The sequence below is a fragment of the Phalacrocorax aristotelis genome, chromosome Z (assembly GCF_949628215.1).
Source record: "Phalacrocorax aristotelis chromosome Z, bGulAri2.1, whole genome shotgun sequence".
Classification (NCBI taxonomy): domain Eukaryota; kingdom Metazoa; phylum Chordata; class Aves; order Suliformes; family Phalacrocoracidae; genus Phalacrocorax; species Phalacrocorax aristotelis.
In genome coordinates, this window is record NC_134311.1 from 65,834,558 (window position 1) to 65,905,078 (window position 70,521).

General features: G+C 42.2%; 4 protein-coding genes across 8 annotated transcripts; 2 read left to right on the forward strand and 2 right to left on the reverse strand.

Moving 5' to 3' along the window:
- Positions 1-3,241: 3,241 nt before the first annotated feature.
- LOC142050488 (avidin-like) lies at positions 3,242-4,527 on the reverse strand. Its single transcript, XM_075079150.1, has 4 exons — positions 4,456-4,527; positions 4,119-4,326; positions 3,552-3,669; positions 3,242-3,284 (listed from the first exon to the last, which is right to left on the reverse strand). Exons 1-4 carry the CDS (start codon positions 4,525-4,527, stop codon positions 3,242-3,244), a joined length of 441 nt encoding a protein of 146 aa, XP_074935251.1.
- Positions 4,528-15,141: 10,614 nt separating this feature from the next.
- LOC142050786 (polyadenylate-binding protein-interacting protein 1-like) lies at positions 15,142-25,311 on the reverse strand. Its single transcript, XM_075079919.1, has 8 exons — positions 25,292-25,311; positions 24,280-24,391; positions 21,904-22,029; positions 19,946-20,052; positions 18,498-18,615; positions 18,314-18,368; positions 17,630-17,723; positions 15,142-15,502 (listed from the first exon to the last, which is right to left on the reverse strand). The coding sequence occupies exons 1-8, from the start codon at positions 25,309-25,311 to the stop codon at positions 15,409-15,411; spliced, it is 726 nt and encodes a 241-aa protein (XP_074936020.1). The 3' UTR covers positions 15,142-15,408.
- Positions 25,312-27,417: 2,106 nt separating this feature from the next.
- On the forward strand, positions 27,418-39,635 carry CZH5orf34 (chromosome Z C5orf34 homolog). The gene is made up of 12 exons (XM_075078172.1): positions 27,418-27,687; positions 28,013-28,102; positions 31,086-31,732; positions 32,328-32,423; positions 33,690-33,813; positions 34,691-34,782; positions 35,006-35,075; positions 35,378-35,548; positions 36,533-36,621; positions 37,333-37,425; positions 38,215-38,255; positions 39,023-39,635. Exons 1-12 carry the CDS (start codon positions 27,493-27,495, stop codon positions 39,214-39,216), a joined length of 1,902 nt encoding a protein of 633 aa, XP_074934273.1. The 5' UTR covers positions 27,418-27,492; the 3' UTR covers positions 39,217-39,635.
- A 318-nt stretch (positions 39,636-39,953) lies between these two features.
- TMEM267 (transmembrane protein 267) lies at positions 39,954-57,542 on the forward strand. Of its 5 annotated transcripts, XM_075078176.1 has the most exons (5): positions 39,954-40,012; positions 40,276-40,308; positions 42,893-43,040; positions 45,036-45,423; positions 52,703-57,542. In XM_075078176.1, the coding sequence occupies exons 4-5, from the start codon at positions 45,100-45,102 to the stop codon at positions 53,036-53,038; spliced, it is 660 nt and encodes a 219-aa protein (XP_074934277.1). In that variant the 5' UTR covers positions 39,954-40,012; positions 40,276-40,308; positions 42,893-43,040; positions 45,036-45,099; the 3' UTR covers positions 53,039-57,542. The 5 variants fall into 5 exon arrangements, with proteins under 5 accessions (XP_074934277.1, XP_074934278.1, XP_074934276.1 ...); XM_075078177.1 differs by lacking the exon at positions 40,276-40,308; XM_075078175.1 differs by lacking the exon at positions 39,954-40,012 and having other exon boundaries at positions 40,056-40,308.
- The last annotated feature ends 12,979 nt before the right edge of the window (positions 57,543-70,521 follow it).

Sequence of the window (70,521 nt, forward strand, 5' to 3'; positions counted from 1 at the left end):
GGTGTGATCGACGAAATAGCAGCCATGTCTCCACCAACTAGCAAAAAGGAAACACAAGCTTTCTTGGGCATTGTGAGCTTTTGGAGAATGCATATTCCACATTACAGTCTGATCGTAAGCCCTCTCTATCAAGTGACCCGGAAAAAGAATTATTTCAAATGGGGCCCTGAGCAACAACAAGCCTTTGAACAGATTAAACGAGAAATAGTTCATGCAGTAGCTCTTGGGCCAGTCCGGGCAGGACAAGATGTAAAAAATGTGCTCTACACTGCAGCCGGGGAGAATGGCCCTACCTGGAGCCTCTGGCAGAAAGCACATGGGGAGACCCGGGGTCGACCCCTAGGGTTTTGGAGTCGGGGATACAGAGGGTCCAAAGCCCACTATACTCCAACTGAAAAAGAGATATTGGCAGCATATGAAGGGGTTCGAGCTGCTTCAGAAGTGGTTGGTGCTGAAGCACAGCTGCTCCTGGCACCCCGACTGCCGGTGCTGGGCTGGATGTTCAAAGTAAAGGAAAGGTCCCCTCCACACACCATGCAACTGATGCTACATGGAGTAGACAGGTTGCACTGATCACCCAGCGGGCTTGAGGAGGAAACCCCAGTCACCCAGGAATCTTGGAAGTGATCATGGACTGGCCAGCAGGCAAAGATTTTGGATTATCACCAGAGGAAGATGTGACATGTGTTGAAGAGGCCCCGCTGTATAATAAACTGCCCCTAAATGAGAAGCAATATGCCCTGTTCATTGAAGGGTGCTGTCGCCTTGTGGGAAAGCACTGGAGATGGAAGGCTGCTGTATGGAGTCCTACACAACAAGTAGCAGGAACTGCTGAAGGAGAAGGTGAATCGAGCCAGTTTGCAGAGGTAAAGGCCATCCAGCTGGCCTTAGACATCGCTGAATGGGAAAAGCGGCCAGTGCTCTATCTCTATACTGTCTCCTGGGTGGTGGCAAATGCCCTGTGGGGCTGGCTGCAGCAGTGGAAGCAAAGCAACTGGCAGCGCAGAGGCAAACCCATCTGGGCTGCCGCATTGTGGCAAGATATTGCTGCCCGGGCAGAGAACCTGGTTGTAAAGGTACGCCATGTGGATGCTCACGTCCCCAAGAGTCCGGCCACTGAAGAACATTGAAAGAACCAGCAGGTGGTTCAGGTTGCTGAGATGGAAGTGGCTCAGGTGGATCTGGACTGGCAGCATAAGGGTGAATTATTTCTAGCTCGGTGGGCCCGTGACACCTCAGGCCATCAAGGGAGAGGCGCAACAAACAGATCGGCAGGTGACCGAGGGTGGACTTGACCGTGGACACTATTGCACAGGTTACCTGTGAATGTGAAGCGTGCGCTGCAATCAAGCAAGCCAAACCATTAAAGCCTCTGTGGTATGGAGGGTGATGGCTGAAATACAATTATGGGGAGGCCTGGCAGATTGATTACATCACACTCCCACAAACCCGCCAAGGCAAGCACCATGTTCTCACAATGGTGGAAGCAACCACCGGCTGGCTGGAAACATATTCTGTGCCCCACGCCACTGCCCGGAACACTATCCTGGGTCTCGAAAAACAAGTCCTGTGGCGACACGGCACCCCAGAGAGAATTGAGTCAGACAACGGGACTCATTTCCGAAATAACCTCATAGACACCTGGGCCAGAGAGCATGGCATTGCATGGGTGTATCACATCCCCTACCACGCACCAGCCTCTGGGAAAATTGAACAGTACAATGGACTATTAAAGATGACACTGAGAGCAATGGTGGGTGGGACATTCAAGCACTGGGATACGCATTTAGCAAAAGCCACCTGGTTAGTCAATCAATGCTAGGGGATCTGCGAATCAAGCTGGCCCTGCCCAGTCAGAAATCCTACATACTGTGTAAGGGGACAGAGTCCCTGTAGTGCATGGAAAAAGTTTGCTGGGGAAAACAGTCTGGGTTCTTCCTGCCTCCGGCAAAGGCAAACCCATTCGTGCGATTGCTTTTGCTCGAGGACCTGGTTGCACTTGTTGGGTGATGCGGGAGGATGGAGAAGTCCGATGTGTGCTTCAAGGGGATTTGATTTTGGGCGAAAACAGTCAATGAACTGAATGGCACAATGTGAACTGCTATATAATATTGTGTGTCACCTCTGTGTTGTATCAATGATATCAGAGTACGAGCCTCCCAACCCATGGAAGATAAACTATGAAACAAGCCGTGCAGCAGTGATGGAACGATGACTGACTCGGTGTGCAGCAACCCAACACCACACACCATCTCTCCCACCCTGAAAGACTGATACACCAGATGGAGCCCAGAGTCATGGACTGGGTGAACTCAATGGACATTTTAATGGACATTTTACAGGGAAGGTCCATGAACTAAGGGAATGATGTCTGTGTATTATGTTAAAGGATGGGAAGGGGAGGGGTGGTGGTTGGTATGGTTGTATTGCATCGTATGGGACCTGGGCATGGTGTAAATGGTATGGAATAAGGGGGTGCAGAATGTGCTGGTTTTGGCTGAGAAGACGTTAATTCTCACCGTGGGGGGTCGGCTACCTTTCAACTTCCCGCGCTCTGTCGTGTGGCGGGGGGGGGGGGGGGGGGGGCTGGGAGGGGCAGGGCCGTGGTGGGGGCGGCTGACCCCGGCTGGCCAATGGCAGGTTCATTCCATACCATGCGACACCATGACCAGTACGTTAAGGGGGGGGCAGTGGCGGCTGGGGGAGGGGCGGCGTCGGGTCGGCGGGCGGCTTTGGCGCGTGTGGTCTGTTCCGCCGGTTCGTTCCCCCTCTCCCTTCCCCCCTCCCCCGGGGCTTTGCGCCTCTCGTTGTTCTCCTTTACATTGCATTTCTACTGTTGTTTCTTTTAATTTTAATTATTAAACTGTTCCTATCCCAACCCACGAGCGTTACCCTTCTGATTCTCTCCCCCATCTATGAGGGGAAGTGAGTGAGTGGCTGTGTGGGGCTGAGCTGCCGGCTAAACCACGGCAGAGAGTCACAGCAGGGGACACACACTGGGCCTCAGGGACGGTGACAGGAGAGGCCAAGGGATGCCGTGGTGGGATGGGAGTGTGGGCACTGTGTCAGGACACGACAGGAGCTGGGTGGGTGCTTGCAGCAAAGCTTTATTGGGAGAAGCAGGTGGTAGGGCAGGAGGAGGGGGATCCACTCTATTGGGAGAAGCAGGTGGTGGGGCAGGAGGACGGGGATCCACACCCCCGGTGCTGCTGCCAGCCCAGGAATCCCTGCGCTGCCACCCTCACTCCTGCAGCTTCAGGCGGGTGAAGGTGTTGGTGCCAATCCTGCGAGGAGACATAATGTGGGAGATGCACCCTTGCACAGGGCAAATACACCCCCCAGTGCCAAACACCCATCCAGCCCCATCCCACCCCCCAGCAGTATTTGCAGGTTGGTGGGACCCCCAGAGAGGCCGTGCACCAGCACCTCATCCTTGGTCACCCCCACACTCGTAGCAGCTCTGCCGGGTGCTGAGCACCGGCAGGGTGGGAGGGACACAATCCTCCAGGGATGTGCAGGGGACCCACGTGGGGAAGGGACAGGGGGCTCACATGGTGGCTTTCCAGTCATTCCTGATGCTGTCTGCATGTAACCGCAGGAGCCACATGGTCTTCAAAACCTCCTTTTCCTTGTCCATGAAGCACTGGCCCACAAAGACGGTGGTGGAGTCTGCAGGGACAGGGTGGGAGGTGGAGGTGGGCATGGCTGGGGCAGCAGGTCAGTGCGAGCTGTGGCTCTGCAGCCTGCCCCAGCGCAGGGGACAGTAGACCCAGCTGTCCCTGCCCTCTGGGGACAGCGCTGATGGGGAAAGAAGGCAGGAGGGGTCAGGAGGCTGGGAGGTCTCGCATGGAGATGGGCAGACAGCTGCGGGCTTCAGCCCCCAGCGCATCCTCTGCGCCTTGGGACTCGCAGATGACACCAGCCAAGGAGCTCTGGGGATCAAGGATGGGGGAGCAAGGATGACACCACAGGGGATGGGGGAACATCAGGGACACCACAGGGGATGGCAGAGGATCCTCAAAGGCACTGCAGGGGAGGGCAGAAGAGAATCGAGGACACCACAGGGATGGCAGGGGAGCTCTGGGGACACCACAGGGAGGCTGGGAAAGGAGAAGCACCTGAAAAGGTCCAGTTGACCGTGAAGCCAAAGGTGGGCTGGCGGTTGTTCAGAGGGTGCTGGAACCCCTGCAGCGGTGACAGCTCAATCTTCTTCGTGGTGCTACTCACAGCTGTGTAGTAGGTGCCGTTGAAGCTGCCTTTGTTGCCCACGGCCTCAATGGTCATGTTGGAGCCCAGGTCATTGGTCCAGTTCCCAGTCAGCACGCACTGGTTCTGAGAGGACTCAACGTTGGTGCCACAGCACAGCCCAGGAGCATGCAGGGTGGCAAAAGCAGGCACCCCAGGAGGTGCAACCCCCTGCCCACCCTCCCCCGTGCATCTCAGCCCTGCCGTTACCTTTTCTGCAGAGAGGCTGGAAGCCACCGGGGCCAGGCTGAACAGCAGGAGGAAGAGAGTCCTTTGCAGCATCTCTGCAGTGGGTCGACAGCTGGCGTACCCAGGGATGTGCTCCTCGCAGGGCTCTGCCGATGCGCCAATGTGCCTACTCTCTTGCCTTTTTATAGCTGCCAGAGCTGTGAGTAGCAGCTCTGGCCAGGGCGTTGTGCAATTTGGGTGTTGACATGTGGAAACCGACTCCACAATCTGTAAGACTGTAAAGTAGGTATGTTTATTCAGTGCTGGACAGCACGGGGGATAGTCCCACCAAAGTCATGCACGCCCGCGTCGTTGCTTGTCTTGGATATATACAACAAAGTGTTACATATTCACACGGTTTCCCAATATGCCTATACAAATGCACGACCGGTCCTTGCTTCGTATTAAAATTAGTCCCAGGAAGTAGTTTCCATAAACTTCTCCTGACTGTGCTTGAGCAGTGCCTCCTCGTTCTGGTCGTCAGGGGTCGTAGAGATGAAAGCTGATGGCTCCTCTTCGTCACCACTAGTAACCTTTTGGTTTTGCGCAGACTCAGTTATCCCTTGACTCTTACCCAAACCACAGGGTCGGTTTTAGCCAGTTCTTAAGGCAATTTCCAGGTTCTTATCAGGAATTGTTCTTCACGAGCCTTCTTGCTTCAGCTAATTTGCACAGTAGTTGGCGAAACATTAAGCACTATCTTTCAGTTTGATACTTTGGGCTGCCAGCAAGTAAGCGGCATTGTATCTACTAAGATCCTCTTAACCCCTTCTCTCAGGTGTTACCAAACTGGCAGTTCAGCTGCAAATTCCCTAATCACAGGGATATATATGCCTGTTCTGTTCTATCAGATATATCTGTTGGAGGCAGATATTTCCAGAAGCACCTGCTGAAACTGTCCCTCCTTGCTCACAATTCTCTGGCACCTCTCAGGGAGGGCCTGGCTCTTGCAGGTCAGCGACCACCAGGACCAACGCTTAGCCAGGAAAAAACCCTCCTGGGGGCTGTTGTCCCTTCTGCCACCCTTTTGACACCCTATTGATGGGCCCAGGATACATAGGCTTGACTGTTTTCCCCAGCATATTCTTTACATGCACTACAGGGATGTTATCCCCTTCCACAGCATGTAAAGAGTTCTGATTGGGCAGGGCCAGCTTGATTCGCAGATCCCCTAGCATTGATTGACTAACCAGGTGGCTTTTGCTAAATGAGTATCCCAGTGTTTAAATGTCTCACCCTGCATTGCTCTTAGCGTAGTCTTTAACAGTCCGTTGCATCATTTGATTTTCCCGGAGTCTGGTGCATGACAGGATGTGATACACCCATGCAATGCCATGCTCTCTGGCCCAGGTGTCTATGAGGTTATTTCGGAAATGAGTCCCGTTGTCTGACTCAATTCTCTCTGGGGTGCCGTGTCGCCACAGGACTTGTTTTTCGAGACCCAGGATAGTGTTCCGGGCAGTGGCGTGGGGCACAGAATATGTTTCCAGCCAGCCGGTGGTTGCTTCCACCATTGTGAGAACATGGTGCTTGCCTTGGCGGGTTTGTGGGAGTGTGATGTAATCAATCTGCCAGGCCTCCCCATAATTGTATTTCAGCCATCACCCTCCATACCACAGAGGCTTTAATGGTTTGGCTTGCTTGATTGCAGCGCACGCTTCACATTCACAGGTAACCTGTGCAATAGTGTCCACGGTCAAGTCCACCCTCGGTCACCTGCCGATCTGTGTGTTGCGCCTCTCCCTTGATGGCCTGAGGTGTCACGGGCCCACCGAGCTAGAAATAATTCACCCTTATGCTGCCAGTCCAGATCCACCTGAGCCACTTCCATCTCAGCAACCTGAACCACCTGCTGGTTCTTTCAATGTTCTTAGTGGCCGGACTCTTGGGGACGTGAGCATCCACATGGCGTACCTTTACAACCAGGTTCTCTGCCCGGGCAGCAATATCTTGCCACAATGCGGCAGCCCAGATGGGTTTGCCTCTGCGCTGCCAGTTGCTTTGCTTCCACTGCTGCAGCCAGCCCCACAGGGCATTTGCCACCACCCAGGAGACAGTATAGAGATAGAGCACTGGCCGCTTTTCCCATTCAGCGATGTCTAAGGCCAGCTGGATGGCCTTTACCTCTGCAAACTGGCTCGATTCACCTTCTCCTTCAGCAGTTCCTGCTACTTGTTGTGTAGGACTCCATACAGCAGCCTTCCATCTCCAGTGCTTTCCCACAAGGCGACAGCACCCTTCAATGAACAGGGCATATTGCTTCTCATTTAGGGGCAGTTTATTATACAGCGGGGCCTCTTCAACACATGTCACATCTTCCTCTGGTGATAATCCAAAATCTTTGCCTGCTGGCCAGTCCATGATCACTTCCAAGATTCCTGGGTGACTGGGGTTTCCTCCTCAAGCCCGCTGGGTGATCAGTGCAACCCGTCTACTCCACGTAGCATCAGTTGCATGGTGTGTGGAGGGGACCTTTCCTTTACTTTGAACATCCAGCCCAGCACCGGCAGTCGGGGTGCCAGGAGCAGCTGTGCTTCAGCACCAACCACTTCTGAAGCAGCTCGAACCCCTTCATATGCTGCCAATATCTCTTTTTCAGTTGGAGTATAGCGGGCTTTGGACCCTCTGTATCCCTGACTCCAAAACCCTCGGGGTCAACCTCGGGTCTCCTCATGTGCTTTCTGCCAGAGGCTCCAGGTAGGGCCATTCTCCCCGGCTGCAGTTTGGAGCAAGTCGTGCCTGACTAATCTGATCTCCTTCTATGCCCAGGTGTCCCACCTAGTGCATGAGGGAAAGGCTGTGGATGTTGTCTACCTAGCCTTTAGCAAAGCCTTTGATACTGTCTCCCGCAGCATCCTCCTAGAGAAGCTGGCAGCTCATGGCTTGGACAGGTGTATTCCCTCTTGGGTTAAAAACTGGCTGGATGGCTGAGGCCAGAGAGTTGTGGTGAACAAAGTCAGATCCATTTGGTGTCTGGTCACAAGTGGTGTTCCCCAGGGCTCAGTTTTGGGCTCAGCCTTGTTTAATGTCTTTATCAATTATGTGGATGAGGGAACTGAGCGTGCCCTCAGAAAGTTTGGAGATGACACCAGATTGGGTGGGAGTGCTGATCTGCTCGAGGATAGGAAGGCTCTGCAGAGGGATCTGGATGGGCTGGATCGATGGGCCGAGGTCAACGGTACGAACTTAAACAAGGCCAAGCTCTGTGTCCTGCACTGTGGGTCACAACAACCCCATGCAACGCGACAGGCTTGAGAAAGCTGCCCAGCGGAAAAGGACTTGGGGGTTTTGGTCGACAGGTGGCTGAACATGAGCCAGCAGTGTGCCCAGGTGGCCAAGAAGGCCAACAGCACCCTGGCTTGTATCCGGAATAGTGTGGCCAGCAGGAGCAGGGAGGTGATGGTGCCCCTGTACTCGGCACTGGTGAGGCCGCACCATGAATGCTGTGTTCAGTTTTGGGCCCCTCAGTAGAAGAAGGACATTGAGGTGCTGGAGCGTGTCCACGGAAGGGCAACGAAACTGGTGAAGTGTCTAGAGCACAAGTCTTACGAGGAGCAGCTGAGGGAGCTGGTGTTGTTTAGCCTGGAGAAGAGGAGGCTGAGGGGAGACATTATCGCTCTCTACAATGACCTGAAAGGAGGTTGTAGCGAGGTGGGTGTTGGTATCTCCTCCCAAGTCATTAGCGATAGGACAACAGGAAATGGCCTCAAGCTGCGTCAGGGGAGTTTTAGATTGGATATTAGGAAATATTTCTTTACTGAAAGAGTGGCCAGGCATTGGAACGGGCTGCCTAGAGAGGTGGTGGAGTCACCATCCCTGGAGATGTTCAAAAAATGTGTAGACGTGGCACTCCAGGCATGGTTTAGGAGGCATGGTGGTGTTGGGTTGATGGTTGGACTTGATGATCCTAGAGGTCTTTTCCAACCTTAATGATTCTACGGTTCTATGATGCTATGAAAATTCCTTGACAGTAAGCACCGTTTAGCCACAACTAAAACATTAGTGTGTACATTGTTCTCATACTAAATCTAAAACACAGGACTGTACTAGCTACTAGGAGGAAACTTAACGCTATTCCAGCCAAAACCAGGACTATTTAGAACTGGGTCTCAGAAGCCCTAGATGAACAGTCGAGAAGATTAATTTCCCAAAGGCCAATTGAAAAATCACAGAATCACAGAATAACAGGATGGCAGGGGTTGGAAAGGACCTCTGGAGATCATCTCATCCAACCCCACTGCTTGAGCAGGCACACCCAGAGCAGGGGGCACAGGACCACGTCCAGGCAGGTTTTGAACGTCTCCAGGGAAGGAGACTCCACAACCTCTCTGGGCAGCCTGTCCCACTGCTCTGTCACCCTCACAGGAAAGAAGTTTTTTCTTGTTTTGAGGTGGAATTTGTTGTGTTCCAACTTGGGCCCGTTGCCCCTTGTCCTGTCATTGGGCACTATTGAAAAGAGTCTAGTCCCATTGCCCTGACACCCTCCCGTTAGATATTTATAGCTATTGATGAAATCCCCCCTCAGTCTTCTCTTCTCCAGGCTGAACAAAGCCAGGCCTGTCAGCCCTTCCTCATAAGGAAGATGCTCCAGTCCCCTGATCATCTTGGTAGCTCTCCACTGGACTTGCTCAAGCAGTTCCACATCCTTCTTGAACTGGGGGGCCCAAAACTAGACACAGCACTCCAAATGTCGTCTCACTAGGGACGATAACCTCCCTCAACCTGCTGGCCACACTCCTTTCAATGCACCCCGGGATACTGTTGGCCTTCTTGGCCACAGGGGCACAGTGCTGGCTCAGGGTCAGCTTGCTGTCCACCAGCACTCCCAGGTGCTTCTCAGCAGAGCCACATTCCAGCAGGTCAGCCTCCAACCTGTACAACCTGCACCAGTGCAGGGGGTTGTTCCTCCCCAGGTGCAGGACCTTACACTTGCTTTTGCTGAATTTCATCAGGTTTCCCTCGGCCCAGCTCTCCAGCCTGTCCAGGTCTCGCTGGACGGCGGCACAGCCTGCTGGTGTATCAGCCACTGCTCCCAGCTTGGTATCATCAGCGAACTTGCTGAGGGGACGCTCTGTCCCTTTGTCCAGGTCATTGATGAATGTATGAAACAGGACTGGACCCAGCACAGACCCCTGGGGAACACCACTAATTATGGGCCTCCAACCAGACTCTGCGCCATTGATCACGACCCTCTGAGCTCTGTTGCTGAGCCAGTTCTCTGTCCAGCTCACTGTCCACTCGTCCAACCCACACTTCCTTAGCTTGCCTGTGAGGATGCTATGGGGGACAGTGTCGAATGCCTTACTGAAGTCAAGATAGACAACATCCCCTGCTCTCCCTTCGTCGACCCAGCCAGTCACGCCATCACAGAAAGCTGTCAGGTTGGTCAAGCATGACCTCCCCTTGGTGAATCCATGTTGACTATTTCTGATAACCTTCTTGTCCTCTACCTGCCTGGAGATGACCTCCAGGATGAACTGTTCCATCACCCTTCCAGGGATGGAGGTGAGGCTGACTGGCCTATAGTTTCCCAGGTCCTCCTTCTTGCCCTTTTTGAAGCCTCGAGTGACATTTGCTTTCCTCCAGTCCTCGGGCACCTCTCCTGTCCTCCATGACCTTTCAAAGATGATGGAGAGTGGCTCAGCAAGAACATCCACCAGCTCCCTCAGCGCTCGCAGGTGCATCCCATCGGGGCCCGTGGATTTGTGAGGCTCCAGTTTGCCTAGGTGATCTCTGGCCCAATCCTTTTCAACGAAGGGGAAGTCTTCCTTTCTCCAGATCTTCTCTCTCTCTCTTCTGGGGGCTGGGACGCTTGAGGGCCAGCCTTAGCAGTAAAGACTGAAGCAAAGAAGGCATTGGGTAACTCCGCCTTCTCTGCATCCTGTGTCACCAGGGCCCCTTCCTTGTTCAGCAGTGGACCCACTGTATCCCCAGTCTTCCTGTATCTGCTGATGTGTTTAAAGAAGCTCTTATTGTTATCTTTGACATGCCTTGACAGATTTTATTCCAAGTGGGCCTTGGCCTTCCTTGTCGCACCTCTGCATACCCCGACAACCTTCCTACATTCCTCCCAAGCGGACAGTCCTTTTTTCCACATTCTGTAAACCTCCCTCTTCCATTTGAGTTTCCCTAGGAGCTCTTTGCTCATCCATGTGGTTCTGATGGCTCCTCTGCCTGACTGCTTCCTGGGGATGCACTGATCTTGAGCTTGGAGGAAGCGGCCCTTGAATGCCGTCCAGCTCTCTTAGACCCCGCTGCCTTCCAGAGCCCTAACCCATCGAATTCCTCCAAGTAAGTCTTTGAAGAGGCCAAAGTTGGCCCTCTTGAAGTCCAAGGTTGCAATCTGACTTGTTGCCCTGCTTCTACCACGCAGTATCCTGAACTCCACCATCTCATGGTCACTGCAGCCAAGGCTACCCGCAACTCTCACGTCCTCATGTCCAGCCCTTCTGTGTTTGTTAGGATAAGGTTGAGCAGCACATCTCGCCTTGTTGGCTCCTCCACCACTTGCATTAAAAACCACGTCTACTTGCCTTTTTAGAAGATGTATACACCCCCCCACCGCCACCCCAATATTTACAGTTTAATTGAAGGTATTTTAAGTGGATTAACATTTTACAGATAAGTTACAATTCATTATCAGTTCCTGTTTAAAGCACTGTCATGTAGCTGGGATAGAGTTAATTTTCGTCACTGCAGCTGCCACAGTGCTGTGCTTTGGACTTAGCGTGAAAACAATGTTGATAACACACAGGTGTTTTGGGTGTTGCCGGGTAGTGCTGGTACTAGTCGAGGACTTTTCCAGCTTCCCATGCTCTGCCGGGTGCACAAGAAGGTGGGAGGGGAGGGGGCACAGCTAAGGGAGCGGATTCAAACTGGCCAGAGGGATATTCCGTATCACGTAACATCATGCCCAGTATGTTAGCTGGGAGGGGCTGGCCGGGGGAGGAGGGGAGCAATCGCAGCTCGGGGACAGGCAGCGTCGGTTGGTTGTATCGTTTGTGTTTCTGTTTTTTCCCTTTCCCTTTTTTTTTTTCTTTCCCTTTTTATTGTGTTATCATTATTGTCATTATTATCATCATCATAATTATTAGAATTATTATTTTTATTGTAATTATTAAACTGTGCTTATCACAACCCACAAGTTCTTTTGCTCTTCTGATTCTCTCCCCGTCCCACAGGAGTGGGGGCAGTAAGCGAGCGGCTGCGCGGTGTTTAGTTGCTGACTGGGGCTGAACCGCGACAAGCACCATGCAAATGTGATTCAAGATTCTTTGCTACACAGGCCACGCTAGACCATATGATCTCATCTAGCTGCAAGTTGTTCCTTACCTATCGAGGTACAGGTTTCTTGGGCCAGTATGCAGTCATGGAAGAAATGCATTCTGTACGACCTTCCCTTCTCTCCAGCTGCTTTCTCAGTGAAGTAGGGAGTAGGTCAACATCCAGTCAAGTGGCTGCAGACACAGCCACGCTTCAAAATAAACCCGGTACTATTTGCAATACCCTTTTTAATGAATATTATTCTGCATAGTACCTGCCTGAAGCAAGCTTCCAAGTGTGCATTTGGATGATGAATCCTTTATTACTTTTTAGTATTCATGGACGATGCACTGTATTTTGCTGGCAACTTCACTGCTATGGTTGGAACCCTCAGCGTAGGAACTGCCGGAAGTAGGTCACATAGGCTGAAGAAGAGGCGGCAAATCCGCAATTCCCAAACAGTGTGGTATCTTTGCTGACTTTGGCTGGAATGTAAATTTCTGTCCCTGTATCAACTGCTAGGATCCACAGGGATAAACCGGATGCTTAGAACTATAATTCAGTCAGAGGGAAGTTGCAAACTTGAGCTATCACTGACGGAATGAGTTCTGTGCAGTAGGAAGGCAGAACGGGATAAGGAAGTTCTGTCCCAGGAAGAAATAAAAAATGGCTATTACAAACCAGACTGTCACTAATACTCAGTGCCGTAATGGACTATTCTATTTAAAAAAAATAATCCCAGCTGTGCATAATTTGAGATACGTGACCTAGCTGAGCCAGCCTTCCTTCTTTCTGTAGTGCTACAATTACACTTTAAAACAACTTTCAAAAACCCAGTGGCCATCTGTTTTCCTAAAAAAACAAAAGTAGGCCAGTACCAAGAAGCTCTTAGCAGCTTTGAAAGGAAACTACTGAGAATAAGTGACTTCATTTCCAAATGTGTAACTCTCATTCAAAAGCAAAGCATAAGCAAAGCAGCACCTCCCGGCGCCCGGTTTGCAATTGCTTTAAGCAAAGTGTGATTTTCAAATACTAGAGCATTTTTGTTAAATCACCATTGATTTGTCAAGAGTGGCAAATATTGTGCACACTTTTTCTGATCTGTGAAGCTCGGTCACGTGCTCAAATTTGAATGCGCAGCATGTTTCCTTGCAGAACCAGTGCTGAAGAAGTTTGCTTCACTTCTCCCCTGAAGTTTGCTCCCCATGCTTCTGTGCCTTCACTGGCTTACCATTATGTCACAAAGAAAATAAATCTTTTTGAAGCATTGTTCATCTGCAAGGTATTCTTCAGAAACTTGACAGGTGAGGAGCACTCTACACAGCCCACTTGAAATTTGTAAATGCTAAAATTGAGACAAAATCTCTTTAAATCTCTCAAGACTCATCTCTATCATACACAGAACTACTGGCAGTTAAAAGTGGGCAGGAAGCAGCAAATGGTGATTATGATGTCACCAAACCTGCTGTTTTCTTTTGTGCTCTCACATCTCATTCCACCATCACTAATTTGTATTGGACTCCTGTGAGACTTAAGACAAGTAGGAAAGATCGTTAAGTGTTTAAGGCAAAGATTACCCTGTCTTCCTTACTCGGCAGGACAGAGTTAAAACCAATTTTTCTTTACTGCAGTACAGGCTTAAAGCTCTTACAAGGCTTCATATGTAGAGAGGCCACAAACTTCTCTGCTACTTTCAACAGAAGTCTCAATTTATGATTTTTCAGCATTTCTGGTGGAGGACAACGCTTACTTTGCAAACCTTGATCTGAACTTCTTCATATATGCAGTCCCTAGTTCCCAACATTTTTGTACAGGATGACTTGGCATATTTGTTGTCTACATGCCAAGGCATACAGTCTCCACAAGACGACAGAGTACACACCTGGAGCCTGACAGCTTCTTTACAGAAAAAAAGACACACTACAAAAGATGCAAAGCTAAAACATGTAAAGCCAAGTCCCCTGAAGATGCTACTACCTTACTTTAGTGCACGTATGAGTGCGTGTTCCTCGGGACTTTAAGTTTTGAGTAAATATGTCTTCCACAAGACATCTTCTTATAAAGTCATCAGGAAGTCTTACCTGCATTTGGATTAAAAGTTTTGTATGAAAAATACGCTCAGTGTTAGAGAATGTGTGTGTAAAAATAATCTAAATTAATGTTCACTTTTCTAGTTTTTGGATTTTAGTCTAGAGACTGTGAAATGCTACTATACATCTTATTACCATACTGCCCTTTGATAAATTTTCTGTTGTCCAATGAGTACTAAAAGATAATATTCTCTGCAATTGTGTACTTCAAAGAAAAAAAAAAAAAAAAAAAGAAGTATTAGGTGAAGGGGAGTAGCAGAAGGACCAAAAAAGCAAAAACACAAGGTAGTGAAATTATACGAAAAGAAACAAAGCTAGTTAAATTTTATTTTCCAAAAATCCAACCTAAATAAGCATGTTAAATAAACACCCAGAAAACAGTCAGTGCTCACTCTATTAGCAGATGCACAAGTTATTTAACCAAACAAATAACAGTGAAATATTAACAGAATTATTTACATGCATATTTACAAAATGTGTTCTTTACAGTAGCTAACTTCTGGGAAGTATTTCCATTTGTTTTTGGTAAGGAGTTCTACTCAGTCTAACCAGTAACAGAGAACAGAAAACCATACAACTGAGTTTGGCAACAACAACACTGGAGTATCCTAGGAAAACTAACATGATTATATGGGTCAGAAAAGAGCAGTTGGCTTCAGAATGTTAACGTTTACGAACTAGATGAATTTACTCCAACTATAAAATGAAATCAAACTACATAAAATTAGAAGAATGGAGAAAGTCACAAGAGTTGCCAGAAGGTTAGACATGTTAGATACATTAACAGGGAAAAAAAAGGCAAAAAAAGATATTGAGCACTGCGCATAGTCTTGAGAAGTATGGGTTAAAACATAACCATATTCTTATATTCTTGAAGAACACAACAAATTACAGGATAGTTCTTGCTTGTAGAAGTTGAAGATAGGCTTATCTGAATCAAAGACTTTGAAAGCACTTGACTTCCAAAATACTGCTTGCTTTTTCACATGTCAACATATAACATGTTTATTCCAGGAAAAAAGTCTGACCTCACCCATATGGGTTTTGGAAAAGAAAGAAAAAGGAAATAAAATAAAACTTTCACAAACCACTTCTCATGATTGGGATCTACAGAAAAAAAAAGAAAGCTGTATTTGGATCATACTCTCCTTAGGAAAAAAAAAAAAGTACCACCAAATAACTTGTATGTGGTAAAAAGGATAAGTAAATCCCAGTATCTACTGAAACAAGCAAGCAAGCAGTTTATTTTAGATCAAGTTATTCTTCCCCTTTCTCCCTTTAGGGCAATTTTATGGGACAGTCCCCATTAAATTTTAATTTCAATTATGATAATTTATTTTTTACTGCAGCCAAAACATTGTTCATATACCTGTACATAAAATAAACTATGATATATACACATTTTAAGTTACAGGGCATAAGTTTACAATTTTTGGCAGATTCCGTTAAACAAAATGAAAATTATACAACTTTAGTACTTGGAGAAACTCAAGTTCCTTATTTTGGTACAAATGTTTTGTGTTCCCCTGTATTCTAACCATACCTAAACAGGCTTAATAAACTAACATTAATGTGCAACATGTCACTGTTTTCTCTTATGTTCTGATTCTAGACAGAACTTTTCATATGCTTCTTCAATTTCTGGATCCATCTCATCATCAATGTCATCAAAATACCTAAAAAAAAAAAGTCACCACAGATGTTAAGTTTACATACAGACTTTCAGAAACATTTATGTATATTTCAAGAATAAAACAGAGCTTTATTAATAGCAGATAACTATGCCATTTCTTCAAGAGGATGAAGAGGAAAAAATCATGGGTACCAGGAAAACAAATAAACAGAAAGCTCAAAGCAACACAGATACGTACAAATAGCTACAGTATTTGTCATAATTTTAGATAATCTTATACTGTCCACAGTTTAAAGGACAGAAATGGTTCCTGAGATGACAGAAAATGCAATAATGCAATCCAAGCTTTCCAAAATTTAATAATGCATCTGTACTTATCTACTTGCAAAAAATACAATTAGCATGATACTAGAAAAATTTTTATGAACATTCTAGTTCAAATACTGCATCAACTGTCTTGGTCACACACTAGTCAAAGAATATATTTCTATAGAAATCCTGCATTCCTATTTATTGATATATGAAAGAAGGCAACCTTAATTCACCTCCCTATTGCACCTGCACTATGTCACCTTCTATTATATAGTAACCAGTCTTTTGGAAAAGATCTGTCTTATTTAGGTCACAGAAAAGAGTCGATCCCATTAATGATACTAAGTATTGCACAGAGTGGAGACCACAGTTTCAAAATAAAGATGGGAAGTTATGGGCATCACTTCAGCATTCTTTCTCCCCACTGTTATTGGGAAGTAACTGGAATGTTCCTTGTTTTCTCTAGGTCCAACTGGAGTTTTCATCACCATGAACTAAGGCAATGGAGTTGTACTTTTAACATCATAGCGTACGTAATTCTAAACAGCCTTAAACAAACAAAAAAAAAGGCCGCAGCTATTGACTCTCAAAAACTGTGCATTCATTTCAGGTGCTCAGTTTATTATCTTCCTTGCCTCAGTTCCAAACAAGGGAATCAGAACATCCCATCTACACAGAGGCCATAAATGTTGTGTTTCACACAAAACCACAGGAAGTGCCACAGAAACTTATAAGGGAAGTATTTCTTCTTCAGCATTTTGCATTGAAGCAGTCTATGTATTTATTTGTTCCTTCTTTCTTGTAGAAGTGTAGACTTGAGAAGGGACTCAACACAGAACCCTTCTCCCTGATGTCAGTCATGAGAAATAGCACACAGAGGATTAGCAAATATTTGTCTAAGCTTTTATTAAGCCTTCAACAAAGAAGGTTCCACAGTCATCTTGCATGAAGGTTGACTCACTGTTCCACATAACTCTTCAAATTTGCTGTGTTTTTAACTGCTGTCTGTCTCCATTTTGCATGTAATTTGTTCTTCTATGCACAGAGGTTCACATGGGTCTTTTTTCCCCTCAGTATGAGCTTGTTGATTTCTGATGACATCAAGTTCTTGCCTCTCTCCTTGGCTAGGCTCTGTCTAGAAGTTTTCTAATTTACTAACAAAAATATCAGCCAGCACTCTTATCACACATAAACACAACACTGAAAATGTTCTTGGTTATCAAATCATGATCTGAAAGTCCTCTTTCAACCAGGTGAGTACAAAGCTCAGAGCAAGTTATTTTAGACCATGTTTCTTTTACTGGTTTCCTATTAAATTCTTATAAACTGTTGTCAGAAAGTCAGACTATGTTCCCATCTCTTGTTTCCCTCTTTGCCATTAGGTTGCTTTTCTTGTTCTACAAGAATACTGAATAGTCTTTTAACTGAGGGAATACTACTTATCCTGAGGAGAGAAACTTAACAACCTCCTCCCTTTGAAAGACTCTGGACATTTTGTAATCGTCTTTAGGTGGGATGTATATGTGCATCAGTTAAATGAATTCAGGGTGCCTCCCTGCCTACACTCAACGGTCTGGTGCTTCATTTTGCTTGCAAATTAGTATTTTTTAAATGCAGAAGAGAGTATGTTTGTACATGTGCATAAGTATCTGAAATTTAATTACCCTACTCAGATGGATAAACATAAAATTTATTTCAAACTTCTGATTACAAACCAACTTACACCCAAACAAATACATAACTTCCAATGTAGAGCTAAATAATATTATTTAGTTTCAGTTTGTCAGGATTGGATTCCTAAGTCTGTAGTAAAAATAACTAGTATTAAAAAAAATAATCATTCAAAAAGAAAACATACGGATCTCCAGGTCCTGACAGATCTGTTCCGTTTTCTTCATAATCTGGAAAAAAATCCTCTCTTTCAAGCAGCTCTTGATATTTTTCTTGGTAATCTGGCCAAGTAAAAATGAGACAGTAATATATAAGACTAGCCCTCTAAATTATAATATATATCTGTACAGTTTGAAAATGGCCTATTTAATGAAACCATAAATGGCATGAAACCTGTTCTAGCAATAACTCCTGCTAAAGTGCTTTCTCAGGACATCAATTCACCTCTAAGAATGATACCTATCTTCCCAGAGAACTGTAGAGGTAGTCACAGATACCTTTACCTCAAATGATATCACACTGTGCTCAGATGACAGAAAACCAAGGAAGAAACAAACCCTTTTGCTACTAACAATGGACAAACAAACAAAGACTTGAAGATTTCTGGCTTCCTGGAGGGACCAATTGCTGAAGCCTATGGCACAAATTCTTTTGAACTATATGAACTCAAATACATATTATCCATTTCAAACATTTACCTTCTTTTAATGCAGAATGAGGCATGTGTTACACAAAGCCAAGAATTCACACAGAATTTTGTCTTTTAAGTTGTGTGACTTTCAGATGTTCGAAGAACAACTTCTCATGTACTTCAACAGGACATAAACTTAATTACAACTTGTAAAAGTTGGATACTAAGCTTGTAACGTACCTGGATCTGCTGCAGTGAAAGGAACACCATCAGAAGTGTAAAATGTCGGCTCATTCTAAGAATAAAGTTATACAGAAAGTTATATGCATTCAGAAAGACAGCTGTGTGTAGTTTTCAGGAATGAGATTGTCTATGAATCAAATTCCCATTAAGTTAAGGAACTGAAGTGTGCATACATTCTTACCATAAAATAGTTTGGGTCATTTTCAGGGGTAGCTTCTGTATATGGAGAAGTTCCATAAACTCTACCCCAGTTACTTGATCGCAGTTCTACTAGTTTCAGAAGCATATGTTTCACATCTCTGAAATAAAAGGAAGCACTACAGGAGTTAGAATGTTTTGTGCTAAGCCAGAAATTGGGCTTCTCTCACCTTGCAAACACTGGGCAGTTAAATCCCCCCCCCCAAAAGCTCTAAAAAGGATAAAATGTTGTCCAGTTTGCAAACAGATTTCTTTTTTTTCTCCCGCAAGTCTAGATGCTTTATGTCTCAATTATGAGATACTCAACCTCTCCACTTCCTCTGTGGTAAAAAAAGGAGCCCATATGAATCATAAATTGCTATAGTTTTTATCAAGATACTAAACGTGTAGCACTAGTTGAGGAACAAATGCTTTTCTGATAAAAGGACAGTACTGGGAAAAATAGGGATATGATCTTCAAATTGTATTTTAATCACCTAATTTATGCTCCCTCTCAATCACGGAAATTTTGCAGTCAACAGTGAGAAGTAATGTCTCCAATACCTTAGATACCACCACCTATTTCATCCCTAAAATAAGAGACATTGCTTTCCTCTTTCAAGCAAGTCCATGGAGAAGAATCTCATTAAGGAATTAATAAATAAATAAAATGTCCAGTTGTTTTCTCTATTAAAGTAAGTTTGTGCTCCTGTTTTATTTAAAGCTTTGGCTTCCCCTATCCATTTTCTCTGGTTCCTCCCTGGGGGCAGCTCAGTTACAACCAACCACCTAGGACTAACCTGTTGGCCTCCCTCCATATGGCAAGAGATCAGATCACAATGTCTGAACCCTCTACAGGTTTTTAGTAAGTTTGCAAGAAGCTGAGGATAAAGTACACCAGAATCAGATAGCCTCATGCATGCAGTTGATTGCAAATTGAGAAACTGAATATGTTAGCCAACCACTCATTTTTTCCAGACTACAGTAAGACCCTGCCAAAAAGGTATGCACTCCAGAAAAAAACAACCAACCCCAAAAACCCCACAAAACACATTCCGTTTCGCCTTTACATTTATAGTGATTTGTATATATTTAATATATTTGTATGCATTTAACGCTCTTAAATTCAGACTTAAAAGTATAAACTATGAGATACCGCCACTACTGTTTCTTTGTATATATACATGCTCTTAGATTTTAAAGCACTTATGGAAGATTGCAAGACCTAAAAGGTTTTAAAAAAATCATTAGAGTGGAACATGCATTTCTGTTAAAAGATAAAACACAAAAATGAAAAAAAACTAAAAACCCCCCAAATCCCCACAGCTGAAATATGAAGTGGTTGGTTTTTTTTTTTTGTTACATGGGAAGTGACCCAAATATCACTTTTTCACAAAGAGAAGTTTTTGAGATAATGTTTTGGACATGTTCACTCTTCATTTGTCTTCTCACCTGCTACAGTTTGCATCCAACACAACATTTTCAATTCTCTGAATCACTTCTTCCATATCATTCTTTCCTTTTTCTTTCCAGGCATCTTCTAAAACTGAGCCTGCCAACTAAAGACAAAAGATCAGTATTTTTCTTAAAGAAAAATACAGAACTTTAATAAACTGTCAACAGAAGACATTCTGTAACAATTCATAACGTTTAGATGGATTGTGTGACTACCTGAGACCTGAGGCTCCCAGTTACCTGCACCTTTTTGCTAAACAGATTAATAGGCATTGGAAATAGTTTATTTTAGACTACAGATGGTATGATAGCTCTACATCCAATGTTTATGTTAGCTAGAAGTTCACAGCCACTACTCCCCTTTCAGTCTTGAAATACGATTTTGAAACAACTTTTCAGGCACATTTGCCAGATCTTACTTGATTTAAACACAAGCTATAAGGAGAGACCTTATTTTTGCAGATGACGCCACCAGCTTAGCTGAGCATTAACAAATAGTTCAATAAACTTCAGTGAACTCAGCCAGCATCAGGCACGCCAGAGAATTTCACCTGAGTATATACGAGGACCCAAGAATTATCTGTCCAAGCCAGCCTGAATTTTAGTACATAAAATCTGTGAGGCTGAAGCTGCTGCTGAGAGAGCTTTAGCAGCAGACAGTCTAGAACTGCTGTGGATGAAAGCCTTTTGTGTTAAGAATAGGTACTTCATTGTCCAATAATTGCACAGTAGGAGTTCCATCAGAAAAAATTAGTTTGCCACTATGATCAACATTCATACCAATTTCTGATCTGCTCAGCATAAACATTACATGATCCAAAATGCTTGGAAGGGGACCTGCTAATACAAAGGAATAAAACGCAAAGATAAAAGCAAGCATCTTAGCACTTGTTTGGTATTCCCAGTTTTCTACTGCGGTCCTGCCTTGATCCTAGACAATTAGATAATAGCACCAAGAAGGTTTAATTTAAAAATAAACATATTCCAAAGAAAACAGGTGAAAAACCTGAATCTGTTGCTATATTAAATGGAAAAGACAACAGGAGACTATTTTTATTGCTTAGGTAGTAAACCCAAGGTTTCATAAGGTAGCCAAATCTAGCTACAGATATACTCCAACATTTGTAGGTTCTGTAAGACATCAGAAAACACTTAGACAAGAAAGAAATCTCTGTTCTGTAACACCTTTTAGATTTGAAAATGTGTCATAAACTAATTTATATCACTGTCTTTTATTTCAGAATGGATGCGGAGAAGCCAAATAAATATTCCAAGAATATCCACAGAAATAGTGAGACCTCCATCTTCTTTGGAGAACAATGATAAAAAGCAGCAGCACCGGAAAGCTTCCTGATTTGTGTACCACCTCTTTGAAAGGTCCTTCGGTGGCCCTGCCTCAGGGAAGCACTGCCAATGTAAGGACTGAGCACAGGAGTGAATGCGCTCATTGAACGCAACCTCACACTTGCTGTGAAGCAACCTGCTTAAACATCCAAACTTCAAACGAAGGGTTTAAATTGGAAGGTGTAAAACCTCTCTTCCCTATTCCTATCTATCATACCAAAAGAAGCTTCCAGAATTGGTATTCAGGATAGAAGAGACTTAAAAATAGTGGAGTCGGAGGAAGGGGGAAGAAGGAGAAAAAACAGATCGACCAATCACAAAAACCAGAAACAAAACTCCAGAAAAATACTGTTTAGTTTTTAACCTTCATCCCCAAAATAAACTCTGTTTTCCCAGCTACAACCATGGCTAGTGAAGGTACAAATTACTCCCGGCAGAGAGAGTAATATTTTTTTAGGAAAAAGTAAAATTTAAGAGCAGAGAGGTTTGTTTTCATCATGAAAGAGAAATATATGTATTTCTGCAGTGGTAATGATGCAGACCCACTGCTCCCAAAGACAGGAAGATTAAAAAATAATTCTTTTTTTTGTTTTTTGAAACTACTGTCTCACCTTCAGCAGTCTGACTGCGCATATCAAATTACCATCCACAGGATTAGAGAAAAGCGCGTTTAGTAATTCCCGAAGGCCTTCTTGAAGAATTTCTGCTCGTGTTACCTGTCCCTTTGTTCCTTTAATCTGCAAAATATATGTATATGTATAGAAACATTTAAAAGACTTAAGTTTAGAAATTAATTTAGCCACATTTCCTCTCTTGATGCTGTATGACATTCACAAGTCTATGGGGCGGATGGGATCCACCTGAGAGTACTAAGGGAGCTGGTAGAGGAACTTGCCAAGACACTCCATTTATCAGCAGTCCTGGTTAATAAGGGAGGTCCCAGACAACTGGAAGCTTGTCAATATGATGCCCATCTGCAAGGAGGGCCAGAAGGAGGATCCAGGGAATTACAAGGCAGTCACCCTTACCTGGGTACAGGGGAAGATTATGGAGTGATACATCTTGAGTGCACTCACCAGGCATGTGCAGGACAACCAGGGGATCAGGCCCTGGCAGCACGGCTTCATGAAAGGCAGGTCGTGCCTGACCAACCTGATCTCCTTCTATGCCCAGGTGACCCGCCTAGTGCATGAGGGAAAGGCTGTGGATGTTGTCTACCTAGCCTTTAGCAAAGCCTTTGATACTGTCTCCCGCAGCATCCTCCTAGAGAAGCTGGCAGCTCATGGCTTGGACAGGTGTATTCCCTCTTGGGTTAAAAACTGGCTGGATGGCTGAGGCCAGAGAGTTGTGGTGAACAAAGTCAGATCCATTTGGTGTCTGGTCACAAGTGGTGTTCCCCAGGGCTCAGTTTTGGGCTCAGTCCTGTTTAATGTCTTTATCAATTATGCGGATGAGGGAATTGAGTGTATCAGGAATAGTGTGGCCAGCAGGAGTGCGGAGGTGATGATGCCCCTGTACTTGGCACTGGCCGGGCTGCACCATGAATGCTGTGTTCAGTTTTGGGCCCCTCAGTACAAGAAGGACATTGAGGTGCTGGAGCGTGTCCAGAGAAGGGCAACGAAGCTGGTGAAGGGTCTGGAGAACAACTCTTATGAGGAGCGGCTGAGGGAGCTGGGGTTGTTTAGCCTGGAGAGGAGGAAGCTGAGGGGAAACCTTATCGCTCTCTACAATGACCTGAAAGGAGGTTGCAGTGAGATGGGTGTTAGGCTCTTCTCTCAAGTAACCTGTGATAGTACGAGAGGAAATGGCCTCAAGTTGTGCCAGGGGAGGTTGAAATATTAGAAAAAATTTCTTCAGTGAAAGGGTTATCAAGCATTGGAACAGGTTGCCCAGGGAAGTCCAGGGTTGAGTCACCATCCCTGGAGGTGTTCAAAAAACGTGCAGATGTGGCCCTTTAGGACATGGTTTAGGAGGCATGGTGGTGTTGGTTTGATGGTTGGACTTGATGATCCTAGAGATCTTTTCCAACCTTAATGATTCTGCAATTCTGTGATTCTTTCCCATACTACATTATTTATTCTCTACAGCTGTAGTGGCTTACTTCTAGGAGGCACTCCATCTATTTAAAAAGTTATAGAAAATGCTTTAAAAATAAATGGTATACTCCACACAACTGGAAAACCCTCCCTCCCCCAAACTCTTCACAAGTCTTCCTTTTCACTTCTACCAAGTGAAAAGCAGATTTCATGGTCCACTTGTGAACAGAAATGGAAGTGTCAGAGAATTATTTGCCTTCCTCATGCCAGCAGAACATTTCTATACTGTTTGCTTTAAATCAGACCATTGAAAATACATTTTTGACTGGATTATTGAAGTACACGATAGCTGTTAGTGAACTTCCTGAACTCAGTTATAAGAGTCAATGAAGTTTTATGTGTATGTACACCGTTTTGTACATATCACAGGTACAAAAAGCCAATCTAAATACAAGATTCCATGCTTCATTCATAAATCAAGGACTTCAGCAGAAACATCTTTAAAGGTCTGCTCATTTTGAGGATTTCCACATCTTCCTTGAACGGTTTGATAATAGCTCATATTAGAGGCTGGATACTGAATTACATGAGTTATTGATACTAATCTGCTTCCGCTAGGTTGTAACATTTCCTGTGTTTGTTAAGTGTAGTCATCTGGGGGTTTTGCCAGTCAAAAAAAAAAAATACCAAAAGCTTCATTCCAAAGCTGGTTTATGATAGGTTCTTTTTAAGAATTCTTAGGATTTTTTATTTCTATTTTGATACACTTCTAATGGTCTGACCTTTTTTTTGTTTATCTCTTGGACACACATAAACTGTTCTAAAGTTTTTTTACTTTATTCCCCTCTACCTTCATAGAAACACCTCAAATTATATTCCTTTTCAGTGTTTACCTAAACACAACACAAAAAAACCCACAAAAAAAAATCCGACATGCAACTTTCTTCTTACCTCTAGGTTAAGGTAAAGTTCAGCTAAGAAAAGCACAAAGGCATGAAATTGTTTTTGAGTACTCTCATCACCTTTGGTAGCTTCATCTCTGTTTTCATACTCTGTTCGACACCTGAAACATTAAAGCAAAATCATATCATCTGTACACATCCCAACATATACACCATGCTAGTTATTTAACAGAATGCTAAGAACTTATGAACTGCATTCAAAATGTTAAATGCTGAATGCTGGAAAGAATGATTTGTGAAGGAAATGAGGACTTCACAAAGACACCATGGATTTGTGTCCTTTTAGATGAATACATATGATTACAAAACATGATTACGTTTCAAGCATGGAGATGTCTGAGACAGCAAAATAAAACACAGCAAATCATAACATGTAAAAATGAAAACAGTTACAGAGTTTATATATTAGAATATGAGTCCAGGAAGTTTAACACAGGCAGTAAATGTCCACAGAATTAGAGGCAATATACTCTGAAAGACAGTCTTCCCCTTTTCAGGCTGATGCCCACGCTGTCTTAGATGCCTTTACATTTACTTGATAAATTCTTCATCTCACCATTTTAAGAGACAGTGGCTAGAGAGGTGCGCCCATGCAAACCTCGAAGTTCAACAAGGCCACGTGTAAGGTCCTGTACCTGGTTCAGGGCAATCCCAAACGCGGGGTGCAGGCTGGGGGATGAGTGGATTAAGAGCAGCCTGGCAGAGAAGGACTTGGGATACTGGTGGATGAAAAACTGAGTATGAGCCGGCAACGAGTGCTAGCAGCCCAGAAAGCCAATCGCACCCTGGGCTGCATTAAAAGAAGCATGGGTGGCAGGTTGAGGGAGGTCATTCTGCCCTCTGCTCTGCTCTGCTCTGCTCTGCTCTGCTCTGGTGGGACCTGATCTGGAGGGCTGCGTCCAGCTCTGGAGCCCTCAGCACAGGAAAGACAGCTCAGATATCAACCAACTAGCTACGAGCAACCTGTTGGCCTCCCTCTATATGGCAAGAGATCAGATCACAGCGTCTGAACCATATCCATATCTGATTGGGCACTGCCATATTCTTACGTACTGTGGAAAGGGATAAAGACCCTGTAGTATGGGGAAAAAAAAAATTATGCTGGGGAAAACAGTTTGGGTTCTTCCTGTCTCAGGCAAAGGCAAACCCATTTGTGGGATTGCTTTTACTCGAGGACCTGGGTGCACTTGGTGGGTGATGCAGGAGGATGGAGGAGTCCGATGTGTGGCTCAAGGGGATTTGATTTTGGGTGAAAACAGCCAATGAACTGATTGTTATGATATTAATTGCTATATAATACTGTATGTCATCACTCCTATGGTTGCTATATGCCATATCAATGGTATCATAGTAGGAATCTCCGAAATCAATGAAGAATGAACTTTGACTAAATCAAGCAAAGTGCAGCCGTGATGGAACAAGGACTGACTTCAGCACACAACAACACAACACCACACACCATCTCTCCTGCCCTGAAAGACTGTTATGATGGTTGGAGCCCAAAGTCATGAACTAAATGAACTTGGTGGAAATTTTAGAGGGATGGTCCATAGACCAAGGGAATGATATCTGTGTGTGTGTATATGTGTATATATATGTATATATATGAAGACAGGGAAAGTGATGGTGATTAATTGGAATGTGTTGGGAAGGGTAGGACCTGGGCACGATGTAAATGACATAAAATAAGGGGTGGATACTGGCATGGGTTTGGCTGGCATATAATTTTCTTCACTATAGCAGGTACAGTGCTGTGTTTTGGATTTAGTACGAGAACAATGGTGACAACTGTCGTGGTTTAGCCCCAGTCAGCAACCAAGCACCACGCAGCCACTCGCTCACTCCCCCCTCGTGGGACGGGGGAGAGAATCAGAGGAGTAAAAGTGAGGTAACTCATGGTTTGAGATAAAGACAGTTTAACAGGTAAAGCAGAAACTGTGCGCAGAAGCAAAGCAAAACAAGGAATTCATTCACTACTTCCCATGGGCAGGCAGGCGTTCAGCCGTCTCCAGGACAGCACGGCTCCATCACGTGTAATGGTTACATGGGAAGACAAACGCCATCACTCTGAATGTCCCCCCCTTCCTTCTTCTTTCCCTGGCTTTATATGCTGAGTGTGACACCATATGGTATGGAATATCCCGTTGGTCGGTTTGGGTCAGCTGTCCTGGCTGTGTCCCCTCCCAGCCCCTTGTGCACCCGGCAGAGCATGGGGAACTGAAAAAGTCCTTGACCAGTGTAAGCGCTACTTAGCAACAACTAAAACATCTCCACATTATCACCACTGTTCCCAGCAAAAATCCAAAACATAGCCCCATACTAGCTACTACGAAGAAATTTAACTCTATCCCAGCTGAAACCAGGACAACACCACACTGATGTTTTAGTTGTTGCTTAGCAGTGCTTACACCAGTCAAGGACTTTTCAAGCCTCTCATGCTCTGCTGTGTGCACAAGAAGCTGGGAGGGGAGGGGTCACAGCCCACACAGCCCATCCAAACTGGCTAAAGGGATATTCCATACTATACAATGTCATGCCCAGTATATTAACTGGGGGGAAGCTGGCTGAAGCGGGCAACAATTGTGGCTTTGGGGCCAGCAGTGTCGGTTGGCAGGTGGTGAACTGTCGCATGACCCCATTTTTCCCTCGGTTTCACTTCTGTCTCATTGTTTTCCTTTACATTATATTAGTAGTAGTAGTAGTAGTAGTTCAATTATTCAACTCTTTCTTATCTCACCCCACGAGTTGTCTTACTTTCGCCCTTCCGATTCTCTCCCCCAACCCCCTGGTGTGGGGGTGGTGAGCGAGCGGCTTCGTGGGGCTTAGCAGCTGGCTGGGGTTAAACCACGACATAAGTACACAGACCTCGGTTAGATTTCCCTGCTTCATGAAGGCATGCACGTAAAGCAGCGGTCACAAGAGGATTGCTTATCTGCAATCTGGCTTTGGGGTATGTTGTACATCGGCAGTCCCCCTTCTCGGTTCTGTGCCCTTCGCCTCCGGAGGTGCTCATGTGGGGAGGCAAGGCGCGAACACCCCCTCGCGCCCCGCCGCCGTGCTGCACGGGGCGGCAGGTGGAGCGCCCTCGCGCCGCCGCAGCAGTGCTCAGCGTAGCCCCGCCCCGCCCCGGGCTGCCCGCCGTGCGGAGGCGGGAACGGCGTCCCGCTGGTGGCCCGCCGTCCCGCTGAGGCCTTGCGGGGAGATGGAGGCGGAAAGCTTGATGGTGCTGTTCGGGGACTCCTCGGTGGAAGTGCACTACGTGGAGGGGTCCCGCTTGCTGCTGTCCCCTTGCGGCTGCGAGTACCTGCACGAAGCGGCGCTGCCCGCCGCCGCCCACCCCGTCCGGCCGGCGGAGACCGCCCGGCAGCGGGTCGCCTTCGCCGTCAGCGCCTGCAGGGTGCGTGGCGGGCAGTGCCGGGCCCTCGGGAGAGGCAGGGCTGTGCGGCGCGGGGAGGCGGCCTGCGGGAGGGGATCCGGGCGGTCGCCGCCTTCGCTCAGGCGTGTGAGGGCGGGAGCGGCGCGTCCCTTGGCCGCCCCTTGGCCGCCCCTTCCCTCGGCTCCACAGCGGAAGTAACGCCGCGGCTCCCTGTGTAACACACAGGGCGGGTCTCTCAGCCCTTGTTCCGGAAAAGAAGAGGATGAAATCAGCTTGAAGCTGTATCACTGCGTAGAAAAACTTGTGTTATAACAGGGTTATGTTGTTTTTCCTCCCGCTTCGACAGGAACGACTTCTGCGAGCTCTAGATTTCCGGAACGAGTTTTCTTCTCGCCCATACTTACCTTCACGTATTATACCTCCAGAAAGAAAAAAGGTGAGAGTTACAGAAGTAATGCTTTTGAAAAATAAACTTCCCTAGTAGTCTAACAGAGCGGACTTTACCTGCGTGCACCTTCACATGCACGTGCATGATGAGTACCGGCCTTGAAGCTCAACAGAGTACAGTTTGGCCAATGCATTTGCCAACTTGATTAGAACACTGCCATTTTAAATGACAGTGTTAATTGTTACTTAGTCCTCTATTTATGCATATCCTTTGTAGCCAGGCGTCAAAGTGTTTATTCTTAGTAAGACTAAAACCTAGGATTCTATGCCTATGATAGAACAAGCTGTTTTATATATTGTCACTTTTCTGCACTTGAAACCTTTCAGGGAAGACTTGGTGAAACAGGACAGTGTTTTCTGAGAGGCAAAGGAAGGAACTGTGTGAGTCTCTTACGGGGGGCAGGGCGTCGCTTTGTGGGAATGGCCAGTCCAGGTCAGACCGAAGGTCCCTCCACAGACCCCAATTAACGTTCCTGGGAGATTTACTCCCCACCAGCATCCTTCTGGTGTTCGCACTGAATGCATGTGAGCGTGTGCGCCCTGTGGTGTGAGTCTTAAGACAACTGATAAATGAGGCGAGTTAAGTTTTAAAACTTTCAGACTGACATTTCATTAGTAACACACTTTGTGGTAATATTTAGTTGCTGAAAACACTGTCAGTCAGTATCACTGGATACCTAAGAGCAGTCAGTCCTTAGGAGTCATGCTGTACATTCTCCGCAAGGTACAGCAGCAGAGAGCTGATGCTCTGTAATTATCCATGGTGGGTAACCTTCCACCCTCCTCTTGTTTGGTGCTTTTTTTGCCTTTCTTTTCCCTTCAGTTTATCAGCAGCTGCTTTTCTTAAAGGAAAAACAGCCGTTTTGTAGCTCTTGAGATTGTACTTTTTCGGTAATTTACTACCAGTTTTTTCTGTGGTCTATATGTTCAACCAGTGCCCCTATTGTTGAGGCCTTTGTGATTTCCCACACTTCAGCAGTCCAGTATAATGAGAGTTATAAAGCTCCAGTTTACTCAATCAAGTTGGTAACGAGCCTAACGGGCAAGCCTGGGGCCTTGCAACACTTAGCATACGGCACAGTTAGCCTAAGGCCTGTGGCCTGTACTAGCCGTGACAATACTTTTACTGTATTACTTCACTTGTGCTTGAATTCAAAACAACCCAGTGCTACAGTTTGGTTAGGCTCTATTTGGCCACCCTAACCATCCACATCTCTAGGCAGCTTGACAGTGGGGATCTTCTCAGAGGCGTGGCCTGTTCAGAACTGCAGATAGTATTCAAGATGCAGGTTATCCATTAATATATTCAGTGGTATGTTTATATCTTCTAATTGTTCTTGTTCCTCTCTTAGAATTTTCAAGCATTTGATACACTACTTAAACTGCTGCTGAACATAGAGTATGTTCTCATGGGACTGTCAATCATAACACCAAGATCTTACTCCCAGGTGGTGGTAGTCAGTGCAGAGTCCACCCTTTCATGTGTAAAGTTAGGATTGCTTTTCCCATTTATATCACATTATGTTTATCTCCACTGAATTTTTATCTGCAGCCTTATGGTCTGGTCAGTTGATTTTTTAAAATTTTTTTGTTAGGGTCCTTCTGCAATTCTTTATAGTAAATTTTCATCTTTAGTGCCCAAATACCTTCAGCACGTTTTCCTACCTTACTAATAGACTAGTGCTGTCATGTTTCATTTTTATTGGTCTCCAGACTTTTCCAGTGCTGGCCCAAGGTGTGATCAGGGCTGAAACATACCTGATTAAAGGTCAGTCAGGTGAGGCAAAGGTGACTAAATTGAGATAAAACAAATTATGAGGAGTGTGAATACCCATTTTCTAAGTTTTTTCACATGTTATTTGAGAGGATTTGCATTTCTGTGTTTATTTGGGATCCAGTGCTTTACCTGGAGTCTTCAACTGAAAGCAGATGAAGGATATTTTCTGTGTGGATATCAGGTACAAGGACAATACAAAGGAAAATTCGTCATTTTATGGCAGAACCTCTGCAGATGGTTGGAAAGGCATTCTGTGTCTTAACAGTGTTTATAGTTTCGGAAGGTGATTAGTGCGTTTTCTAAACTATATATCTTCTCTTCTGGCAAAGCTTTAATCTGGGGTTTGAGGTAGATGCAGTGCTTGTTTAGAGTAATTTGTTGAGAATCAGCTTAATTTTTGTAGAAGGGGTAGCACAAGGGCATATGCTGTGAAGATCCTTTCTGTTTTGAACAGAAGTGCTAACTGAAGCAGCAATCTGTACTTGAATATCACAGCAGTAAGATGAGGCTACTCTTTTGAGACTTTCCAAATGTTGTATTGTAAAAGTCTAAAATCTTTATCATATTTTAAATTCTTCTTCAGAAATATGTTTTATCCACATCCTAGTAACAGTTTACTAGCTAAATGTAACTTAATCTGAGGGATTAAGTTACACCTCGCTGCAATGGATTTTCAATAAATTTCCGTTTTGGTAAGAATACATGAATACAAGCTACATGGCATTTTACAAGCTTATTTTAATTTTATAAATAGAAGGTTTCAGAGCACATGGGCTTTTAATGTACACTATTTTAATGTGGGCTTTCCATGAAGTCTGCTAATAACTGATATGATCAAGGTGACTTAGGCTTTCTCTTCAGTGTTTCTGAAGAAGCAGTTGGAAACAGAAATATCTACTGTCTGTGGGCAGCTGTGCCTGGTCAGTTGGCAAAATACATTACTAGTTTATGAATGCATATTCAATTAAACCATTACTGCTAGATAGAACTCTGTTAGAACAGGAGGAAGCAGATATGAAGGTTAGATACTTTGCTTCCTCCATGGTTCAGGTACAGAAATAAATACACAAGTTTCTTGCCATACATTACCTTGCAGGAGGACTGAATTCATTTAAATGTAAATCCTAGATTGTAATATCTGGGAAGCAAGTAATTTTTACCTTGACAAACATTCCAATCCTTTTTCTTGTATTAGATTCTTTTCAGTGATATCTTAGAAGTTAGATGGCCTGACCCTGCTACAGCTGATCTGACAAGGTGTATAGACAATGGTAGTGTGAAGATCTCGTCAGTAGATGGTTATGCTCACCTTTACCTGTCAGAATTGCAGCAAGAATTTACAGTGAAGTTCTTATGCAAAGTCAGCCAGTCAACTGCAGCATCCTTACGCTTCTCTCAAAAGAACAGCAACTGTCAAACTGGAGATCAGCATGGAAACTTAAGTAAAAATTCTGCTGCAGAAGTGTCATCAAAACAAATGAGAATAGAGAATAAGAAGAATGAGCATGGTTACACTGAAGGTAAATACAGAGAACCAACCAAACCAAAGGACCAGAAAGGTACAGATGAAGCCCCTTTGTTCTACACAAATTGTTCTTATGAATATACATGGGTTACACAGCGTTGGTCTGTTTCTGCCTACCCAGAAGAATGGAAATACCCTTTGTCACTGGCACTAATGTGCTATAACTTACATACTGTTAAGAATGTGATGAAGACATGTGAGAAAAACAACCATACGTCTATAGAAGATGTTCTTTTAATAGAACCCAAAACACATGAAACAGTTTCTTGTTTACCTACAGCTTTGCCACTCAGCTGCAGAACCCCACATTTACACAGGTAATTTTAGCTGTTTTCTTTGTAGTTGTTAACGTATGTTTTATAATTCTGCAATTTGGAACTTCAATCCCTCCTAGCAAAATAACTGAATTCTAGCTGTAAAAAAATTTTAAAATTACTATCATATTCATTTTCTTTAGGAACTTCTTGTAACATGACATTTGTGAAACCAACATTCTATATCCTACTGCAACAAATATATAGTAATTAGTGCAGAGAAAAAGAAATTTTGTTTTCTGACACGCTATATAAACATGCAAGTGAAAAAGAGAATAGTGAAAAAACCACAGCTTTTGGGTTGGTTTGGGTTTTTTTCATTTTTGAGAAGATAATACTTCTGACATGGGCCAGTGGCGTACATTCTCTGTCAGCACCACTAAAAATAATTAAAAAAACCTTTGCAGGTTTGAGAAAAACTAATTTGGTAATTAATGAGGATAACTAAGGAATCAGAGGAGTCTGAAAATACATGGCCTCTTTTTCCTTTGAATAGGTGTGCATGCATCCGTTCTTGGTACAGAAATGATTATCAGCACACACAAAAAAAAAAGCCCAACCTTTGGACTTACTGAAGTTTTGATTGTATTTTATACAGGTGGACTTTCTGTGACTTCTTTCGGAAGCAAGATAGAGAAAACTATTCATCGCCTCAGCTAATTCAAATCGTATGGTTCAAAGGTATTTTTTATAGGTATGTAGGAGATGATGCATTTCATCTTTGGAAGACTTCATTTATATGAAATTCAGCTTTAATATTAAATGTCTTACTTTGTACCTTTCTCACTCTGAGAAATTGTACACAATCTTCATGTAAGAGTCTGCTAATTTCTGCTGTTTGTTTACTGGGCTTCAAATTTTCTATGTCCAGGTCTGGAAGTGGGTATGTCTGAAACAATCAATCTGAAATCATGTTTAAGGCTTTTGAAGAAGTGGTCTGATTATCTGATTTCTTAAAGGTTTACTGGACAGCTGGATCTCCCACAGACTTCACTGACAATTATGCTGCTTGGTTTCTTTGAAAATTACATTGCTCCTTTTGATGCTGAAGATTTCACGCTTTAGAAATCTTTGTCTTGGTGACCTACACAATTTGTGTGTTGCAGGCAGCTAAACTGTGGATTTTTCTGGCAAATCACTTTGTCTGTATGGCTTACAAAAAATATTTTTTTTAATTGCCCTTTCAAATCTGTTTTACAAACTTTGAAAATGCTGCAGTTACTATCAGCATCTAAAAGTCTTTGATAATAGCATAATCGGTCTTTAAAGCTTTAATCTTTCTGCCCACTGTTCTCCATTTTTCTCAGTGTAATTCCTTATCTCATCTCGTCTGAGCAAAATGTTTAGCAGCTCTTTAGTACGATACCTCCTTTCTTTGGAAGTATGGTGAGTAGCCATACTTAGTCTTACAAGTCCCGTTACCAAAGTCCAGGCATCTAACCACAGAGTTGCAGAACTGGGTCGTTAAATGGGTTTTAGACTCCAAGGTAACATATGATCCTAAGTAAAAGACCATTCATCTTAGTGAAGAACACACAGCTACAGTGAAAATGAAGACCTTCAGGTTGTTCAGGAATCATTCAGTCTGACAGCTGTCTCTGTACACTAGGTAGGGCTCTGCTCCACTAAGAAATTTGGATTTTTCTCTTTAGGATCACTATATTGTGTGGTCAGCGGAATGAGCACCTCTTGTGAGATATTTACCTCAACACAAAAAAGCTTTCCTTAGCTTGTTTAACTCCCACCCTCCATGCACACATGCAAAGAGCCTGGCAATAGAAATCTTCCATGTTAAATAATTGGTACAGTGCTGTTTATGAAACAGTAGGAAGTTTTTCATGTCAGAGTTGTTGAAAATGTGTGTCTGCTTAGTGCTTTATTCAAGTGTACTGACCTGGTTTGCTTGTCTAGTGGCAGAGCTTTTTAAAATACTTGATAAAAGTTGTGTTATTTCTTTTAGATTTATCCATGGTAGGACAAATATCACAGAAATTTATCCTGGTGATGATTCATTTTTCAAGTCAGAGGGAGCATTTTTGGGAAACTATTTCATACATTATGCGCTCCAAAAAGGAACAAAAAAGGTATAAAACTAAAACTACTTTAAAATATGTCTCAAATTCCTTCAAGTCAGCGATTTTCTTGTTTCAAGACATTTGGCTATGCCATCTATAGTGCAGTCCCTATATCGGTTATTACTGTAATGACTAAATCAAGCAATCAATAATAAAAAACCTGAGATTATTCCTTCTGTTTCAGAATGTATTTTCATTACTTATGGACACAATAAGAAAAATCTTATTGATTGTAACATTTATTTCGCAAGCTCAAGTATGTACTGCAGTAAAATTCTGCAGTAACCATTTTTCACTGATTTAGAAGAGAATTTTAGTTTTTAAACTAATATATTGATTAGAGTTTAATCTTTATGTACTTGGAAGTGTTTTCCTTTTTCCTATATAGAGACAGAACCTAGAAGATGCAGGTTCTGTTCTGGCTTTGCCACAGACCAGCTGTTCAGTGCTGGAGAAGTGGTTTTACCTCTCTGTGTCTGTCTACTGTTGTTTCCCCAGAGTAACGATCCTCTCGAGTGCTTATGCAGTGCTTAATATTTTTAAAGCAGAATTAAGGGTCAACATTGTACCCTTTGAGCCTAGACTTCAACTTGTAGTCAAATGTAGTTACCCAGTAATGAACTACAGTCTACTCTCTGATAAGAGAACTTCTTGGTCCCTACTGAGTGCATGGGAACTTAATGTTTCTTCCCTCAGAAGTACTCCTACTTTAAGATACCACTGCATTTTTTTACTTTGCAAGGAGGTATTTACATGTGTTCTGGGACAAATTTAAATGTGATTATAGTTGCTTTCTGGGGGGTCAGAATGTCTTGCAAGCTCTAAATACTGTTGTCATGCCACAGTACCTGTAACTAACTCATCTCTTTTCTGCTCTTTACTGTAGAGAGAAGAAAAGATGTATTCGGTAAAGAGCCTACCTCCTGATGTGCCGGGAAATCCATACTCTATATCCTCCATTGTTACTCAGGCAACCAAGTAACTTTACTCTACTTTATCTTTGTTACATTAATTCCTCTGACTTTGAAAGGACAGTAGTTAAATTTACACATAATATTTATTATGATATTGAGTATAAAAATTAAAGGCATTTATATTAGCACTGATGACGTCTATAAACTTACAGAACAAAGGTCACAACTGTTTAGAAGACATAGTACATATGAAATGCATAATATTTTGTTTGGATTTTTCTCCTCAGAATACTTCAGTACTGCTACAGGACTAAACTGTCATTAACTCATAACTACTATCTCTGCTGCTGGAAAATGGTATGTTGCTGAAGATTTATAGATCTTTCAGTGTTATAAGGATGATTATATGGGCTGTAGAAAATAGGACCTAATCTAGAGGGAAGAATGGTGAGTATATCCTCAAAGATCAGAAGGTATATAGTTGGGAACCAAAAACATGCAGTGTAAAGGTACATTAGTGTAGCAGAAAGCAATTGCATGATAAAGAGAGCTGGTTGTGGTTTGGAAAAACAAGTGAATTGAAAATCTGGGAGAGATAAACTGCTGTAGCAATGTAGGTAACCTTTCCTTAGGTTTTTTATATATTTGTTTGGTTCAAGGTACCTGAGACAGATGGACGAGAAATGTTGCCAGTTTTGCTGTATGAAAAGGTTATTCCCAGTGTAGGAAGAATTGTCCTGTACTCGGATCATAAAGTCCATGCTGCTTTTTGGGATGGGATGAGCTTAAATATGGTCTGGGATTTCAGCTCTTCCTGTAGTAAGATCCAGGTAACACATGGGTGAGAGGAATGACTATTGTTAAAACTCTTCATGAAAAAGTGTTAGTGAGAAACTAATGAGGAAATGAAACAAAAGTTTTGATGCCTATAAAATACAAACTGACACAGCAGTTTGCTGCTGTGGCTTACTCTTGGACTTGTATACTAGTCTCAATGAAAACAGAAACTATGCACAAACACCACCGTTAATGTAGTGCTAGTATTTTAACCAGGAATGAGGAGGAAGAATATTTTGGTGCATAACTGATGCGTAAAGAGGCAAATGAAACTTTCTCCCTCTAAGAGGTCACTCACATCAAACAAAGAAAGGAATATTTGGTTTTTTATTTCAAATTATCTGTAATTGAGCAAATGGATAGTGAAAAATTACTCAGAAAAGTAACCTTGCACCTGTGGTATTCCATATACATTTTTGAATCTACTTAATAAAGAAGTAAAAAGATTTATGTTGATTTTTGCAAAATGGCACAACAGAGAAAATTAATGCGAGTGTGGAATTCAAGGTTCACGGCTGAGACATTTGGCGTCTGTGTCTTACTACCCTAAGGTGACAAGACACCAAAAAATGTTAAAAGTGTCTGGGGATGTCTGTATTATAAACAATATAAATATGATACTGTGTCAGAAGGTACAGTATAATTCCCTGGTGTGAGCTAGCTCAAATCTGCATGCTCACTCATGATAAAAGGAGGAAGAACTGAAAATTCCACAGGTTTGGACGCATTCTACACACTTCTAGAAATAATTTTTTCTTGAATAGCACAAAACGAGTGTTGGGGCCATGCCAGGTGTTCTTTCCCCCCACCCCACATTTGTCATAGCAGGCTACACCAAATTCTATCCTTAGCAAAACACAAGCTTTTAAGTGTTTAAAGTTCATAGGTACTTAACTCTTAAATTGGCATATTATACTTGCTTTTTTTTCTTCAGACTGCAGCAGAAAATTAATACTTGTAATATTTTTTCTTCTAAGGTAAATGAAGATGTAGGCTGGTGTAAGTTAACTACTCCTGATGGGGTAAAGCACCTAATACAAATAAGTCATCCTGGAATATATGAAAGGTATAAGTACTTTAAACAATTTCAAGTGAAATATAAAACAATTCTGTACAAATTCTTTTATATGACAAAATGGTATTTACTGAAAATATATTGTGGGGGGAACCAAACGCGTAACGATAAAAGCTCCATCTTGCATGTGGCAAACATTCAGGACCTGTATGACTCAGGACCACTGCATGCCATCATTCCATCATAATTGTTTACAGTAATATCTTTTTTAAAAATAACTAGCACTGCAACTTGGCACTTACATTAGTGGATAAGAAAAAGAACTAAAAAATCTTTGTCCTATATAGAGCTGGAACATAGAACTGGATAGCACCTTATCCATTTTTTTCTTTATTGATCTCTGCCTGCAGATTGCTTCCTCTAATCTACTTCTTTAAGTACAGCCTCATTACACGGATCATCAGAAGGCTACTGTGCTGCAAGCAGATATTCACAAATAAAAATTAGTATTTGTACACTATTTGTTACAAATTATACAGCTTTGATGTAAGTGTCTATAACTGCATAGATTTAAATACAAAGGAGATTCTGGACAAAAAATGGCAAGGAAACCTAGAGAATAAAGCTAGACTTTGAATCATGGGTTTCTTCTTCAGATCTAGGTGTATTGCTTAATTGTGCCTTCAGGTTTTTTGCTTGAATTAACAGTGTGTGTCTTTCATATAAATAACTACTTTTCTATGACTTTTCATGTTAACATAGGTACATCAGAACGGCCATAGAGTGGTGCAGAAGTTTGAATGAAAGGAGGGAGATTCCTGAATATACTTCACGCTCTGTAACTGAAGAAAATTGGTATCCATCTTTACCCAGAATAATTGACGACAAATAATGTTGAAAATAAAACTCAAAAAGACTATAAACTGTGAATTTTACAGACTGCATTTCCTAAGGGTCAAAAATGAAAACTGAAAGTTCATTTATTTTATGTGGCTTCTTATTTTTTCAGTGTTTAAAATGTTAGGTAAGTTGAGTTCTAGGTGAAGCTTGTTGCAATGTGCTTCTGGCTGCCTTACTTAAAAATCAGAACTGTGATGGCTTTGCCAAAGGAGGATTAATGTTACAGAGATAGTATCTTGCAATGTGAAAAACAGAAACTAGACTAAGGAAGGTGTCTTTTGACAGAACACCAAGCAGTTCAAAATAGTACTCTGAACTGCTAAATGACACTTGTATCTCCTGCTAATATATTTGCCCTTTTGATAGATGCTACTGACCAAAGGTCTACTGACATCATAACCATATTCAGTATTAAGAATGTGTTAACTGAAATAGATTACACGTGTACTTGTTTTTCAAATTATAGCAGGTTCAGTAGCTGATGAAATGGAAATTATATTCATACATGCATACAGCAAAGAGACTATTCTTAGAGCAGAGCCCTGACTTTTGCAAGGACAAATGATTGATAAATGGCAGCTATTGACCAGCAGTATGAAAGACAGAAATAAAGCATTTTTTCACTGGGAATTTGCTTGTCTAGTTTTCAGTATTTCTGGTAACTCTTAAAATCTGAAGTAGAAAATATATTTAAGAACCTTTTATGATACTAAATCATTTAATAATCTTTATTTTCTTGGACAGGTCTGCTGATGCTGAGCTCAAAAAAATACAGAGATTTAACTGTATCCTTTTGAAAGCTGTAAAGATTTCACTTTTATTTCCTATTGTTTATCTGCATATTCAAATCTGCATTTTAGATCATCAAGGCTATCCTGTTCTCACCTTTTACTCTCTTACCCACCACTTAAAATTACCTTTTTAAGCCATTTTTTGTTTTCTTATTTATAATTTTTGTTTTATCAATTATCCTGTCCAACTTCTGCATCACAGCACCGGAAACGAGAACAGCAGCAGAGAACAAGGCTAGAATAAAAAAATCACAAAAAATACCCTTTAATGGGTATTGCATTAGTTTTGCTCACACTTATTTGCTGATCTGCTCTTGAAAGAGGGATGCTGCAGTTGCCTTTGGGCTTGTTGCAGTACAATACCTTTCAGTTTATCAGCTATCTCAGTATTGTTGCATTGCGTTCAGCCAGCTCAAAAACATGTGCTGTGCTGCATGTGCCTAAAGCCTCTCTATCATTGGCTTTATGCCAGTGTTCAATTTTATTAGTATGAAAGTGCATGCTATTCAACTGTGCAGTGTGACACCAGATAGTTTCCTTTTTAAAGTAACTTTTGGATAAATTAAAGTCTTAGTTAAAGACATTTTCTATAAATGTTGTAGACATTTAAGTAATATACTCTTTTATTTTTTAGCTTTATGTAATTACCATGCTATGAAATGTGAGACTTTGCAATGCAGAATGATGAATTCCAATATAGAGAAGAATTTTTCTCATTAGGAGGAAGAGTTTGTTATTTTTTCTTAATAAAATAACATTAGTTTTATTAGATAGTAGCAATGTTCTGGAAGGGACATCCGCTGCAAAAACAAATCCATCCGGTATTACTGTCAGAAGACCGGAAAACGGGAGTGAGCTGGAAGAAATCAGTGAAGCATGTGTCTTGGAGGCTTTGGAAAAAACTGCTAAAGTCATCGAGGATATTGAAGCTTTGCTTGCCGCTTCTGGGAAGTGAAGCCTCATTGCACGTGAAGACCTGTATTCCCTGTCTTCACAGGAGCTGGCCCAGCTATGTCTGAGGAGGCTTTGAGGTGCAAGAGCAATGAAGGCCGAAGGCAGAGTGAGAAGCTGCTGTTACAATGCTGTGGCAGACCAGCCCAATCTGTCATTTGCCATTACACTATCACAGTTTGTGGACAGGCAAAAAGAACAGGTGAAATAACAAAGCACAGCTGCCAGGGCTGACCTGAAAGTGCTGCTTGTACATGTATGAATGTCTGTTTGAATCAATTTTATAGAGGATTGTGCCAAGCCACTTAGCTAACTGCTCAAGTGAGTAGGGTAGGAATAAGCAGTTTTAACTGTTAAAAATGTGCTTTTATTCAGAAGCTTACACCAAGTAGTCCAATACTGAATAAAAAGTTTCCGAAACGCTTTCTGCGCTACTGTTTTGTAGTAAGTAAGTACTTATTTAAAGCATGTCTGGCCCTTTCTGTTGTGTGGTCTGTCGCTCGGTGGTGCACTCTATCTTTGGTGATCAAGTACTACCCTTTTACCGTTGGTTTCTCTTCCAGCGCTTTATTTAATCTTCTGAATGCCCAAGCCCTGTTTTCAGTATTATCAGAAAAACTTCTATCTCACGACCGATCCCCCTCGCCTCAGCCCACCGCGGCAGTGGGAAGGCGGCGGGCGGGCCGGTGTCCCGCCGTGCTCCGCGGCCACGCATGCCTCCTAGCTCCGCGCCGGCGGGGATCGCGACGGCCAGTTCCGCCTCACCCCGCGGCGCGGAGGGGGCAGTGGCTGCCTTTCAGGTGGGCGCGGGGGCCGGTGGGGCGGGCCGGGCACGGCACCGGGAGCGGCGGCGGCGGCGGGCGGCTTCCCGCCTCCGGCCGGGGCGGGGAGGCGCGGGGCTCCCCCCTCGTGACTCCGGCTGCCTGCCGCGGGGCTGGCGTTGTGAGGGGACCGCGGGGCCTTCGCCCCGCCATGGGTTTGGCTGAGGAGACGCGACAGCCGGGGAGGGCTGTCGTAGCGGTCTCGCGGGAGCCAGCGTCAAATTCCTGTTGTATTAATACAGGTACCCGTAAGTGGCATCGGATCTTAAGAAACGGTAATGCGGTGCTTTACCTAAAGGCGGGCACGTCGCTTAAACGTCAGGCTCCCTGGCGCTCTGGGTTCGGTTTTTGCGGTAAAGATGACAGGACATTTTTATTTCTTGATGACTGAGGAGATGGCTTTGGTGCTGGATGCGCAGGCAAGGCATACCCTTTCCACAAGACATAAAAATTGTTGCTGATCTCTGTAATTTTACGTGTCCGTCTGTCGCATGCCTGGCTTTCCCTCATCCCTCTCTTTAATTAGACATACTGAATGTATTTTAATCTTAAATTCGATTAGCTCTTTATGATCCGAATGCTGTTGTAGTTCATGAGGTTAGTACATAAACTGCTCATGCTTCTTTTTTTTTTTTTTTTTTTTTTTTGCTTAGGGTGACAAATTATTTTTTCTTCCACTGAATGGAGTGTGGTCTGTTTCTAGTTACTAAATACGTCTAGGATATTTCTTTCAGCTCTTTCTTCTAGGTACTTCTCAGTTCAAAATTAGTCATTAAGGAGAAGGTCTATATTTTGGCATCTTGGTATCTCTTTGTAAACACTTCAACTTATAGTCCCTGAAATAAACAATTTAATTAAATCCTGATTTTATGGGGGTTTTGTTTATTTTTCTTAATTTCCTTATGGATTTAATTCAGTTTGCTCCTCAGTATCTTGATAAAATCCTACTGATTTCTAGCATGCTTTTGTCCCCTTTCCTCTTCAGCCTCCTTCCACCCTCCAGCCCCAATAATGCATTATAATTATCTGACCCCAAAATATTTGCATTATGTTTTTCACAGATTGTTTTAGGGTCAGATCTACTTTTCCATGAGATAATACGTTAATGGTTTGAGCTTGTGTGTTAAATGGTAATTGTAATTTATGGAGTTTTTAATATAAATTAACATCCAATATCAAATAATGTTTTTTTAGTAGATTACAGAATTACAAGGGACTACTGCGATCTTTTGACTTCTTGCAATTGCAAAATTCTGCTAATTTTATGCATTAAATTCCTGTATGTGTTTGTGTACCCGCTAACTTCTTGCAAAACTGGAGCAAAAATTCTGGAGAGCAATATTTCTAAATGATAATATTAGCTATTGGAGGTTTGTTTTGCTCTTAGACCATGAGTTGAAAGGCCTCTTGGTGTCAGCGGTTTCCCCAAATGCATATTTACAGCTTTGATCTAAGTATCTTCTTGTGTCAGTAATTTACAATGTCAAGTGTGCAATTGTTAGAATGATTTTTATAATTTCCTTAAATAAAGTTAACTATATCAGCAAAATTGCATTTTGTGGGTATAAGGGGAGATTATGCATTATGCTTTATCTCATATAAAAATATCTTGAAAAATCACAACTCTAAGCAGTGTTGCTCTTACCAGATACTGTGTGCATGTGTTTTATGTAAACCCAACCTAAATCTTTCCTTCAGTATGTTAACTGGGCTGACCACCCATAGGTTTCTAAGCATTTTTGTGCAACACATCTATTTCCCACTGTTCTGTTTTAAAAAGTATGTAAGCTCCACAGCTATGCTCTCTGAGATTTATGGAAGAACCTGTGACACTTTATTGTGATATTTTGTAAACAGTCTGAAAATAATTATTTTTTCACACAAAACAACAGTTTCTAGTTTTATATTAAAAATTGTCATTTTGGAGATTATTTTGGTTGAACAGAGTTTTGCTTTTTCTAGTCTGATTTCACTCTTGATCTGCAGAATATTTATGCTTATGCCACTGTACCTGGGAATGTGACCTGATTTTTACACAGACAGCAGTCATTTTTGTCAATAAAGGATGGCAGAAAGAGGCTGTTTAAAAAGAACTGTTATGCCATGGACGTGGCTCTTGACTAAGCCACATTTTCATCCTCTTCTTCATTCTGGCTCAAAGACACCCATTCACATATTGTCCTTGTTTTCCAGTTTGTGTTGTTACCTTTATTTCACCCAGAAATTCTCAAATCATACTCATATTGGATTTTTTTTTTAGAGCCTGTAGTGATACTTTCCCTGTGTACTTTATGCATGCTAATAATATTCATAATAAAGCGGTGTAAGCCTACCACAAAAGTGACACAAACCTCAGCTGCTATTTGAATATATAGGCCTCTGCTTATATATTCCAGGGTCACTAATTGATGGGATGAAATAAAAAGGAGATCCCTGAATGTGACTCTCAAATGTTTCATTAGGCGGGAATCTTTCAGGCACACAGTTCTGTCAGGCACGTGTCTGTTAAAATAGATCTCAGTATATTTTGGAATACAATGACTTAAAACAGAAGGCCACAAGTGCCCTTTTCTGACTTTATGACATTGGGTTTGATTATCTTTTAATTATTTATCTTGTCTATCTTTATTTGTCCCCTTTTCTTGTTTTATGGTCTTTTTTTCCTGCTTTCTTTAATGGAGCTTCTAAGCCCTAGCTGACATTGCTTTTAGCTCGATTATATTTGTTCAGGAAATCATTAAAAAGATGTTGCTTCCTCTGTATTTTTTACTATTTTTCAGTGTTCATGTATGTATTGTAGAGAGTTTAAGGGCTTTGTGTAGTATCGGTGCTTACTGCTACCTGGTTCGATTTATTTAGGATGGAACAAATGGTGTTTGGTCCTTCCTGCATTGGACTGGGCAGACTGGATTCAGAAAGCACAGAGGCTCAATGCTGAGGCATATACCATGTTTCCTACTGCAATAAGGCAGCTGCAATGGGAAAAATAAATCCTTCTAGTTCCAGGGTAAGTTTGATTCTGAATACTGGTGTGCTTTTTAAAGGTATTTTGCTACATGTGCTCTTCCCAGATTGGATTCTTACACGAATTGTTTTGTAATTTTAAATAAAATCTAGTCTGACATGATGGTTATATAGAGTAAACATTTTGAGGAGATCACCATTTCTTCTTTGAAGTGGAATTTATTCAGAATGTACTGTATATTGTAAAGTCACCCACCAGAAAAAAATGGCGTTTCCAGTGTTTCAGGAAATACTTTGTGTCTACATGTTCATTCAGAAGAGGCACCGTCATGGTTAACAGACTCTAAACTTGACCCACTTCTTTTCATCTCTGTGCAAAGTCCATGTGTTATTCATGCTTTATTTTTTTTTAACCTTTTCCAAATAAATGCTTCAGTGGTTTTTTTTCTGTAAAGATCAATGCCAGTAGTCATATCTTGTGGATAATTATACAATAAATAGGCATGTAAATGAGCTAGGAGAAACATTTTCTATTTTCTGCAGCTTATAATCAATAATGTGTTTAAAATAATGAACTATTTTGTGTCAACATTGTTAGAAGTGTTAGTTTTCAAAGGAAGTCTAATACACTCATGAAAAGCCCTTTTAGAATAAAAAATTACCTGATAGAACTGTAAGAATGATTATCAAGATTTACTGTATTGCATGGAAATAGCAACCTATTTGGAAGAATCCATTTTTAGGTAGGATGTAGGCTTTGAAACTGTGGTCTATCTCCATGGCTCCCCGAAAAGACAGAAGAACATAATAGTTGGGACAGTTAGAATTGATACTGTCCTTCAAAGACTGCTTTTCAGTGCATTTAACATCACAAAGCTGTGGAATACATAATTTGTATGAGGATTTTTATTTCAAAAGTGTTCTTTTTAATGTTATCACAGAAGTGAGTACTCTGTCTTTAAAATCTGGGTATCCTATAATTGCTTCTTGGGAGTGGGGTGGGGGTGTCTTTAAGTTCTTGAATTATATTTGGAATTTTTTTTTGAGGTGCCAAGCAGTTATTTAACAGCAATTATTATTCCCAAGAAATCACTTTGTGCAAGAGAGCTTTCCAACAATAACACAGCATATATAGTTTTTAAGGACTTTTAAGTAATTATTAATGCTAATAACAATGCCTTTATTATTACAATGGTCAACTTTTGAGAAGTAAAATGGCTGGGATTTGTTGGGGTTTTTTTTCTGCAAAAGAGCAGTTATAAAGGTAATGTGGCAGGCAATAGACAATTCCTGAAAGTAACAGTAGAGTTTGCTGCTGGAGCACATGCTGAGTACTACATGCATATGTAGTTTTGCTCTGTAATGAGTTAGTTTTAGTTGCTTCTGCTTGACTGAAGTGTTGTTGTGTTCCTGTTTATGGTAAATGATAAAGATATTTTAGTATTTTAGTGGTTCTGGTTTTCTTAATGCTTACTCTACGTGCCAGTCTCCAAGCTAAACAAAGAGTTGCTCAGAGCGCGGTACAAGGGTGATAATACCTCTGTTTACAAAGGATGTAAATGAAAATAGTGTTTTGGATTATAGATTAGAAACTCAGTTGCATAGAGAGATTTGGGATTTTTGAGCATCAGTCCAAAGAATCTTCCAAATTGAATCTTTTTTTGTTGTTACAGTGGAAAGGATTTAATTTGTTGAATGTCATGTATTTAAGAGCAGGAGGAATCTTGAAACATACTCAGGATATTATCATAGGTATATTTCAAATTATTTTGTAAAATATAGTATTTCAGAAAGTTGAGTCAGAGCTTTCCATGTTACAAAGGCACTTGTTCTAATTAAAACAGGACAAGTGGTTTAACCAGAGCTGTAGTGTTCAAGTCAACAAATTAACTTAACTGACATCAAATATCGCCAGGAATATTAAATGAAAACATTGAAATTGGGTGTTTTATGCTTAGTTGTAGCTGTGATAACAAATGCTTTGTGCTAATGGATTTTTTTCTGTAATAGTTTACTTTCTGTTCTCTGATATTTACAGAACAACTGACGATACAAAGGACAATGCACAGTGTATATCCCAGTGACATTTTGTGTGCTGTGACATGGCTTTTGCCATGGCATCTGAGTCTGAAAAGGCCCATGCTCTTCTCCAAACTTTCAGCACAGCTTCAGTTATTTCTAGTCTAGGTTTGGGAATATTCTGCTTTGTAGCAGACAGACTTCTGCAGTTTTCCTTCATTCAGCAAAATGACTGGCTCCGAGCCTTGTCTGATAATGCAGTCCATGGTATACTAGGAATGTGGTCCTGGGCAATAGTGATTGGACTGAGAAAGAAAAGTGACTTCACTGAGGTCACTCTGGCTGGCTTCCTCGCCTCTGTCATTGATGTGGACCACTTCATTCATGCTGGCTCCCTGTTCTTAAAGGTAAGTCAACAGATCAGTGATTGTTTATTTTCTTTCTTCACCACCGTTTACTTCTACTACAACCAAAACAAAAAAAGTTCCAATGATACCTTAATGAGATATATTTTTAATGGATTTATGGGAATTATATTTGTATGCAGTTGTTATGATTTTAAAAGCCCCCAAAATATTCTACATCTACTGTTAAGTTCAGCTCCCTACAAGGGTCTGAAAAGAGCAAATCTACACGACATCCTATTTGTTTCATGTAGGTTTTTTTTTTATCCAAGGTAAACAGTTAAATGCTGACGTGCGCTTTGCATATAAAGTGGATTATTCCATTTCCGTTTACAATAAGGGGTAGAAATAGATAATCCAGCTGCTGTTTGATTTCATTCAATCTTACTGAGAAGTAGTACATTTGGTTTTAACCAGCCACATTTCTCCTGCAAACAAGCTATATATATGTTGTCACCTTTAAAAAGGCAGTCCAAGTTTGCCCTTAAATATACTTGGTTGTTAAAAAAAATAAAGCAAGTGTCAAACTTGTTAATAAAAGAAAGAAGATTAATTGACGCCTGTTAGGGAATATATGTGATCATCAACTCTATCCATTTGCAGAACTGCTTGTTAGTGCTCAATAGGATTGGTACTGTCAGATTATGGCATTCTTTTTCCGTGGTTCTGCAGCGGTGTGTGTCCTGATCCTGCTTCCCTGTTCATACACACACATATATCCCTGTCATCTTGCATGCTCCGAACATATATACCCAGCTTTCCCTGACCACAACAGCCTCTTCTGTACGCTCTCCAAAAATTTTGCACCTTCTGTAAGCTCTGTCTGTGCCAGCCCCGGCCACAGTTCTCTTAACACTGCCTTCTGGATCTCATACCAGGCAGACACTCCTTGGCCCCAGCTAGCTCCTGGTCCCCATAGCTAGAGCTCTGCCACCCTGCTTCTTAGCAGGAATTTGCTCTGCTCAGCAACACAAGTCCTCACAGTTTGATTATGATGGTGTGGCTAGCATACATATATGTACATGCTACTTACTCTCCCCTCCACAAAAATGTACACCCCCAGCTACATATGGACCTGCACAGAAGAAGGGGAAGATGCCAGCCTTCTTCCATTCAATGAAGGTGTAACTTCACTTGTTTGACCAACTCATCTTCTTTCTTTCGTCCAGTTTGGTCATAATAGTGTTACACTCCTCATATGGATGACAGAGGAAATAGCTCCAAAGAAGCAGAGGAAGGAAGGAGGTGGAGGAAAAATTGCTGTTGTTTGTAACCCTTCAATTAAAGAAGAACAGTACAAAACAGTTTATCAGGTTTTTTTAAATATGTAGGATTATAGTTGAAATATGTTGATTATAGTTGAGATGCAAAAATCAGACTTCTAATGGAAAATAGTTTATGTACAATATCACTATTTGTAGTAGAGAAAATATGTTTTCCTGTTTGTGCATTTGGTCAGTTTTCCCCTTATATTTGTCTTCAACAAAGAGAGCATTTTCACAGAATCACAGAGTGGTTGTATTTGGAAGGGTCTTCTGGAGGTCTTCTCCAGCCCCCCTGCTGAAGCAGGCTCACCTGGAGCCACTTGCCCAGGACCACATCCAGACACCTTTTGACTGTCTCCAAGGATGCAGATTCCACAGCCTCTCTGGGCAACCTGCTCCCATGCATAGTCACTGTCATAGCAAAAACGTGTTTCCTTAACTTCAACAGGAACCACCTGTGTTTCAGTCTGTGCCAGTTGCCTCTTGCCCTGTCAGTGGACGCCACTGGAAAGAGCTTGGCCCTGGTCTTTTTGTTCCCTGCCTTCAAATATTTGTACACCTTGATGACATGCCCCCTGAGGCTTCTCGTCTGCAGGCTGCACAGTCACAACTCTCCTCCTTTCCTCATGCAAGATGCACCAGTCCCTTCATGATCTTGGTGCCCCTTCTCTGGCCTTTACCTTCAGTAGCAAAATGTCTCTCACACTGGAGGGACCAGCACTCCAGAGGTGGCTTTACCAGTGCTGAGGAGAAAGGGAAGGATCACCTCCCTCGACCTGCTGGCCACACTCCTAATGCAGCCGAGGATACCATGGGCCGCGTTTGGCACAAGGGCTCAGTGCTGGTTCATGGTCAACTTGTTTTCCACCAGGACCCCCAGTCATTTCCTCAAAACTGCTTTCCAGCCAGTCAGCCTTCAGCATGTACTGTTCCCTGAGGCTGTTCCTCCCTGGGTAGTTCCTAGTTCTCCCCTTTTCTGAACTTTTCGCATATGAAAATACAGTAAAAATTCTAAAACTGTATAAAGAAAAGGGAAGTTATGATCCTATATTAACATTTTACTATAGCATTTAAATCTATAATTATTCTAATGTGTATTTTCTTACTTAAAAATCAGTAAATGCAAGTAATGAATGGCTAGTTACTAGAAAATATTTTTAAAATGTTGTTGCTGCTTTTTCTTGCATTTGAGATTATCACCAGTATTTTTTCTTAACTATGACCACTAGATGACACTCTTCACCAATGTCTGTTTAGAAAGTCGAGTATTCTATCTTAGAACTGGGAGGTGACCTATCTCGTTACTGCCTTCAGTGAGGAAAGGTCGAATATGCTCACACTTTCCATGATGGAGAATGTTTGTGTAGCCTATCACTAGCATCCCCCAAAAAAGTAAATTATTGCAGCTTCATGACTTAATATGTTCCTGGAGCTAGAAACTGTTCTTCTAATATACAGCCTAATGTATTGTTCTTGACAGTTAGATCTTGTTTTCCTACTATTTAAGGCCTATCTGAAAAGATGGCTGATTGCTGTGCTCTCCACAAAAATGTTTTTCAAATCAGAAGTACAAGATGTTGCAGGTAGAAGAATAGCCCTTTAGTAGCCAAACTTACTTAGCTGAGGTAAGGGGGAGGCAAGATGCCCAAAGGCTTTTTCATTCACCCACAAACTCCTCCCCCTTCCATATGTGAAGTGCACTAATAAGGGATGTTTACCTGTAAACCATATCCTGTGTAGGTCTCTAGACCCTTACAGCAGTAACAGCATTACTCTTACAACTTGCAAAACCATTATGCTTTACAAAAAGTATCTTCTTGGCTAAATAACTCACAAAAAAATCTGAATGGCCTGGATTTATGTTTTCTAAACCTCATACTATTTTTCTCGTCTCCTCTGGCTTGCCTTTTGCCTAATTTATCTTTAAAGGGTCCCGTCCCAAACTGCTTATAGTATTTTAGGTGGGACTTCATTTGAGCCAAATATCATAAATTATTTCCTTTTAATGTGACACGTATACAGCACTTCTGTCTTTTTAAAAAGAAAAAAATCTATTACAGGTTTTATGTCTTCTTGTAATTCCATTAGAGTTTTTTTTAGTTTGTGATAAAATGTTATCCCCATAAACTTTCCTGCTGTGTTGTTCCCTGGCTAGATAGACCTGATTTTAAGGTGCAACTTTTGTTTTCTCAGTTTAATATGATGCACCTTTCAGTTTCGTGCCCTAATTTCAGACTGTGGCCTATGTAATTTGTTACTTCACGGGATACTTTTTTACCACATATTTGTTAGTTCCAGTCCCATTTTATCTCTTTAGATTGCAGGATTGAGAGTAACTGATCTGAGACTACTACAATGTTTACTGCTTATGCAACACATTATGAACTGATAAATTAATCTAATTAACTAACCACACCACTGTTACTAATTTGTAACAATAGTATTTTTCACATTACACAATTATCTATAAAGCTCTTCGTCATCACTCTTAAATCTGATGACAGGTCACTTTTTGAAGCAATTCCTCTATGCAACACAAGGCAGTATTGCCTTTTACCTCTAGGTACTGCCTGCACATTACTCCAGTCATCTACTCCTGTTCCTGCTGACACAGCTTGCTGCTTGGATTATTTGGCTGTTGGGCTGGTTTTCATGGTGTCATCATTATTTTTCTGGAATATTCGGGGTAAATAGTCACCTGTGGTATTTATATGTTTACTCGGACAAATACTTGTGTGCCAAGTAGCATGTGATCTGCCCTTTTGCCCACATTATTTTTGCAACAAGTATAAAATCTACAAAGACTTTGCTGCTTAGAAGTTGTAGTTCTTTGTATTCCAGGTAGTTTTACTGTGTATTTGATGCACACAAGTGTAGAAGAATCTAAGAATCGGTGTTTGAGGAATCTGTCTCATTGACTATCTCTAAAGGTGAAAGTTACTGCAGCCTGCCATGGTACTCAACATTACTGATAACAGCAGAATGATGGGCTAAATGTGATACAGGTATGACTTCAATGAGAAGTGTCCACCAGGATTGTAGCCCAAATACTCATGTCACAGAACACACATGCAGATATTGCTAGCTTGTTACTTAAGGCTCACTAGCTTCTAAAAGCGTAGGATGCAACTGATGGCAAACAAGATTGTATTGGCAAACATACATAACAGAGCTCGTTAATGTGCCACTGCTGACCAACCTGGGCTGCAAAGGAGCATTTCTGGAATTGGAGAACAAGCTTTCCATACACACAGTTAATTTAACATTGAATTTATAGATCAGCCTCAAAACTAAGGACTTCAGGGTTGTGAAGCATCATGGAATGTGAGTGAGGGAGCCCATGTTGTTACACAAATTCTGTGGTGTCTCTTTGATCATTAATGCAAAGTTTGCTTGGGCTCTCCTGCGTGCAGTTGCTGTCTCCTGTATTCAGCTGCTCATTGCAGTGTGTGAGAGCAGCTGGAGGAGCAGGAACTTCAAGGTCTTGCACCTAATTAAACATGTAGGCAAATGGAAAAGGTAACTTGTGAATAAATTCTGTTTACAGCCACAGCCTGATCTCTCTTATGGTAGACATCCCCCTAAATCTAGCCAAACCATGATTGTCTTTTTCCAGGAAGTTCAAGGCAGAAAAAGCCCGTACTTTTTTTTTTTTTTTTTTTTTTTTAAAGACCTGGTGTTTTCTAAAGGCAAACAGATATTCCTGTTAGGAGAAAGAGTATAACAGCTTATATTGCCAAACAGAACTATGTGCCTGCCTCTTGGGCTTGGCAGCTCAAAGATATAAATGTTCCTGTAGTTACAGAATGTAAAAGAGAAAACAAACTATTCTTCTCTCAGAACTTGGGCAACAGCATTTCAGAAGCCTAATGACTGTACTGCAGTTACAAAATAGGGTTTTCTCTTGCTAAACTTGAGTGCTCAGGTTTGCTGTATGAACACCCTGCCATCTAAAATTCTGTATGAAAAAAATTTAAGCATCACCTTCTCAAAACTGGTTAAAGATTGGCACCAATACTGATAAATTGCATCAGTAATTAACATTCAAATTCTCCTTACTCACTGTGTTGCTTTTGGCACCTAACCTCCACAGGGCAGAGCGAAAAGACTCATTTAGACTTTGCCACTTATTTTTTCAACGTGCAGAAATAGTGACCAGTCAATAGAACATCTGCCAAAACACATCATCATCCAGGGTGGTTTTTCAAAATTAGGCTAGTATGGACCTCTTAGGCTCTTGCTGACAGTAAAAAAATCTGACTATCTTTGTAGGGTAGTGACAAACAATTTTACCATCACAAGATTTTTCTACTTTAATCCATGAAGAGCCTGCTTGTATGAAACAGAAATGAAATTGTAGAAAATACACCCTTTCCACCAGTTTAAGGAACTGGGTCCACACCATTACAGTTAAAGGTTGTTGAGGCAGTTTTCAAGGGTTTTAATCCCATCACCTGACCGAGACAGTAATGGACAAGCATGTGGTGGGAAGCTAATAGGACAAAGCTTTCTGCAAGCCTTTTAACGTTGCCTTTGGTTTAAAGCACAGACTATTATATTCCAAGGTAGTCCGTAAGTTTCCGTCTATTTCATAGAATCATAGAATCATAGATTCATCAGAGAATTCTATGATTCTAAGGTGGTCCGTAAGTTTCCGTCTCTGTATTTCTTGGCTAAGGCTACATCAACGTTTCCTTACAGAGAAGACAGAGTTCCAAGCAGTTGTTTAAATTATCCATGAAAACCTGATGACACTATTCCAGAGTCCTGCTGTCAGGTACCGTAGCTGTTGAATCCTGCAGCAAATAACACAAGTGAGGCATTAATGAGTTACTGGCTGGTGTCTTGTAGCAAAACATTGCTTTCTGTAGCAGATGCAGTGAGGGATATGTTCGAGATAACAATCAGATGCACTGTCATGTGCAAAAGATACGTCTCTGGTGCCAGTTACAGTCTTTCCAAGTGTCCATCAGTATCTGAATTAAGCCAATTAATATTACATCAGCACCTGTACAGATCTTTTAGTAATGTGCGATCATTTCTCCTGTGCTTACAGAAGCAAGAAGCAAGAAGCTACTGATTTGTTGCTTAGAAATCCAAAATATTATTATTCCATTTTTTTTATTATCTTTGAATTTGTGGAGGTAGTTCTAGCTGTTGCTAGTAAGTTCACCTGGAGTATTTTCTCAAGTATGTATATTAAATTGATGATTATAACTTCTTAAAATGGCTAAATTTAATCTCACTAGCTAGACACTCAATTAAAATCAAATACTAGGCTTTCAACTGAGTTAAACAAGTTGTTGATATAAAAACCCTAATGACAAATTATTCCAGTGTTGGCTTCTGACCTTCTCTTTTGCCTGTCCATAGAGAATACTGTGTCAAGGCAATCAAAATACACGTAACCTAGATCATATTTTTGTTGTATTGGAAATTCCCATTCTGTTTTAGATATTGCCCGACTAAAACAACTTTATGAGTGCTAACTGTAGTATAATACAGGATGTATTTTTGAAAATAAATGCCATTAAAGCATATCAAATATTTCAAGTAAAGCATATGAAATTTCTCAAGCGTATTGTATAGTCATTTTCCTTTTAATTATCTTTAAATTAAATACATATGATCAGTGCAGCAGGCTATACAAGTTCCTGTATACCACATGACTAAATGACAAATAGCATACCTCGTCCCTCTCCCTCCCTGTTTTGCTGTCAGTAATGCTTAGTAGGATGAATGATTCATACCACACAATAGAGAGAGTAAAGCCTGTCCCGGCACCCTCAGCCCTGCTACTGACAGGGCAGCACACAGCTCTCATACATCTAAATAGTGTTGATTTTGATCAACTTTAGTGGAAAGGAACAGTATGTTTTCCTTTGCACTTCCACTTAGCCGCTTGATAATACACCTGTAAACATTAGCCACTTGATAGTACACCTGTAAGCATCCATGAAACATTTCTTTCTTGTCACGATTGTAACCATTGCCAATTATATTTTTCTTTTCTGCAGGCTGCTCTGACCCTTCCACAGAGACCACTTCTTCATTGTTCTACTGTGATTCCTGTTGTAGCTCTGACATTGAAGTTTATTATGCACCTTTTCAGGCTTAAGGATTCATGGTGCTTTCTTCCCTGGATGTTGTTCATATCATGGACTTCTCATCACGTCCGTGATGGGATTCGTCATGGCCTCTGGATCTGCCCATTTGGAAAAACTCCTCCTTTGCCATATTGGCTTTATGTGGCAATTACAGCATCTTTACCTCATCTGTGTTCATTTGTTATGTATTTAACAGGCACTAGAGAATTAATGTCTACAAAACACGGAATCCACATTGATGTATAAGAATGATGGCTCTTAAAGGTTGTTTGTATTAGCACTTGAAATAAGCTGTCTGTTTATCACTGAAGTGGTTTCCTTGTCTTTCCTGTGACTTCAGAGTTAGGCATTTTAAGCATGTGGAGCCAGTTACAGCTTCTGTGACCATTTCTTTTGGCCATAGAAACCTATTTCATTAATGGTAATATTTTTATGTATGTACATTCCCTGTGTAAAATATGTGGTCTTCCATTACAGTTCATGCATAACTAGCTGATCTGTAAAGTACTTAGTCTCTGTCTGTAGTAATTACATTACATTTTCACAGAATCACAGAATGGCAGGGGTTGGAAGGGACCTCTGGAGATCATCTCATCCAACCCCACTGCTTGAGCAGGCATACCTAGAGCAGGGGGCACAGGACCACGTCCAGGCAGGTTTTGAACGTCTCCAGGGAAGGAGACTCCACAACCTCTCTGCACACCCTCAAAGGAAAGAAGTTTTTTCTCATGTATAGCTGGAACTTCCTGTGTTCCAACTTGTGCCCATCGCCCTTTATCCTGTCATTGGGCACCCCTGAAAAGAGTCTGGTCCCTTCGTCTTAACACCCACCCTTCAAATATTTATAAGCATTGATGAGATCCCCCCTCAGTCTTCTCTTCTCCAGGCTGAACAGACCCAAGTCTCAGCCTTTCTTCATAAGGGAGATGCTCCAGTCCCCTGATCATCTTGGTAGCTCTCCACTGGACTTGCTCAAGCAGTTCCACATCCTTCTTGAACTGGGGGGCCCAAAACTAGACACAGCACTCCAAATGTCGTCTCACTAGGGACGATAACCTCCCTCAACCTGCTGGCCACACTCCTTTCAATGCACCCCGGGATACTGTTGGCCTTCTTGGCCACAGGGGCACAGTGCTGGCTCAGGGTCAGCTTGCTGTCCACCAGCACTCCCAGGTGCTTCTCAGCAGAGCCACATTCCAGCAGGTCAGCCTCCAACCTGTACAACCTGCACCAGTGCAGGGGGTTGTTCCTCCCCAGGTGCAGGACCTTACACTTGCTTTTGCTGAATTTCATCAGGTTTCCCTCGGCCCAGCTCTCCAGCCTGTCCAGGTCTCGCTGGACGGCGGCACAGCCTGCTGGTGTATCAGCCACTGCTCCCAGCTTGGTATCATCAGCGAACTTGCTGAGGGGACGCTCTGTCCCTTTGTCCAGGTCATTGATGAATGTATGAAACAGGACTGGACCCAGCACAGACCCCTGGGGAACACCACTAATTATGGGCCTCCAACCAGACTCTGCGCCATTGATCACGACCCTCTGAGCTCTGTTGCTGAGCCAGTTCTCTGTCCAGCTCACTGTCCACTCGTCCAACCCACACTTCCTTAGCTTGTCTGTGAGGATGCTATGGGAGACAGTGTTGAATGCCTTACTGAAGTCAAGATAGACAACATCCCCTGCTCTCCCTTCGTCGACCCAGCCAGTCACGCCATCACAGAAAGCTGTCAGGTTGGTCAAGCATGACCTCCCCTTGGTGAATCCATGTTGACTATTTCTGATAACCTTCTTGTCCTTTACATGCCTGGAGATGACCTCCAGGATGAACTGTTCCATCACCCTTCCAGGGATGGAGGTGAGGCTGACTGGCCTATAGTTTCCCAGGTCCTCCTTCTTGCCCTTTTTGAAGCCTCGAGTGACATTTGCTTTCCTCCAGTCCTCGGGCACCTCTCCTGTCCTCCATGACCTTTCAAAGATGATGGAGAGTGGCTCAGCAAGAACATCCGCCAGCTCGCTCAGCACTCGCAGGTGCATCCCATTGGGGCCCGTGGATTTGTGAGGCTCCAGTTTGCCTAGGTGATCTCTGGCCCAATCCTTTTCAACCAAGGGGAAGTCTTCCTTTCTCCAGATCTTCTCTCTCTCTTCTGGGGGCTGGGATGCTTGAGGGCCAGCCTTAGCAGTAAAGACTGAAACATTGTACTGTCATGGTGCCATTCATCAGATCACCATTCACTTTGGATTTTATTCTGCTTTTAGATAGTACATTTCATCTAGATAGCATTTATATAGCCCTTTAATAATGTAAAGTACTATATAAGTGCTAAGTATTAGTGAGAATTTAGTAGCATATTGCACTTCTAAAAAACTTCATTTAGCCTTTTGAATTTTTTTGTTTTCCTGCTGGACTCTTGTATACAACTATTTTAAAGGAAATTCTGTTTGTACTTCACAGTGTGCAACTGTATATCTGCATCTCTTTGAACACTGCTATCATATAGTGTTTCTACTACATTCTATTGCTCCATAGTTGCTTGGTACTCGATTTGCAGACAATTGCTAGATATTATTTGTGGTTAGAAAGGAGAAGACAGTTTCATTACAGTATTATGTATGTTGGCCAACTTGTTTAATTAAAAAATACACTAATTATGAACATTATTTAATATGGAAATAAGGAATTTTAGTAAATATTTAAGGATTCAGTAAAGGCAAACTTACTTATTACAGTAAAACATAAGCTTTAGGGAAGATTCAGGAAGATAGAAGTGAAACTGCTCAGAGTGTGAGTTTTCTTAAAGAACTTACTCTTGTAAACAGCATTTTTCCATTAAGCGCAATAGCACCCTTATTATTGTAAAATAAAATGCGTTATTATTATACAGAAATAGAAATTTCCTCATAAAGGAGTTCCTTAAGGAAAAATGTTATTATGTTGCAGGTTTATAACATAGTAATTTGCACTGTGGACTATTCAAAGTAACAGTTATCATTTACAGAAATTTCTCAGAAAAAGTCCCAAAGTAAAAATTAAGCTCCTGTCTAGCTTACAGTGTACAAGCTAAGAAATATCTATTAGTAACTGTATGGTTAGTTTTTTAATTAATTGCACTCCATTGCCCATTAGGGAGATGGGACCTTAATTGTTCCAGTTTGTGATGAATAGCTGTCAAAAGGGATTACTTTTATGGAGGAGCATATATAGGGTAGCATGTGCTGAACTTAAGTTATCAAAGGGTGCAAAGATTAGGTGATGTGTTCATACTATATTTATGTTAGTACATGTATATTAGTATAAAGTTAAAAAAAATTACAGAAAATATTAACTGGGATGGCTGGCTTGATGGGTCTCAGAGACCCTCGATGGCTGGTAAGTGCTAAAGGTTCTCTGCAGCACACTGAGCTAATTAGGGAAAGTGTTTCATCCTTTTAAAATGTGCTTTCCACAAAAATAATAGTCGCTGCCCTATTTGTTCTTCATGTTAGAAATCTATGCGTATGGAAACCTGTCTGACAGTACAGTGGGGTGGGCCTGTTTAGCCTTTATTATACAATGAATAAAAGGGTTTTTCTTGGAAGGAAGATTGGAAAAGCAGGACATTCCTTAAAGGATTATCCTCATAATGTGGATCTCTGTCTTTTATAGCATGTAAAAGTTTCCCAGAAGTGTCAGAAATGTCTTGCTTTAGAGCCCTCAGAGCAGGAAGTTTTATCCAAAGACATGATGGTTTAGTAGAAGAGGAGTGTTGCTCATTCATTTACTTCTAACCTGTATTTTAAACTATAGTCTATGAAATGCCAGTATGAACAAATTTTTGTGCGTTAGTGAACACTTAAATCCATGTAGAAAATTTTCTGTGTTCTTGTTTCTTGGTATAAAATTTGTAAAATTTTGTGCTTTATCCAGATTTGTTGCAAAGGGAAATGTATATAGGAACAAAGTGGAGAATTACACTTTCTCATTTTTAGATTGTAGCTGTAGCATTTTTGGTAACTATATGTCCACCAACAGTCCTTAAGATTAGTACTGTACTGTCCTAGCTATGTTTAAGGATCAGTTACTGGGTACATCTTTAGTAGGTTAACAATACATATTTTCATTCTCTGTATTCATAGCAGGTTTTGTGTGGTTTTCTGCAATACTTTTCAGCTCTATTTCAAAATACTATTTTTCTGGTCATGTTCTTATACCAGTTCTACCACAGCAATAGATGAACACCACTTAGAAACATTAAGGGAAGTAGCAAGCACTTGTGACATGCGACTTCTTTCCGTCTCCCTCTAATCATGCATGGCAGTCTCACACCTCATCCTCACATTTAGGTGACTTTAGCTCAGGCCGTTGACAACTTGTTAAGGCAAACTGACACGTTGCATGTAATGCTGTAATCTGTGGGTAGCCAGATTAGAGAACAAAGAAGTTGTTAAATATTTGTTTCAGCCCAAATGACTTAGGAGATACGCCTGCCTGTTACGGAGGAATTTCCCAACAATTTTTTACCAGTATTTCATGTACATTTCAAATTCATTGATATTTCCAACTGTGCATTGATACCTGCCATGTGCAGCAAAACCACAGCAAAAATAAACCAAGATACTAAAAACATAATGAATTTGTGCTTTACTGCACGCATTACAATAAAGAGTAAATGTGAAGTACAAAAAGCATGTGATTTACACAAAAAATTATTAGCAAATTCAAGCTAATAATGTCATGTACACTGTATGATACATATCAGTAAAATATTAGTTACTTCAGGGGTTCATTTACTATGCTAATCTAAACATTTTCCATGTATTTTCAGTTTACAAAGTTGAAGAAAGCATGGGGTTTTTCTGACTTACTTTTTTGTTAGAACTGTGCTGTTCTTTTTCCTGCTTTAATGGATTGCTGTTGTAAAAAGTAAGTACTAATAATTGCCAAGTTAATGGAAAAATGTTAGAATGTTTCTTCTCCCCAGTCTTCTAGAAACAGGATAAAATTTCTCCTGAGACCCTAGAGGCCTTAACAGAAAGAGTGAACACATTTCCTGTCAGTTTATATTCTAGTTTAAATGTAATCTGTATTTTCATATGACTACTGGTACCACTGTTTTCTACAGTGAAGTATATTTTATCATGCCTTTAGCTGGTTATTGGTAAATGAATTATTCATAATTCATAATTGATGCCATACTCCAAGGTAAATGCTGGTGAGTTTGAATTAAACTGAAATAATTTTAACAGCCAGGCCATTGGTATTATCTTCTTATCAGAAGAACATTCCTTTGCTAATGGAAGTAAAGTTACAGAAAAAGAGAGAGGGAAGGGGTTAAAACTCAGTCTAAAGATAATGTTAGTTAATTTTGAACACATTTATTTTTATTCCATCAACTACTGTCAGTATGAAGCTAAATGATGAAATGCACCAGAAGAGTACATTTCTGCTTAAGTAATTGAGCCAATCTAAGTTCTGTCAATGATGCAAATGTATTCAGGGCAGAAGACATTTTTTTTTGTAAGTAAGTGTTACATAGCATGGGCTTTGATCAACTGGTAAATTGGAGTCCACTAGCTAGGTTTTGTTTCCCTGCTATAGACAGACCTTGCATTGAAACAAAGGAAGAGCTGTCAGATTAAAGTACCCTTTGCATTTGTTGCAAAAAAACAGTGGTCAAAATAATAAATTGGTGCCTTCAGTTCTTTCTTGAAATTCCCCAAATTTTACATCCTCTACACTGAATTATAAATTTGAATGCGGTATGGTAGAACTGTTTTCTGCTACCTAAAATATAAACCCACTACTAAAGAGAAATAGTACTTGTATTTATGTGTGTGTATACATGTATCGCACACTGATCTTTCCTTCTATGTTCATATAATAATTTTCCATTTTCTTAATCTAATTTTGTATTGAATTCTCCTGGGGTAAGGAGGAGCATTTGTCTCAATGATTAGGAAACCCAGATATGCTATTACTTAGCATAGTTTTAATGCAATGTTAAGTAAATCTTCAGAATATTGAAAACGAGGAAATAAATGATACTGTATTCCTTTTGATGGAAATGCTAAGTAGATTTTTAGGCAGTTTGTAGAAGCAGATTTATTTAATCAAAACTAATTGACTGAAAACATTTGTATATAGTAAATATGGGTGAACAATCTGTGTGAAAATGGATTTGTATACTGAAACTGTTGCAGGGGTAATTGGCCAAGTCAGGCTGTATGCTGTTGCCATATGCACCACAGAAACAATTCTTTTTTCCAAGGGATGTTACTAATGTCCCTGGAGCCTTCCTCATGTTGCCAAGGGAATTCAACCTTACGTTGATCTTAGGCACTTTTCCCCTTAAAAATTACGTAACACTAAATAGGAGTTCCTGGACTGGTGTGGGGTAGCTTCCTTGATCTGCTGTCCACACCTTTGCAACAATTTTTACAGATGAGTCAAGGAAGCTAACAGCTGTGAGTTCTGGTATGGGACTATGATAAAGAAATGAAACCAAAGATAGTAGACATACAAGGGTATAAAGAATTTACAAGGGTATAAGGAATTTACAAGGTTATAATGCTGCTACTTTCACTTTTACAGTTCAATTTAAACTGCTGATAGTCAAACAAAGCCAACTTCTTTTTATATATTACTGCCAACAATTTAGAAGCAATATTTGTGACAACTACTCCAAAAATATGAAGTGTTTCTGGGCTAAATAAGTACTGTAAGATTCAAGAAATAAGGCTTTATCAATATATTTTCAACAAAGTCATCTATGTCTTTTTGTTTATTTAACCATATATATAATATATAGACGCAAGCACTCAGTTGTTTCCTAGTCTTACTGTGAAAGGTTTGGGGAGTTTTGATACAGAATACTCTAGCTAGCAAAACCTTTTAGCATAAGTGATTTTTGTTTCATTAGTCCCTGGAGAGGTAGATCTTCCTTTCTTCTAGATATGTTTTGTTAATGTGAAAGTTTGAGTGATTCGCCAGCATCTTTTCGGTGAACATTCTCTATGCTTTGTACACCAATGATAAATAAGCAAAGCAAATGCAAATAAGCAAAGCAAAGCACTTCAACTTCATGTGTATGCACATGATTAATTTATACATTTTTCCCCAAAGTAAAAACAATTTAACATGCTCTTGGATCATTTGTCTTACATCTACATGAGTATGTAGATGTTGACCAAGTGGTATTTCTATTAATTTTATATGGCTACAGAGGTATCAGCAGTGTTTCCTGTGCTCTCCTGGTGCTTGACTTACCTCAGGTTGGATGAAAAGTATGCTTCTGCTTAGAATCATAGAATCGTTAAGGTTGGAAAAGACCCTTCAGATCATCGAGTCCAACTGCTAGCCTATCACTGCCAAGTCCACCACTAAACCGTATCCTCAAGCACCACATCTACCCTTCTTTTAAATACCTCCAGGGATGGAGACTCCGCTACCTCCCTGGGCAGCCTGGGACAACCCTTTTGGTAAAGATATTTTTCCTAATGTCCAACCTAAACTTCCCCTGGTGCAGCTTGAGGCCATTTCCTCTCATCCTATTGCTTGTCACTAGGGAGAAGAGTCCAACCCCTGCCTCGCTACAACCTCCTTTCAGGTAGTTGTAGAGAGCGACAAGGTCTCCCCTCAGCCTCCTCTTCTCCAGGCTAAACAACACCAGCTCCCTCAGCCGCTCCTTATGGGACTTGTTCTCTAGACCCTTCACCAACTTTGTTGCCCTCCTCTGGACACGCTCCAGCACCTCAATGTCCTTCTTGTAGTGAGGGGCCCAAAACTGAACACAGCATTCATGGTGCGGCCTCACCAGTGCCGAGTACAGGGGCACCATCACTTCCCTGCTCCTGCTGGCCACACTATTCCTGATACAAGCCAGGGTGCCATTGGCCTTCTTGGCCGCCTGAGCACACTGCTGGCTCATGATCAGCCGGCTGTCAGCCAGCACTCCCAAGTCCTTTTCCTCCAGGCAGCTCTCCAGCCACTCCTCCCCAGGCCTGTAGCATTGCATGGGGTTGTTGCGACCCAAGCGCAGGACTCGACATTTAGCCTTGTTGAATCTCATACCGTTGGCTCTGGCCCAACTATCCAGCCTGTCCAGGTCCCTCTGTAGGGCCTTCCTGCCCTCCAGGAGATCGACACTTCCACCCAGCTTGGTGTCATCTGCAAACTTGCTGAGGGTGCACTCAATCCCCTCATCCAGACCATCAACGAAGATATCGAACAGGGCCAGCCCCAACACTGAGCCCTGGGGAACACCACTTGTGACCAGCCAACAACTGGATTTGACTCCATTCACCACCACTCTGGGCTCGGCCGTCCAGCCAGTTTTTAACCCAGTGCAGAGTGCACTTGTCCAAGCCATGAGCAGCCAGCTTCTCCAGGAGAATGCTGTGGGAGATAGTGTCAAAGGCCTTACTAAAGTCCAAGTAGACAACGTCCACAGCCTTTCCCTCATCCACTGAGCAGGTCACCTTATCATAGAAGGAGACCAGGTCAGTGAGGCAGGAGCTCCCTTTCATAAACCCGTGCTGGCTGAGCCCGATCCCCTGGTTGTCCCGCACGTGCTGCATAATGGCATTCAAGACCATCTGCTCCATGACCTTTCCTGGCACCGAGGTCAGGTGACAGGCCTGTAGTTCCCCAGATCCTCCTTCCGACCCTCCTTGTAGAGGGGCGTCACATTCGCTAGTTTCCAGTCGTCTGGGACCTTCCCAGTTGACCAGGACTGCTGACAAATGATGGAGGGTGGCTTGGTGAGCTCCTCTGCCAGCTCCCTCAGTATCCTCGGGTGGATCCCATCCAGCCCCATGGACTTGTGAACATCCAGGTGAAGGAGCAGGTCGGTGACTGCCATGTCTTCAACAACTGGGACTTCATTCTGCATACTAGCTCCATCTCCCAGCACAGGGGCCTGACAACCCCGAGGATGACCAGTCTGACTACTAAAGACTGAGGCAAAGAAAGCAATAAGTACCTCAGCCTTCTCCTCGTCTTTCGTGGCAAGGTTACCTTCTGCATCCAACAAAGGAGGGAGATTCTCCCTGGCCCTCCCTGTGTCACTGGTGTATTTATTAAAACATTTTTTGTTATCTTTAACGGTGGCAGCCAGTTTAAGTTCCAGCTGGGCCTTCGCCTTCCTAATCTTTTCCCTGCATAACCTCACAACATCCTTGTAGTCCTCCTGAGTCACCTGCCCCTTCTTCCAAAGGCGGTAAGCTCTCCTTTTTTTCTTGAGGTCCAGCCAAAGCTCACTATTCAGCCAAGCCGGTCTTCTCCCCGGCCTGCTCGATGTATGGCACATGGGGACAGCCTGCTCCTGCACCTTTGAGACTTCCTTCTTTACAAACATCAGTTTTCCTGGACTCCTTTGCCCTTCAGGGCTGCGTCTGTTAACCAGACACCTTAACAGTCCAGAGTCTGTCCTTCTGAAGTCCAGGGTAGGGGTTTTGCTGACTCCCTTCCTTACTTCTCCAAGAATCAAAAACTCTATCATGTCATGCTCGCTGAGCCCAAGACAGCCTCCAACCACCACATCACCCATCAGGCCTTCTCTGTTCATAAACAGCAGGTCCAGCAGGGCACCTCCCCTGGTTGGCTCGCTTACCACCTGCGTCAGGAAGTTATCTCCCACACACTCCAGGAACCTCCGAGACTGCTTTCTCTCTGCTGTGTTGTATTTCCAGCAGATATCTGGTAAGTTGAAGTCTCCCACGAGACCTAGGGCTAGAGACTGTGAGACTTCAGCCAACTGCTTGTAGAGTACTTCGTCTGTCTCCTCATCCTGGTTGGGTGGTCTATAGCAGACTTCCACCAGGATGTCTGCCTTATTGGCCTTCCCCCTGATCCTCACCCATAAGCACTCAACCTTATCATTGCCGTCATTCAGTTCTAGACAGTCAAAACACCCTCTAACATACAAGGCTACCCCTCCACCTCTCCTTCCTTGCCTGTCCCTTCTAAAGAGCTTGTAGCCATCCACTGCAGCGCTCCAGTTGTGTGAATCATCCCACCATGTTTCCATGATGGCGACCACATCATAGTTTCCCTGGTGCACAATGGCTTCCAGCTCCTCCTGTTTATTGCCCATGCTGCGTGCATTAGTGTAAATGCACTTCAGTTGATCTATGGATCTCATCTCCAACACAGGCATGCCACCCCTAGGCTCATCCCTAGCAAGCCTGGTTTTATCCCCTTCCCCCTTTGTACCTAATTTAAAGCCCTCTCAACGAGGCCTGCTAACTCCTGAGCCAGAATCCTTTTCCCCCTTTGTGACAGGTGAGCCTCCCATTGCTTCAATGTACCCAGCTCAGATACCTCAGCTGAGTTCAGCAGACTAAATGGTAGACGTCTGTCTCTCAGCAAACCACCACAGAGTCTCTTTGTATTCAGCGTGTAGCTAGCCAGTCTTTTCAGCGGTGCTTAAAACATGATTTATCTCTTTCTAAAAAAAATTACTTCTGGTGTAGAATTGCATTCTAGTGACCACTGATTGTACTAACTAGGTAGTAGCTGACTAAAATTGGGATTGTAGATTAGGCTTGTCTTCCTGTCATTCACCATGATTTCCTATTGCTGGAGAAGGAAGCTATCACTTCAGTGAGTATTTTGTCCAGGAGATTCTTTGACATGTAACGAAATAAGAAGAAGTGAAACAACTAAAGGCAGTTCCCATAGGCACTTAATATCCCTTCTAGACTGACATATTTCAGTAGAGGAATGATCAGCTTTTTAAAATGAGTTGTAACTTTTAAAATGCAGAACAAACATTTATTGTAAATTTAGATTTTTTTTTACTCAAAATCAAAATCTGTCCAAAGCCAAGAGTGTCTCTTTAAAAGATTTAACAATCACAGTATATTTATTGTGCCTGAAATTTTCAGTGCTAAGTCTTTGCTTCAGTTTACTTTTCTTAGAAAAAAAAAGAAAAATTCTCTACTTTTAGTGTATGGGGACTTGGACTTGGAACATGAAATTTGTTACAAGACTGTGCTTCTTTCCCCCTTGAAGGTTGACTTTGAAGAGGCTCTACCTGTGTATCCTACAGCGGACCTTGTACTAGGTACCGTCAGTCTCTCTTAATGGCAATATATAAAAGCTGATCACTTGTTATTTTCAAGATAAATATTTATGGCAGTTAGAAACCTCTGGTACTACTCTCCAACACTAACAAGGATATGTGGGTTGTACTTGCTGCTGCCATCTGGACACTCAGTGTAAAGGAGTGCTGCAGTGTTAGCCAAGGAAAACCATGGCTTGAGTATGTGGTGTGTGGGGCTCCATGCTTCAGCAGTTTCCGTGGGTGTTAAAACCTCCTCGTCTTAAAAAGAAAATCCTGAGTTTTAAAAGAGGTTTTTTCCAATTAAATTCTGTGACTGAAAGTCTTATTGAATGATAAAATTTCTTGAAAACTCGTTTCAGATAAGAAAATCGGTTTGGCTGTGACTTGATTTACAAGAAAGTATACTCTTGCTGTCTGTTTCAAAGGGATAAATGTTGGCACATTTCTTTGGTTCTCTGTTTCCTGGATTGGCTCTGCAAAAATAGGGGTCTTCAAGAGTGTGAGCATTTTCCCTTTTTATAGTGAGCAGATACAAAGGTTTGGAGACGTCAAGTAGAACTTTCTTGCCTTTGGCACATGTTCAAAAACATTCACCTATCATGGTTATGAAAGGTATTCAATAAAAGATGGAGAATGCTTTGGATTCAGCATGCACTGAGCATTTAATCAGAATCTGTCCAAACTGCTTATGCAACAGGCTGTAGATGCAGCTTCTCTGGAAGAAAGTAGAGGATACCATAAAATAGGCTATTGAAAAAGAAAGCATCAAAGAGAGTTGCTTTGTTGTAGCTTTTTTCTTCATCGCGTATTCTACCTCCCTAGTCTGCAGAAGGACCATCCCTTTAGTGAGTTTGTTCCTATTGCTGCATAGTGTACACATACTCTAAGCTTACATGAAAGGTGAAAGGTTTCAAGTGTGGAGGTGAAGGTGAATTGCATGGCTATAGCAGAATGCTCTGTTCCTGAGTTGCTGATGGTGTGAGATACCAGCCGGGCGGTAAGCATCTGTCAAAAGGAGTAGTATTGATTGGAGGTAGAGAACGCATTATTTCCCTGGCACTGGTGATATTTCCTTATGCCAGGAGATCACTCCAGTTTCCCTGGCAGGAGTTACTTTACTGATGGAGATAAAAGCTTTAGTTTTCAGTTGAGATTCCAGCTGACTTGGCACACTGACATAATTACACCTACAGAGGTAACAAGCATTGATTTTCTCTGTGTAATGAAAACTGCTTCCACTAAAATTTTTCAAGTTTGTACTATATCCAGACTTGAAAGAAAAATGCAGCAGAATACTTCGCGTTGAAGACATTATTTGAAAACACTCTCCTGTCATGCTTACAAAGGGTATTTGCTATTTCTGCTTACTTTCTTTCCCAAAGTAACCCATACTGGCAGGCCTTTAGGAATAATTGAATAATCTACTTCATGGAGGAGGAAAGGACTTGCAGAGGTACACACAGGAGGAAATGGTTTACCAACCTTCTGGAGGAGTTAACTGCTAGGCTTTCAAAATCAAAACAGTTGAACAAAGGTGTTCTGTGACAGGCATAAAGTACATTTTAATGCTATTGAATGTTATATCCCTTCATAATTTGTCAAAGTAGAATTTCTTAACTAAAACTTGTTTTCTTCCCTCTAGTACTCCAATCTCCATAACTCTCCTCGTGGCTGTATTTCACATTTATCTCCAAAGTGCTTTATGAGCATTACTCAATCTCACTAGGCCCCTAATTAGTTTACAGGGGAAAAAAAAAAAAACCACCAGAAAAAAGATTTATTGTCTTAGGTGAGCAAGGGTAGGCTGGGCCAGATAAGTGTGTTCAAAGATAAAGTCTTCAAAGCTGAAGTAGAGCTGACTGGAGAATGTTAGGATGAGATGTATTTTTTCAAGAAAAAGGCTGCTCTAGAGAGGAGCTTGTTTCAAACTCTGTAATTACTAGCTCAGAGTTTCATGGTTAAATGGTATCAGTCGCTTCCTGCTAGCTGACCTAAAGTGATGAAATTGTTTGGGGTTTAAAACTACAAAAAGAGAGCAGGTTATTGCAAACAACTTTCCAATGCCAGGAAATAGGCTTTGGAATAGTGATGAGGAACTAAGATACCAAATGCACTTGCCAAAGTAAATCACCTCCCTGTGCCAAGTTAATAAATACAAATGTGCAGGACTCTTCTTCCATCCAAGTATTTGATGGACTGGAAACCATTTGATAATTTGAAAAAAAGGCAGTGAAACAGATTACAGGGAGTGTGTGTAATGTCATCTGGAGGGCATGAAACCATCCCTCGGAAGGACAGGCAGCTGTAACTGCAAAGATCTGTCTCTTATTTCTGTTTGTTTTTTCTTGCAACCCAAAGACTGGATCCCTGAAGGAGTGGACAAGTCAGGGTACCCCATCTTTAACTGGCAACATACAGCCAGTGGTACCTGAATGTGGACAAGATGAAACAAAAGGGAATATTTGTTTGCTCAACTCCAAGTGGTTAACATAACCTAAAAGATATTTGAGTGCAAGCTTGTTCCTGTGCATTTTCCTCCATCAGCTTCACTCTGTTACATCTGTGCAGCCTCGGTCATTAGCCAAGAGATGAGCTTGGTTCACTGTGCAAGTTTCATAGTGTAACCTTTATTGCAAATGAGGAATATTTGGTGATTACATTACTTCAAGTGAAATTCAAAAGAAAAGCAGGCCAAATCCAGCAACCAAAGCACTTCCTGGTATTAGTGAGTGATAACTGCAGAAGCAGGCATATTATTAACAACATTCTTATTAGCAATTTATTTGTTCTGGGTAGTGCAGGAAGGTTTAAGTCACTCATTATGTTAGCTGTTGTGTAACGGTAACACAGTCCCTGTCCAAGGAGTCTTACAATATAAATAATCTGGTTTTATATCACGTAGATAACATTTAACTATAAAGATAGGAAAATAGAGGAAGTGATTTTGATCTTGTTTAGTTTCAAGTTACAGGCTTTATAAATCCAAATTAGAACTAATCAATGCAAATTAGTACTTTGTTTTTCAAAATGTTGGCCTTTCCCATGCCCCTTGGACTTGTGAAAATCATGCATCTGGTATTCCAAAAAGACAGCTGCCAGAATAGCCCCACACATATTATTTTTTTTAGTTCTCTTTAAAAATAAATTATTCAGTAGGTTTTCCACAGACAGTGACATCATGGAGGAGGACAGGGAGGAACTATATCCAACTCACGCATAATTTTACTGTTCAGAAATTTACTACGCATGTCTGCCATTGTTGGCAAAATATGGCCTTTTTTAAAAGCAGGGCATATTGGATTTTCTACAATGAGGCAGTAGAAATTAATGCAGCTGCAGTCCTGCCTACCATATTTCATCAGAGCACATGATGGAGTTGTATACTGAAGTTCTTTTGTGCCCTTCTGGGAAAAAGGAACTAAAAAAATCAAAAAGGTGTGAAGATGCTGCTGTTTTGGATGAACACTCCTTACATGGCAAGTTTCCCCACTTCTGCCAAACTACCTGGCTGCTCCTGAAACAGGATGGACATTGATAGGAAATTTATGCAAGGACCCAGGGTGAAAACACAGCACTCTTTTTCGTGGTCAGTGGGCCAAGGAGCCCATTCAGAAAGGAAAGATCCTTTGTTAGAGCTGCCCTCTTACTTCTTAGCTCAGGCTATAAGAAGCATAAAAAAAATCTTGAAGCTCTTTTTCCTCTTTCCCAGCTTCCATACCTACTCTGGGCATAAAGAAACTGTGAATTCAACTCTGTAAAAGAAAAAACAAGTACACTGTGTAAGACTGAAGAGTACGTTATAGCCTCAGAGCTGTGAGGGGACATCCTGTTACCTGGCAGATGTGAGATCATATAAAGTTGTATAAAAACCTCAGTGCTAGCTAACTAACAAAAATGTAACATGTGGGCATGGTGGTTCGTAACGCAAAATTTAATTTCCTGGTATAAGCAAGGGCTGCAAGAGATCATAGTTCAGGGTTGATAATGACTTCAAAAGCCACTGTAACAGTCAATGGATTTGGGTCAGGAAAGAGTGGGGATCACATTTGTAAAATTGGTACGAGGGTGTTGATCCTCATGCATTGATGTAATGTGCTGCATGTACTCCACACAGCCTTGTGTTAGTATAACCTTGTGCAGCGGTTATGTTTGTGCTTGCCCCTGCGTAAGTCTCTTGTGACCGTAAACATATTTTCAGCCAAAGTGTAAGACCAGAACATTTCTGTATTTATCTGTGTTGGTAGAAAAGGACACCAGTTTTTTTTTTAAAGCTTGATTTAACAAGTTTCCATTGAACATTTGTCACTTTTTGTTATCCCCCTATATATACAACATTAGTTTTTAAAAGCCAGGGAGGTCAGAATAGATGTTCAGAATACATGTTCTGAAAGCCAACTTCAGGCTTTCTAAGAGAACCTTTCTCTGCTCAGGAGAAGCAGGTTAGAAACAAAGCATCATGCTGAAGCAGACCCCTGATCTGTGTAGTCAGATATTGCCTCTGTAGGGCACAAGCTTTCACAGATCATATGTTTGTGAGTAGACCTTCTGTCGATCCCCAATTTTTCTTTTTGCCTTCTGGAATTAAAATAGCAGATTCGCTTCCTCATTCAAAAAAGTCAGTTAAGGCCAGGGACAAAAAAGCCCTGTCCAAAACTTAGGGAAACCTGGTCTTTGGCACTCATAGAATTGTAGAATCATTAAGGTTGGAAAAGACCTCTAGGATCATCAAGTCCAACCATCAACCCAACACCACCATGCCTCCTAAACCATGCCCTGAAGTGCCACGTCTACACATTTTTTGAACATCTCCAGGGATGGTGACTCCACCACCTCTCTAGGCAGCCTGTTCCAATGCCTGACCACTCTTTCAGTAAAGAAATTTTTCCTAATATCCAATCTAAAACTCCCCTGACGCAGCTTGAGGCCATTTCCTGTTGTCCTATCGCTAATGACTTGGGAGGAGATACCAACACCCACCTCGCTACAACCTCCTTTCAGGTCATTGTAGAGAGAGATAAGGTCTCCCCTCAGCCTCCTCTTCTCCAGGCTAAACAACACCAGCTCCCTCAGCTGCTCCTTGTAAGACTTGTGCTCTAGACACTTCACCAACTTTGTTGCCCTTCCGTGGACACGCTCCAGCACCTCAATGTCCTTCTTCTACTGAGGGGCCCAAAACTGAACACAGCATTCATGGTGCGGCCTCACCAGTGCCGAGTACAGGGGCACCATCACCTCCCTGCTCCTGCTGGCCACACTATTCCGGATACAAGCCAGGGTGCTGTTGGACTTCTTGGCCACCTGGGCACACTGCTGGCTCATGTTCAGCCACCTGTCGACCAAAACCCCCAAGTCCTTTTCCGCTGGGCAGCTTTCTCAAGCCTGTCGCGTTGCATGGGGTTGTTGTGACCACAGTGCAGGACACAGAGCTTGGCCTTGTTTAAGTTCGTACCGTTGACCTCGGCCCATCGATCCAGCCCATCCAGATCCCTCTGCAGAGCCTTCCTATCCTCAAGCAGATCAGCACTCCCACCCAATCTGGTGTCATCTCCAAACTTTCTGAGGGCACGCTCAGTTCCCTCATCCACATAATTGATAAAGACATTAAACAAGGCTGAGCCCAAAACTGAGCCCTGGGGAACACCACTTGTGACCAGACACCAAATGGATCTGACTTTGTTCACCACAACTCTCTGGCCTCAGCCATCCAGCCAGTTTTTAACCCAAGAAGGAATACACCTGTCCAAGCCATGAGCTGCCAGCTTCTCTAGGAGGATGCTGCGGGAGACAGTATCAAAGGCTTTGCTAAAGGCTAGGTAGACAACATCCAGAGCCTTTCCCTCATGCACTAGGTGGGACACCTGGGCATAGAAGGAGATCAGGTTGGTCAGGCACGACCTGCCTTTCATGAAGCCGTGCTGCCAGGGCCTCATCCCCTGGTGGTCCTGCACATGCCTGCTGAGCGCACTCAAGATGTATCACTCCATAATCTTCCCTGGTATCCAGGTCAGGCTGACAGGCCTGTAGTTCCCTGGATCCTCCTTCTGACCCTTCTTGTAGTTGGACATCACATCAATAAGCCTCCAGTCATCTGGGACCTCCCCTGTTAACCAGGACTGCTGATAAATGATGGAGCGTGGCTTGGCAAATTCCTCCGCCAGGTCCCTCAGTACGCTTGGGTGGATCCCATCTGGCCCAATAGACTTATTAGTGTCCAGGTCGCTCAGCAGGTCATAAACTTCTTCCTCATGGATTATGGGCGTTTGTTCTGCTCTCCATCCCTGTCTTCCAGCTCAGGGGGCTGAATACCCTGGGGTACTCAGCTTTGTCATGAAGAATCTTTTGGGAGGCAGAGTTGGGAAGAGGCTGTGTGGAAAACTGATGTAAATGTCATATTTTTTACTTGGTTTGTGAGAGTAAGTAAGCTACGTAGTCAAGAAAATAATTTTTTTTTTTTAAATAATAACAAAGCATACAGAATTACTGGTCTTTGCTCTGTTAAATACAAATCCCAACATACATATTTCCTCCTTGTGTATCTCAGCATCAGGTTTTCTCCTGAGCCATCCAACCACAGAAAACGTCTGCCATTCTTTCTCTTCAGCACCTGCAGTTCATCTCAGCAGACCTCTTGTGGTCCTCCTCTAAATTATAATTGATTTTTCTTTTAAATAGAGATTGAGAAGGGAAGGGTCT

What these genes read in the sequence shown, in the direction of transcription:
- LOC142050488 (XM_075079150.1), bottom strand. Translation starts at nt 4,527, where the DNA reads ATGCTGCAAAGGACTCTCTTCCTCCTGCTGTTCAGCCTGGCCCCGGTG. An exon ending in GGTCAACTGGACCTTTTCAG is followed by an intron (nt 3,670 to 4,118) that starts GTGCTTCTCCTT and finishes CTGTCCCTGCAG; the next exon opens with ACTCCACCACCGTCTTTGTG. An exon ending in AATGACTGGAAAGCCACCAT is followed by an intron (nt 3,285 to 3,551) that starts GTGAGCCCCCTG and finishes GTCTCCTCGCAG; the next exon opens with GATTGGCACCAACACCTTCA.
- LOC142050786 (XM_075079919.1), bottom strand. Translation starts at nt 25,311, where the DNA reads ATGGATATGGTTCAGACGCT. An exon ending in TTGGATGCAAACTGTAGCAG is followed by an intron (nt 18,616 to 19,945) that starts GTGAGAAGACAA and finishes CTTTTATTTCAG; the next exon opens with AGATGTGAAACATATGCTTC. An exon ending in TTTCACTGCAGCAGATCCAG is followed by an intron (nt 17,724 to 18,313) that starts GTACGTTACAAG and finishes TTACTTGGCCAG; the next exon opens with ATTACCAAGAAAAATATCAA.
- TMEM267 (XM_075078176.1), top strand. Translation starts at nt 45,100, where the DNA reads ATGGCTTTTGCCATGGCATCTGAGTCTGAAAAGGCCCATGCTCTTCTC. An exon ending in CTGGCTCCCTGTTCTTAAAG is followed by an intron (nt 45,424 to 52,702) that starts GTAAGTCAACAG and finishes TCTTTTCTGCAG; the next exon opens with GCTGCTCTGACCCTTCCACA.
- CZH5orf34 (XM_075078172.1), top strand. Translation starts at nt 27,493, where the DNA reads ATGGAGGCGGAAAGCTTGATGGTGCTGTTCGGGGACTCCTCGGTGGAA. An exon ending in ATCTCTGCTGCTGGAAAATG is followed by an intron (nt 35,076 to 35,377) that starts GTATGTTGCTGA and finishes GTTTGGTTCAAG; the next exon opens with GTACCTGAGACAGATGGACG. An exon ending in AAAAATACAGAGATTTAACT is followed by an intron (nt 38,256 to 39,022) that starts GTATCCTTTTGA and finishes AAATAACATTAG; the next exon opens with TTTTATTAGATAGTAGCAAT.